We start from the raw sequence: 72,089 nt of genomic DNA, 5'->3' as shown, positions 1-72,089 counted from the left end.
ATGGGCAGAAAAGAAAAAAAGTATCAAACTAAAAGTATAATAAAAACCCGTATTTGTTTTCACATAGAATTTTGCTTAGCTCTCGTTCTATGTATCGGAAAATACTGTTGTGAGCTTCATACATTCTATTAGATTCTAATACAAATTCAGTTTACAATATTAAAGCCATAAACTGCCATTTTTGGTATGATGTTAGTTTAACAGTAACGAAACGAAAATCACAGAATTAATTGATTCTATTTTTTACTTCTGTTAATATATGTCAATATACTCCTGTTTCAAACTCATGTCAATATTTTTGAAATAAAGAACTTGTGTATAGAGTTTTTAACCTTCTCCCACTCGAATTTTAACGGTCTCAATAAATTTGATTGATTGATTTGGGTGGAGAATGCTGACGTCAACAATATGACAATTACCGGTATTTGTTCTATCCCAATAAATGATTCGTATATAGATAGATATACTTGTTCCGCATAATCTCTACATAAATGTTGTGTTTAGCTCCAAGGAAGAAGCTGAAGTTTTATTAATTAATTAATTAATTAATTTATTTATTTAACAATCACCAGCTACAGCTCAGAGGCCATTTTATACTGGATATCTAACAATAACAATAATAACGGAAAGGATTTCGGAAGGTATCGGCCAGGGCCTGTTTTAGTAGGTACCTGGTACCATCCCGGCATTTGCCTGGTAGGACTGAAGAAAACCCTGGAAAACCCAAGTCAGGCAGCTGGAATCGCACCCACGACATCCCGAATGCGAAGCCAACGCTCCATCACTTGAGCTACTTTTAGTTTATACATACATTTTAAAAGATAACTTTGTTCCAGCAAAACTAACTAGTACATTTTCAGAAGTTATTGCTAATACTATGGATTTTTCATTAAAATATTTTTGTCATAGAAAATTATTCTAATAGCTTTACAAACAATTTGTTCTAACTAGAAAACCCATCGTGTCCACTGATATCCTTTTCTTTTTCCTATCAAGAGATGTACTAAGTAATATCCCTGATTACTGAACTTCTAATTTGTTTTTCAGAATGCAGTAATTAAATGTTTTTGTTTGTGCGTGTGTGTGTATGTGGTAATGGGAAATAGAAGATAAAATGCACTGATATTCCTTTACTAAAGTTGAAATACTCGAAACAGCCCAAACTTTCCAGAAAAAAAGAAGTTAGAAGAAAAAAAAATCTTAAAAATAAAGCCGTTTTCTCCCGAGCCCTTGGATCTCTACTTGGAAGACCTCTATCAGAATGATAACCAGGTTTCGAATCCAGGACCTCTCTAATGCTAAAACAACGATGTACAAACTGACCTACGCCCCCCCCCCCCCCAAATATACACTATATCTATATATAAGAGGTAAAATCGAAAAGTCTTTGCGCCTATAGGTTTATTGGCAGATTACGAATCATAAGCGAAAAACAAGATCTACACAATATTCTAACAGACCTTTGTCTATTCTTCCACATAATCACATCTGCTTTAACCATTTCGTGAACACGCGTAATATCGGGTTTCAGCCCGGAGCAAGGTTGACTCATTACTTATTGTCTTTTCAAACTTCTTGCATCACAACTGCGCGCTTTGCACTACTAAACACCTACCTCCAAACACCGGCTCCATTTCCTTGTGGATATATGTGGCTGGTTGCCTCTTGCAAATTAGAAAATGAATAACTGCTTACACGACGTGGACGTCCTGAGGACTCCGGTCATCTTTGGCAACTGATAACGCCATATGGTAAAGAAATCGTAAGTTACACTGGGGGTCGTTCCAAGGGAAGTCTACAATATTGCTCGTTGTAATAGTTTTATTGTGCATTATATTGGACATTACTTTTACTTTAGCAAAGTAGACTAATTGAGACAAGGCTTTTCTCATTTTTTTTTATTCATATAATACAATGACGCATTGTTCTTGGTTCTCTCTCAGCTGGTACAGCATGAAATTTAAAATTTAGTATCAACCACTCACAGACAAAAATTAACTCATCATCCACTTACCTGATTGTTGATTGGACTTTCACCATCTCTTGTGGGATTAACTTGGAACTCTCCTTGTAAATTAATTAGAAATAAATATCATTAGAAAATATAAGTTATCTGCTATTCTATGCTACAGTTAATCATTTAATATTAAAAAACTACGTAAAATAAATATCCAAGAAGACAGAGGCTGTTCCGGGTATATGTGGCAAATTGTACTTACTAAATAGTAAAGAAGACAGGATAGGACGACAATGTTCGATATGTCTCTTCTGGTTCTGAACGGTGATTATCTTAAGTAATCTTATAAAGTTACCGTTTTATGGCAGGGAAGTGTTAAATAACAGGGCCAGAATCATTTTAGTTAATACCAGTATGTTAAAATCAAATATAGTATATATTTTAGGGAGATACGTATTGTCCTTGTGCTGTGTAAAATTTCCGGAAATTTTGAACCCATTACAAAAAATATTTTGTTCGGAAATATTGGCAAAACACGGAAAATATAATTTGAGAACTATTTCTTCGCCTGATACTAATCTTATTTGCTGTAACGCGTCTCCAGCATATATACAACATATTTCGTTAGCAGGAAAAATACTTAAAGCAACAGCTTTTAATTTTACTTTTTAGTTTTCGGATTTCTGGCAAAAATTCCTCTTTATTATTTGTATATTTTTCGAACAACTCAAAAAGAGCGATTATCTTATTTACATACACACACACACACACACACACACACACCGCAGAAGTGCGTAAGTTTGAGCAGCGACAAATATATTAAAGAATTTAACATGTGAATTTTCCGTTCGTTATTATTAAAGACTAACAGAATACCAGTTCTTCGCACGGGGAGAATAGTTTCATTTTGGGTATAAAGGGCACAAACTGTCACCAATGAACTGACGGATCTCAAAAACTATGAATTCGACACTAGTATCAGTCATTTTTATTTACTTTTACATGTCACCTTCCCCCTTTAGGAATAACTAATGAAGGCTGAATTTGGATTTAAAACGGCATCGGAAATGTCACTGTTCATCTCAGCCACCCCGAAAACTATGGATCCGAAACTAATATCGGCCATTTTCGATCATTTTTATATATCTACCACTCCTCCTTTCCCCAAGTTGCGGCACTGAATTTTGATTTAAACAGCATCGAAAATGTTAAATGTCCATCTCAGGACCCCTAAGTTACGAGGATGAATTTTGATTTAAACTGCATTGGAAGTGGTACTATTCATTTCAGCGACCCCCAAAACTATGGATTCGATACTAATGTCGGTCATTTTCGATCATATTTATATATCTCCCCGCCCCCAAGTTGCGTGGGTGAATTTGGATTTAAACAGAATAGGAAATGTCACTGTTCATCTCAGCGACCCCGGAAACTATGGATTTGACTAATATCGGCCATTTACAGTCATTTTTATATATCTCTTCCTATACAAGTTGCGGGCTTGCATTTGGATTTAAGCGGCATCAGAAGTGTTACTGTTCATCACAGCAACCCTCAAAAACTGTGAATTCGACACTACTATTGGTCATTTTCGATCATTTGTATATCTCCCCTCTCCCCTGCCCCTAGGTCACGGCTCTGAATTTGGATTTAAACGGCATTAGAAGCCGTTCATCTCAGCGACCCCGAAAACTATGGATTCGACACTGATATAGGCTATTTTCAATCATTATATATATATATATATATATATATATATATATATATATATATATATATCTGTTATTCCCCTCCCCTAAGTTGCTGGCCTGAATTTTTATTTAAACAGCATCGGAAATGTCACTGTTCATCTCAGCAACTCCGAAAACCATTTCAATAAATATCCACACTTACTTCCTCCAAGTTGCACGTTTAAAGTGAAATGGTAAAATCCATCCCAGGCCCGAACCTCATCTATGTTGAAATTTTTTATCGAGATCAATCTGGTGGCTCAAGAGTTAAGTTACAAATATAGTCACTTTCATTTTATATATGTAGATTAATTTTCGGATTAGAAAACAGGTATTTGTTTACATACAAAATTTTGTACATAAAGTTTATATTAAAGCCTGTATTTGAATATTAAATAATAGTAATTATATGTTTTAGTGCATGAGTATTAGTGAAATTTGCCTACTGCTCTTTCTTTTAAGAAGCAATTTGGTTAAGATTAACAAAATTTCACCAGATCAAAGAGCACATTAAGGACTCAGTTTCATTCAAGAGCCCTATTTGTTGCAACAGAAACGCTTCATGATGATAGATGTGTATGCAATTGTAAAATTTCTGTAATTAATGCACAACCAGAAGTAAATGACTAGAAGGCACATGAAGGAAATGAGCGCAAGCTATTAATTTTCAAGAATAATTACAACTGTTTTATTTTCGAGTGCTTCTTTTTTAAATATTCACAATATTGAAATTTCTTAATTTACATTTTTCACGTCTTCAAAAAAACTGTTCCATTACTAGTAAAACTAACCTAATACAAAGATTTTTTTTTTCAACTTTTCCGGAAATAAATAGGAAAAACCGATTTTTTACCAGCCGTTTCAAAATTTTCGAAAATTTTGCAACACTAATCTTGACCGTCTTTATTTTGTGAGATTAAAAAAAAATATTTCAGTACTTTTCTGAAATCCTGAACCAATTTATGATATCTTTAGACTTTGTGAGATTTATTTTGAACTCTTATTATTATTAGGTAGCCATTTATTTGGACACTGGTGGCTCCAGGAAGTTACGTTGGTATGGCCATATCACAACTGTCAACAATCGCGCACAATCTGTCCTCCAACGTCAACAATTTCTTACAAGATCCATTCTCACTTTTACTTTTCTTTCTGTTCACTGCTTCAAAACATTTGCCTAACGCTAGAAATAAACAATAGGACTGTAGGCAGCTGTTCGGAAGAGCCACTGGACATTTTTGAACATTTTAATAATCCGAAACCATAACGACACAACAAACTTATTTTATAAAACACGAGTTCCCTTCAGACACTGAGTTGTGGTCTGGTAGTAATTGAACCGCATACACTTGAGGAGTATAGTCTAAGCAATTTGCAGATTTCTAGTTTTCCGTTTTCGCAAATAATGAAAATGATTCCAGCAAAGAAAGAAATAAAGAGAAAAAAGATGTAAGGAGGTAGAAAACTGGAAAAAGCCGAGAGAGAATAGGAAATACTATCTTGTGCCATTTGGACTACTTTCATGAATAATTTTCTGAAACGTTCAAAATCAGGTGAGTGACTGAAATCATGAATTCCAAACGACTTTGTAGAAATACAAGACTCTCTTGTTTGGATATGGTTGGTTGCTTTCTAAAATCACATTTTTGTGATAAAAACAACACAGTGAAATAATTTAATCTCTAAAGCAGGTTTTCTTTAATCAAAATAGTATCAGATTGTTGGGGAGATATAAGATTCACATCGGTAATACAACATATAATACTGTCCCATCTATGAGACGGAGGGATTACAAGTGTGAAACATAGACCCTAACTACGTATACAAGGCTTTGTTTTGATATCACACTAATGCAAGAATTAGACACTTCTTGGTAAAACTGTAGCATTAAGTATACAGTTGACAACACGAAATGTGACTTGACTAACTTTTAGGTAGGTAAGACTAGAGTCAAACGTCCCTCTCAGAATTGAAGCTATATGAGACGAGGGCTTAAAGTTTAACGTGGAATCCGAACCACATGAGGATCAAACCCAGATCCCTCGTGCCAACAACTAACCTCTCGTCCGTTAAATTAAGTTATTGAGAAAGTGAGAATACGTACGATTTTTTCTGAGAAAATAAATGAACCAAATCATACGATTTGAGTGAGTATTTGAATGAAGTAGTCGTACCCAATTCTGTAGTTACATTTCTTATATTTCCGGTCATCTTAATGAATCCAAAAGCAAGAGAGAAATTTTCTTCTGTCGTCCCTCAAAGAAACGAAAATATTGAGACTAGAGATGTAATTATTGTACTCAGTTTCTAGATTATTATTATTATTATTATTATTATTTTGGTATGTATACTTAGGATACTTAGAGTTAAAAATTATAATTTTCAAGGTTAACACGGTAGCTAAGAATGCTTGCAAAAATTATACATTTCTTTTCTTCTCAGAGATAAAAGGTTGTGTGTTTTGACTGTCCTTCTATAACATGATTTAATAAATGATATTCTATAACCATTGTGTATTTTGTTTGCACACATACAAATGATCTGTGATAATGTGTTATGCGAGAAAAATCGAGACGCGAGACCTTGGCCTGGAATTCAACGTTTAAATGTCTATCTATACAATTATATAAAATATAAGAACTGGGTGAATTATCATAGCCCAAACTACACTACTATAGGTAACAACTAGAAATTTCGTGAAAATATTTCTTTTGTCATCACAAAAATAATGGATAAGGACAGATTTTTGGAAATATCAATCTAAAAGAGGTTCGGAAGTTCCCCCAAAGAAAGTATCTCACAAATTCCTCACATTAGAGAGATTAAATTCGATATGAACTCTTCATAAAAATAAGAAAACACGCGCTTCAGTGCTTTCCAAAATCCTGGTGAAAAAAATAAATAAATAAATAAATAAAATAAAAAAAAATAAAAAAAAAAATAAAGGGGCACTTATACAATACTCAAATTTCCCGTTCTTTAATCAGAAAGTGCTGAATGTAAGGTTCCGCTTAAGATCTGAAATTCGGTATATAAACCTTTTACTTAAAAGTAAGATTCAATTTCAATTTCAGGAAAATTCGCTCCTAGGGAGAAATACAGCAACTTAAATCATGTTGAAATTTCTTTTTCTTTGTTCACTAAGCTCACTTAAGTTCAAGATGTGAAATTCGGTATATAAACTCTTAAACAATAATAAGGGAATACGTGTTACAGCGTTTTCGAAAATTTCACTTCGGCGGAAAGAAAGGGGACAATTAATATCGAAATGAATTTATTTATTCACAAGATTCCTATTGCGGGGATTAGCTTATGTTGGAGATGTACAATTCGGCCAATGACAAAAAACACTCAGGGAAGCAGTATATGATTAAGGTAACAAAAAAGTTCTGTCGCTTTTCCACCCACCACTTTCGAACATCGATATGTCACCTAAGACGTATCTGAAAGATCAAAAATAGTTTCCATCAGCATTGACGACCTTCTGCCAACGTTTTGGAAGGCCATGGATTCCATCGCTGTAGAATTTGGTGGGCTGTGAAGCGAAGAAATTATCAAGTGCATTTTGCACCTCTACTAGGGATTTGAACTGGCATCCTCTAAGGTGATTGACCAAGGAATGGAAAAGGTGATAATCGGACGGTACAATGTCCAGGGAGTAAGACGGATGCAATAGTGTTTCCCATCCAAGGCGTAGAATGGTGTTCCGGGTCATCCTAACCGCGTGGGGCTTAGCGTTGTCCTGTAATAGGAGGACCCCTTTGCGATTCAGAAGTGCTGGCTCTAGAGTTTTGAGGTTTTCTTGAATACGGCTGAACTGCTGACAGTACAGCTGCATTGATGCTCTGACCAGTTGGTAGCCGTTCCTGATGCACGATGGCGCGAGCAGTTCACCAAACACACAGGAGGACCCTCTTCTGCAGCAGTGATTTCGGCTGTTTTGGAACCGGTTCATGGGATGCTAACCAATGATGATGGCGCCGTGGAGCTTCGTACAGGACCCACTTCTCATCACATGTCAACACCCTGTCAAGAAATGGCTCCTTTCTCATACGAGACAGTAAAGAGATGAAACGTGTCTGCTCGCGTTGCCTTCTGGCCCGGAGTCAAATCATGATGGACCCATCGACCTAACTTGTGCTTCCCAAGTTGATGGAGATGCTTCCGAATGGTTTCTCCACCCACACCGAATTGTAGTCCCAGTTCCTCACATGTCTGGCCACTGTTTGCCTCCATTGCCGACTGAAGATCTTAGTTTTGTACATGTGTTGGTCTTGCGGCACGTGGTGCGTCTTCGAGTGTTACGTCACCGTTTTTAAACTTGTTAGACCACTGCTGCACTGTCCGCGTATAGTCACGACACCCTCACCAAGGGCCTGGCATATCTTCTAGAAATAAAAAAGCGACAGAACTTTCTTGGTTACCTTTACATAACATTCAAATTTCCGTTTCTTTATTAAGAAAGTACCCCGGGAGAGGATTTGCTTAAATTTGTGAAATACGCTTTATAAACTCTTAAGTAAAAATAATAGAATACATTACTAAATATATAATTATAATGCCTACTATAATTGGAGCTTAAGTTTTATTATAGGTGATACATAACAAATAAATAAATAAATAAATGCCATACCTATATAGAGCTTGGTTGCGTTTAGATAATACCTTACTTATATCAATTAATTATTTCACTTCATAACTTACCGCTAGAAGAACGAACTTCTGAAGTCCGAACTTTCTTTCGAATTTCAGTTGGAGCTTCCTCAGATGCAGCAGCCCTTTTACCTGAAAAAAAAAAAAAAAAAAAAAAAAAAAATGTAAGCAGAGCCGACTGAGAGAATGGAGTGGAATACATTCAAAATTAAGGTAACAATACTACTATATCCTCTTCAGAAGCAAATAAATAACGAATCTAAAGAAATGAAATTGCAGTTGTGAATAGCGCTTAAAATTACTAAATTTAGAAATTATTTTGAAATTTGTTTTGAAATGTTGAATCTATATATTGCCTTGAAGATATTATTTTTTGTGTTTCTCATGCATGTATGTTTTTGCTTTGCTTCGCCTTATTGTGTTATTTCATTCTTTACTTTTAATTCTTATTTTATTGGATACTAGCATATCGTCGGCGGCAATTCAAAACCTGCTATGTGCATTTTGCAGGAGAAGCGAAAAACAGTATCCTGGTTAGCTTTTTGGCTTTATAAAAGTGATGTTATAAGTAATATTTGATGCTGCACGTAACTGGTACCTTCTCAAGTTACTTGAGAAGGTACCAGTTACGTGCAGCATCAAATATTACTTATAACATCACTTTTATAAAGCCAAAAAGCTAACCAGGATACTGTTTTTCGCTTCTCCTGCAAAATGCACATAGCAGGTTTTGAATTGCCGCCGACGATATATTACCCGCTTCGCTGGGTTGAAATGAAAATTTAAATGCACAACTTCCTACCTCATGTGTTTAATACCCGTGAAATATGCTGTTTTCGTTTTTAATGACATCGATTTAAACGGCATCGGAAAGATCATTGTTCATCTCGGCGACCCCGGAAACTATGGATTCGACACTAATATGGGTTATTCTTGATTAGTTTTATGTATTTCCCTTTCCCCCTTCCCAAGATGCGGGGATATTTTCCCCTCCCCCATTTTACGGGCCATGCATCGGAAGTGTCACTGATCATCTCAGCGACCCCAAAAAATGTGGATTCAGCATTAATATCGGTCATTTCCGATCCCTCCCCCAGGTTGCGGGGTTGAATTTGAATTTAAACGGGATCGAAAGTATGACTGTTCATCTAAGCGACCCAGAAAACTATAAATTCGACACTGATAGTGGCCATTTTCGATCATTTATATATATATATATATATATATATATATATATATATATATATATATATATATATATATATATATACCCTCCTCCTAGTGGCGGAGCAGATTTTCGATTTAAACCGGATCGAAAATGTCACTGTTCATCTGAATGATCCCGAAAACTATGGATTAGACACTAATATTGGTAATTTTCGATCATTATTATATATAGGTCCCACCCTCTCTCTCTCCTCTATTCTGCGGCATGCGTGATCAGAATTGTCACTGTTAATCTCAGCTCCTCCTAAAACTATGGATTTGACACAAATATTAGTCATTTTTGATCATTTTTAAACGTTTATCCCCCTCCCCTTCGTTGTATCCTCCCCTCCGCAACCATCAGAGCTGAACTTGGATTGAAACAGCATCAGAAGTGTCACTGTTTCTCTCACCGACCCCGAAAACTAAGGACTCAACACTAATATCGGTCATTTTTGAATTTCTCTCCCCCTCCCCTACGTTGCATCGTCAAATTGAATAGCCTAAATAATCCCTGCCCCTTCGGGTGGTTCAAGAGTGATGAAGTCACAAAGGCAGTCATTTTTTTACATATATATCTCCCCCTTCCCTAGATTGGTTCGTCAAAGTGAAATGATATATATATATATATATATATATATATATATATAAAACCAAGGTCCGACCCTCATATATGTTGAAAATTTGATCGGGATCGGTTGGGTGGTTCAAAAGTTATTAGTTTTTATTTATACGTCATACTCCCCTCCCCTAGGATCATCCGTTAAAGTGAAATTACAAAAATGTTTCCAGATCAGAACCTCATGTATCTTGAAAATTTGATTGAGATCAGTCAAATAGTTCAAGAGTTATTAAGTTACAAAAATAGTAATTTTCAGTCTTATATAAATTTATTTTTATATATATATATCCCTCTCCTTCTCCTCCCCTACGTTGTTCCGTCAAATTTAAATCATAAAAACCATCTTAGGCCTGAACCTCATCTATGTTGAAAATTTGATCAAGATCGGTCGAGTGGTGCAGGAGTTAAGTTTTATTTATTTTTAGACCCCCTCTCCCATCCCTCAGCTCTATCATTAAAGTGAATAGCCTAAAACCAGCCCAGCCTCGAACCTCATCCATGTTACAAATTTTATCGAGATCGGTCGTGTGGTTTAGGAGATTCAGAGTCACAAACATAGGATTTTCAATTTTATATATATAGATTATAATTATATAATGATGAAATTATATAATTATAAAATACCAATAAAATAAGAATTAAAAGTAAGGGATAAAATAACACAATAAAGCAAAGCAAAGCAAAAACATACATGCATGGAAAACATAAAAAATAATATCTTGAAGATAATATAAAGATTCAACATCTCAAAACAAATTTATATACAAATTGTATATATATATGTATATATATATATTACATACTGTACATTATGTTACATACATACACAAAGACTTAAAAAATCTAGACAAATAAATAATCTACACATGTATTTGCCGCGCAACGGTGATCTCTACATTTGTAAAGATCTACATTCCTCTGTATACGTCATTGCATTTGTCAAGTGCGACTTTTCATGTAATATTTTGATCTGACAGCCACATTTTCAACGCTTACAAAATATTCGACATTATATGAGTGCATTCACTGATGTTTTAAAGTCCCGCACGTGAGAATGTGTCGCTTTTGGCTCGTTTATAACATAATTTTTGCTTAATTTCATGTTTATTATCGCCTCCTCTAATTTATTGGTGTATTCTTTTACCACCCAGTATATATATAATTTTTGTAGACTGATTCAACAAATTTATTTTGTAAATAATACTCTTCATAAATACCAATCAGTTTCATTTTTCTGAGCATTTTCTTCATACAACTTTGAAGTAATCTTACGCACATAGAACCCATCATCTCATTTAATTGCGTTTTCCAATCTGATGGACGGTTTCTGAACTGTACTTGAATAACTTACGTGCTTGGCCATTATCGACCTCAACAACCATTTTGAATGTTTGCCCATGGCTTGTGAGTGTTCTGCAGATGATGCGTTCTAGGGGATTTATCGAGTCATTCTGAAATTTGGAAATGTGTGAGGCCACTGTTGAATTATCCGTTCATTTACTATACAACTACTATATGCTGATATATTTCCGTAGGCTATCGAGATTTCTGTTGCCGTTACTTGTTAAAAATCAGGCAACCAAGACAACTGACGTTTCCACGAAAACTGAGTTCCATTTACCTAAGAGCCCTGTCTGAAAAACCCCAGTCATCACTTTATGTAGCGAACCTTCCAAACTCCTCATTTATTTTCCGTGAACAAGGCTTCAGGGTAGAGCCAAAAAGTTTGAGTGTGCAAGGAATTTTCAGGAATCAAATGAAGTAAAATGAAACATTTAAGTTTTACGTCAAACGATTATACCGGCTAGGTTAAAAGAGACGCTGATGATGAGAAATGAGTGAAATGGAATGAAGAAAGTGAAAGGAAACAGAAGAACTCTGAAAAAAAAACGCGCACACGGCGTTTGTTGTCCACCACATGATCGCGACCTGGGATCGAACCAAGGACCCCATGCACCAGAGGTGAACGCTCTACTACTGAGCCACCCGCAGCCCTTCAAAATTACAAGTAAGTGAGACGATTGTCTGTGTAATCATTAACTTTTTAAAATTTGCTTCTAACAAAGAATACCTTTCTACCCATGTAGGGATTTACATTACCATTTTCGTATCATAGATCACATGATTGTTTAAGTTTTTACTAAATTTCACTTAACTTACCTGCAGATGAACCAGGCATCTCTGAAGTTGCTCCAGTTGCGCGAAGTTTTTCAATTGCTGGAATAGAATAAATTTGAAAATAAATAAATTAAATAAACAACGCTACTATATTTGGTTCACAAACAAATAAGACTCACTTTAACATGCAGAACCGCTGAACCTACAAAATTAACATAATTAATATTTTTACTATCCATTTTCTTTCAGTGAATTATTCTTTTATATATTAATAGCCAGCAATAATAGAAAATTCTACATCAAATGGGTAGCCTTTGGGAAGGATATGTCATTGTTTTTTTTCATACTAACTTCAGTATTTCCCGCATAGTGGTCTCTGATCGATACTTGACGGAAGAAATTTGAACGCATTATAGTTTTAGGATTTAACTAGAAAGTTATTTTTTCAATGAAAGAAAAGATATTTCTGAATGCATAAAAAAAAAGGTTTTCACAAAAACCTTAACTAAACAAAAAAAAAAAAAAAAAAAAAAAAAAAAAATTGAAACAACTAAATTCTATGCAAACAAAATAATCATTTGAAAAAAATAGCAAAAAAAAAAAACCTGTAAATATTGAACGATAACTAAAAAAAAACGCAAACAAAAAAAAATACACAGAAGTATTTTAAACTAAAATTGTGTTAACGAAAATTTGTAACAAATCTTTAATAAAAATACATTTTAGAAAAGGTTTAATGAAAAAATATTTTTGAGTACATACAATTTTTAAATAAATTGACTTTTTTTTTCAATTTTTGATAAGTTAACTTTTATTGTGAAAAATTTAAAAAAGAAAAAAAATTGAAAACTATAATTTTTATAGTCTTTTTATATAATTTAACTAATTTTGTAGTTTTTATGTAACTATAATTTAAAACTGTTTTCAGAATCTTGGTATCTTCTGACCTACAAATTTAAAATCTGATCCGTAAGACCGTAGGTCTGACACATTTTCAGATCTAAAAACTATATCTTTAAATCTTAAGATTCACCATTAACTTCAATTCGACGAAAACGGATGCTAATTGTTTTAATGATTTTTTCTTGTACCTCTATAGCTTCTATATCCTGTAAAGCTCTCGCATTGATAATAAACATTGATATGATGTTTCACTTGTTTTATATGTATCATCATTTTTAGTTCATTGGTAAACAAATTTGTGTTAAGGAAGATTTAAATCTGTGCCTTGAAAGAAATCTTTGGTGTATTCAAATTTATAATATGTAGCTATAAAGTCTTGGGTCTCACTATTACTTTCAGTTTGTGAAAAAGGTCTGTTTAGTTATTATATGCCGGCGTTACAGGATATAGATTTGTCCACAGAAATACGAGATACAGAGGTGCAAGGAGAATTTTGTTCAAACATTACTACTAGAAGTGCATAAATTTTTGTATACAAGGAATTTTAATCAACAGTGATGTAGTTTGTCTAGCAACGTTAGTTTCTTGGGAGTATAGGTACCGAAGATACAATAACCTTATTGCCGAAACGTTCTCAGAAATATATTCTATGTGTTTTGGGTAAGCCCAACTTTAAATAATGTTTAATACACACCCTCTCAAATCATTTATCAATATAATTAGCGCTATAATGACTTAGTAATATTGAATTGGAAGTCACTTCAATAATTGTGGAAATAAATTAGTGTGCGGTTCTGAGAAATGTTCAACTATATTAATTTGGAAATAAAATATTTTTTGAGTTGACATTGATACTTAGTATAAAAAAGATCGACAGCTGGATATCAGCTTCAAAGTAGAATCAATTAGGCATAGGCTTGTAGTTTGAGATGATTTTGTTCACTATCAAGATTCAATTGATAATTTTGTTTGTTCATAAAGCATGCTTGTAATTATTACATTCTTACAATAACCGTACAATTACATTCCACTTTGAACAAATTGAACCATACCTCGAGAAAGTGTATCAACATTCACAGTTGTTTTACATTATTACAGGCAACAATTGAGAATACTATCGCAGTTCTGAAATTGATCTAAAAGTTCGAATAGCTAATATCATTTCCAGAACACAATCGTAGTAACAGCAGACAGCCTTCAAGACTCTGTTAGAGAAATCAAGAGTTCTGGCGTCTGTGTTTTGAATAATGCCTTCTTGTTACCCATTTCATGAGGTTGGGTAACTATTAAACCACCAAACAATGAAACGTCTTATAAAGTATATTATACAAATATACATTAAGCAGAATTATTACACAATATCAAACACAATGTAATAACAAACCAAAGAATAAATCTGAAGTGCACAGACTCCTACTAAATTTTCTGGTGAATAAGTTTTATCGTCAGCCACTGAAGACGACGATCTGTACAGTGTCAGGAAATAAGCTCGTTTTCGAAGTTACAAGAGTTATTGCATTACACAGAAAGATAAACTTTATCTTACAATATTACGACTCTTTTAAAAAGAATGCTCAGCACGGAAATAGCAAGAAATCTTTGATGTACTACACTCAAGTTGCTGTTTAGGTCATCATACTCTCATGAAATGCCTGGAACTTTGTTAAGTAGATATTAGATATAATGTTTAAGCTTGTGTAAACTTATATATTCTTCTAGTATAATGAAATGGAATGAAACCTTTCAGTTTAACGCCCCACAATTACGTCCGTTAGGCTAAGGGAGACAGCTGATTAAGACAAGTGAATGATGATGCAAGAATTGGTGGAATGAGGATGTGGGAGTACCCGTAGAAAACTTACGGAATGATGATGTCCGCCATAAACGTACTTGGTCGGCGATCGAAGCACGGACCCCACGCACTAGAGGTAAGCGCTCTACCACTGAGCTTCCGTGCTCCCTTTCTAGCATAATTAATGTATGATACGGTTTAGAAAAACACCAAAAGTTTCCACTTTTTAAAAGAGTTACTACTCTCAGGGCCGTAACGGAGAATTTTAAACCCCCTCCCCTCCCGCAAAGTAGGCAGGAGGCTTCCTGTAACATAGATATTATATATATATTGCAATACATAGAACGAATTGGTAACGAATAAAAATATTCAAATAGCTCAAAAGAGAGTGAACCGAACAACAACAACAACAACAACAACTACTACTACTAATAATAATAATAATAATAATACTCGCCAGTTACAATCAATGGAACCCTACTAAGAGCGAGAATATCTTCGAACACGTTGTGAGAAGTCAATTACTATGCCATCTATGTTCATTTCTCTCGTTCTTTCACTTTCGATGTTCAACAATGCTAATCCTGAAGACCTTTCTTGGGACATTGAACTTCTCAAATAGTTTTTCATGAGACGAAGTTCAGAAAATGATCGCTCTGCTGCTGCTGCAGTTACAGGCAGCGTGAGAAATAATTGAATAGCTGTAGAAACATCTGGAACACTGGAAGAATTTTGAAGAAAACGAATATCACCCACATCTTTTACTGATCCTAACCACATCTTTGTTAACTTGCCTTCGAGCACTGATCAGAAACATAAGATCTGTGTATGTAATTCCGATGATAAATCGTCTTTATAAAATAAAGACAACTTCTCTGCTGATCGTAATAAATCATTATCAGAGAGATGCAATAATTCAGAAGATTTCAAAATATAAAACATTTCTGCCACATTTTCCATTGTGGAAGACCGTTCCATAACTGGAAGAAAACAACGTCAAAGATCGGTAGAAACACTTTCACTCTAAAACACTTCTCTACATCTGTTAATTGTTCGTCTTCACTAAAGATGTTCCCGATGCGCTTTGATTTTAAAACCGGTGCCACTCCCCAGGTTTCCGCTAACTTAGGTGCCATTTATTTAATTTCATAGAAGTTATTACGGCAGTATTCTAGTTCATTTATTGCGTTTTTGATCATGCTAGATGCATCGATTAAGTCCACTGTTTCATTTTCTAAGTTCCCTGAAACCAGACTGACACTAGTTAGAATCTTCCCTTGGATTATAATTTGTAGCACAAACTCGTAATACTCGAGCTTTTTCTTCAGTTGACATGCTTCGGATCGTTCTGGTACTTTATAGGAGGTGAGACTTATTTTAGTCAACGCTTTCAAAATGTAACAACAACGAAACTTCAGGGTAAAGAGAGTGTCTACCCTTAATGTCCGTCTTGTAGGACATAGTCCGCCTTATGCAGAGTCGTTTTGACAAATGATTAGCGTCATGCAAAACGCCCGACTTCTGCAGGAAGTATATGCAAGTCGAACGCTTTAGTATGGCACTAATCACACGTCAGAAGGACTCTGCATATGGCCCAGTTTCTTTAACGTAAGGGGCTTCGAATTAAGGTTGGTAGAACTCTCTGAAATTGATTCTAAAACATCCCAACGTGTTTTGCTTTTACTGAAAAAACAAAGTTGTACGGTACGAAAAAAAAATGTTTACATCGATATTTTTGCAGCAGTCGTTTAGCACTAGATTTAAATTGTGTGCGGCGCAATATGTCACTCAATTCCTTTTGTACTGGAATCAGCCACTTCAAAACCCAAGAAAAAATTCATTCACAGTCACTGACAAAGCAATACCATGGTAATCACGATTCACTCTGACATAACGAATGAGTTGACCTAGTTGTTCTACTTAACGGATATCTTGCGTAGTATCAGTAATAATAGAATAATAGGAGCTGACTTAACTTCGGCAATAATATAATTTTTTTACCGAGTTTGCAAGCAGTTAAATAATCTCATTCTGGATTTTAGCATCAAATATGTTACACTGGACTGCCTTCCCAGAATCTGTTTCAATACAGGATCGTACTGTGAAAGAAAATTGAGGAACCTCATAGCGGAAACTTCTTAACATTTATTGAATTAGTCATTTGTAACACGGAAAGCAAAATTTTGTATAGCTAAAGTAATGATAACGTCTACTACTAGTTTCAATAATTCTTTCCAAACATTCAACTTATTTGTATATTCGGTGGTTAGTTTAAGATCAACTGAAACGTTATGTCTTCACGTTTCAAAGGTAACACATGCGCACAAGTGAGAACGAGTACTTTCATGTTGTTTTATTTTTTTGATAATCCTTGCCAATCACGAATGCCGGAATGCCGTTACTCCACTGGCTTTCATTATCACCAAATACAGCATGGTTCACAGTAAACACTATTAAGCTTAATCGAGTAGCACAGCCACAATCGAGGTATTGTTTCTCCTATTTCTCGAATTTGCTTGCAATACTGGAAAAGCAACTGTTTCTTTCTTTCTTTTTCTCTCTCTTTTGGAAAGCGCTCCGAGAGTTGATGCTGTCTGCGTTTAATTATCCACAACTGCTTTCTGATCCTGATCTAAAGCATAAATTAATAAGCTTTGAAATTTTCAAGATTTGTTGATCAGTTCGCACACTTATCTTGAAACACACAAGCTTCCTTTTCAAAGTTTGTAAGTTCACACTCCTCTGACTCCAAGGAAACTTCAACACTTTCTGAGGTAGATGCAGTCACAAGACACTCTTCTCTTGGCTTATCACATCTTTGGTCTGTTTCTTGTGACGAATTTTCGTGAAAAGCACGGATGTTAACCGTGAATTTTGTAATTTTGACACGTGTCTTATTTCTAACCTGAATTATTTGTCTTTTCTTTCGTTTCATAGCATCACTCTCGTATTTTCGTTTTAAATCGGACATGACAGCACTTGTATCCAGATTCGAAAACAAAAGCGCTTTTTAAAACATTCACAAACACAAACCAACACAGAGCACCACTGAATACAAATTGGCAAAATTCAACTCACGATTAGCTGTGTATGTGGCGCATAGATTTTTCCTATTTTTCCTCTTCTTTTACAACAATACCCAAAGGCAACAATTCCTACAAAGAGTGAAAAGTCGCGTACGTTTTCCAGAGAAGAAATCAGAAACTACCTTTGGAATTTATAACTCTCTTTCTTACCCATCTGGCTTTTGTTTTCATTACTGCCATCTGTGTGTTACTAAAAATAACCCTTTTTGACCAAGTTCTTGCCTTTCGCTATTCCAATTATCTGTAACGGTATAGGCGGAACAAACACTAGACTTGCCGACATAAAGAGAAACTGCACATGTGCATCACTCCATACCGACAAAAGAGCAAGACGATGACCTTTAATTGTTCTAGTACCGTTAGGATGCCTTTGGAAAGACAGAGGAAAGAAGTCGATTGGATTATTTATTCCCTTTTACTTTAGCTCAAAAGAACAGCTTTTTAAATAATAATAATAATAATAATAATAATAATAATAATAATAATAATAATAGAAAGTTAAATATTCTCAAAGAGGCTAAACAACTTCAAACTTTGTCGCTTTCTGTCGCGCCCCTTTTGACTTTTTACTTGGCAAGAATTACCAGAAGATCCACGAATGTGACTGCATATTCGTTATGTCCATAATTAGATGGGGCCTCCATGAGCCACGGAGCCTCCACACCGCGGGGGCTGCTAGGGTGTCCGTTACGGCCCTTCGAAGAAGTCTCTTGTGTACTAAAACTAATTTGAAATTTGCTTTTACATGTCCCTTCTTATAAAAGAAAGAAAAAAAAACCTTCGATTAAAATAAAGAAACTATGAAAGAATAAGATGTAAGTATTGCCACACCAATCTCTGTTCTAAAGTGAAACTGAGCGCATAACTCCATAGTTTCACCACCACCAGCAAATACACCTGATGCAAAAGTTTGAAAAAGCTCCGATTATTCAAGAAAATAAGTAAGTAAAGTGCAATCACCACCACATGAATAAATAAATAAATAAATAAATAAATAAATAAATAATAATCACCACCTGAACTGAAATTCAATGCATCTCACTAAAATTTCACAACCACCACCAACAATATAAACTTCTTTTGCAAAAGCACCGACTATTAAAGAAAATAAAAAATAAATAAAGAGCAAACATAACTACAACATGATGCTGTTCCACTAACCGAGACTCAACGCATGCACCCTAAGTTCCCCAACAATCATAATTAATATGTCTGTAACTTACGGTGACAGGGTCCTTGATTGAACTTACGCTTCTACGTAAAAATGGAAGAGCGCATATACTGCAAATAAAGTGTACATATTAACATCTTCTCTGAGTAAGAAGCAACAAGATCGAAATATCGTTATATTACCAAGCTTGATATTTAAGTTGCTTACTCGCTTTTTAACATCTCATAATGCAAGTAAATATAAACGTGTGATCTACCTTTAAATAAAGGTAAACACTATATAATTACTACTAGAAACTATAAGATACATACTATATAAGAACTTATCTTTGTCCCGCGAGGTATTTTTGTATATGCATTAACCATTTTGAATATTTTGATTCAGTGCTGGCCTTGTTCGAAATCAGTTCTGTCTGCCTCGCTGGAAACCTAATTACTGTTGTATAAAATAAACATGAGATCCCATGATATTCCAATATATACAGTGTATATATATATATAATAGAATATATAGAATAGATCTACTAATCTATCAAATAGTTGCATCGATTCTTTCCAGATAGCAGGTAAAATCGATATAGATTGATACTAGCATCACTTACAAGTGTAGCAATTGATTTAACTGCTTGATGTATTTGTAAAGTAATGTTAATGGTTCCAAGTTAATATGCGACGTTGCTACATTGTGAAATTTTGATTCCCCATAACAGCTAAAGGAGGTCCCGGAGGGCAAACCATCATATATTTTCGCTTTATTTTGGGCTGTAGAATAGTGCTCTGTGGTCCGTGGGCGCCATTTTTAGAACATCCGATATTATAGAACAGGGTGTCTCACCTAACTTTGCGACCTCAAATATTTCCGAAATAACAAAAAATGTAACAAATCTAGTTACGTACGAATGTACACATGTCAAGGGCCTATAAAATTCTGTAAACAACAAGTGCCCCCAGGGGTCCCACCATAGGGCCCAACTTGAAAATTTCAAATAGAAACCCCCTATTTTTATTGCAGATTCTGATTCTAAGATCAAAACTAAGCAACTTTTACTTGAAGCACATTTTCGTTATTCTACAAAGGTTGTTCAGCCTACGTTTGGCCGATTTCGTTCCTTTCCCCTCCCGGGCAGAATGGACTCACCCGACCTGGCTCGTGGCGTCCTGCAGTGTTGTGCAGTGGCTTCCTGGGAACGGAGTTGTTTTACCGCACGGGCGACAATAACGCACAAAACAGGACCATTGTTGTGAATGTTGTGTTAAATTTGTTTCCAAGTGTGCGGGTTTCCGCTCTGTGACCAAAATGCCGCCCAAACTAAGCCGGTTTTGGGAAGGCTATGTTGCGGCTCTTTATGACGCCCACTTTAGTGTTTCTGTCATTAGAAAATAGTGCAAGAAGAATGGTTGCAACATCAGTTTAAGTGGAATAAAAAATGTTATTAAAAAGTATAAGGGCAACGAAGCTCCACCATTTGGATCACCAACGAAGTTGTCTAGGAAGCGGGAATGCACCAAGGCCACTTCCACCATGCAGAGGAAACTTCGCAAAATGGCAATGCAAGAAAATCCGCCAACACAAAGGTGTATGGCTAATCGTCTTGACGTGTCTTTGGGGACTGAGAGTCGGACGTTACACCATCAACTCAAGCTGGAAAAAGTCATGTAAGCTCGCGGCCATCTTCTCACGGATGTCCACCAAAAGGAACGAAAGTGTAACGTCCGGAAGCTGTACAAACGGCATCTGGCACAACAAAGGTGGATGTACGTCGCAACGCTCGATGAAGCATGCATTTACCTTTCCGATTGCGGCAAACCGAGGGCCATCATGTACCGAGAGAAAAGTGCCAAGAACTTCAGAAGGTGGGTCCGTGTCTGTAAAGAATCCTTCCCAAAAGTGTTCAGGGTCGTTACTGGCTACTGTAACCGAGGTAAACTGAAGATTCGTAGGGTGGCGAAGAACTGCAAAATAAATTCGCAGTATTTTCAGCAGATCATGCGGCCGATCTACGAGCATGAGATTCCAACAATGTACGGAAATGACGCCAATCTGGTGCGCATTCACATGGACAAGGTCTCATCACATACAAGGAGATGGACGAGGCAAGTGGTATACAGGTGATACCTTTCAATGAGGTACCTGTTAAATCTCCAGATGCAAGTCCTATTGACTATTGTGGATTTGGATTCCTGAAGCGGGTTTTGGGAAAACGGTGTGTGACAACTGTGAAAGGACTTTGGAAAGCTGTGCAAAGGGAATGGGACAAGATTCCCCTCCCAGTTCTTCAGAGAAGCCTATTACAGTGGAAATTACGCTGTCGGGCTATTGTTAGGAACCAAGGGAAACACATCGAGCACTTACAGACCTGGCGCCATGGATTCTTCTAAATTTTTAGGTAAGTGGAAATTGGCCAAATATAGACTGAACAACCTCTGTAATAGATGGCGCTGTTATCGCAAAAAAAAAAAAAAAAAAGAATATCATCGTACGTACGTCCCCTAACTTTGCGACCTCAAATATTCCCGAAATAACAAAAAATGTAACAAATCTAGTTACCTAAGAATGTCAGGGGCCTATAAAATTCTGTGAATAACAAGTGACCTTAGGGGTCCCATCATAGAGCCCCGGAAGCCAACTTGAAAGTTTTAAATGGAAACCCCCTATTTTTATTGCAGATTCTGATTCTGCGATAGAAAATAAAGAACTTTTAGTTGAAGCACATTGCATTATTCTACTAGCTGGAGCTGTAGCAAAAATAATTGAATATCATCGTACGCTTGTACGTCACCCAAGGCTAGTGATAATTTAAATACCTCGAGAAATACACTTGCAATTTAAGTACGTGTCCAATCATTTTAAAAGATCTATTCAACTAACATAAAATGAAGTTATCTTCATCTTCCCGAAATTCCAAATAGAAATCCTCTCCATTAGTGCAGATTCGGATACTGCGACCGAAACTACGCAACTTTTCGTTTAAGTTGTTTTTTTTTTTTTTTTTTTTTTTTTTTTTTGCGTTGTCGTCCTAGATAACACATAAATCGCAAATATCTTTGCATCTGAGGTTGATAAATGAAAAGCTGGTTCAAAAACTGTACATGCTGTGTGATGTTGCTAAGACTTGCAAACAAAGTTAGAACACAAGTCTGTGATAATAATATTCTCCAAGAACTGATATTTTTTCTGTGAGCTTGTGGATACTATGAAAGTTGATTTACTTTAGCTCTCCGTTGGGTCATGAAGTTTCAATTAATAATCGGGCATAGTGTCAAAAGAGAATTAAGTTATTCATTTTTGCCATGTTTATGTAGATATGTATAATGCGATTTGATTTGAATATAGACCATGTGATTTTACCTGAGATAAAATTGAAAGAGAACACGTAAGGTTGATCGGTGGATCTAATAAAGTTTAAAAGGACATCATTATTTTGTTGTTATGGTTATGTAGATGTGCACAATTATGATTTGATTTGAAACTGCATATAATTCCATTGGAGAAGTGGAAGTAAATATGAACATGTAAAGTTGATCGGTAGATCTAAGAGAGCAAATGGGCTCTTATAAATTTAGTGGAACAAATAACATTTGACCAGAAGACACATATGTGCCACTCCTATGTCATGTTCTGTAAATACTTATGGTTGATTGTAAATTACGGTTCAGCAACGCAGAAGCCATGATTAGATATTGGTAGCAGTAGGCATTATTACAGAGGACCTCTGAACACTCAAGCTTGTATTTCTACTGTATTTCAACTGCTCTCAAAGTTCTAACGCTCTTGATGATACGAGGATGGGCAATAACCGAAGGTCATGTGTAGGGCTGTGCGATATCCGGTTTTGAATATCGAACTTCGATATCGACCAAATATCGAAAGTCGATCGATATATCGAATATCGAAATATCGAAGGTTTGATAATATATCGGTCGATAATATCGAAAAATATCGAAGTATCGAAATATCGAAAAATATCGAAATATCGAAAAATATCGAAATATCGAAAAATATCGAAGTATCGAAATATCGAAAAATATCGAAATATCGAAAAATATCGAAGTATCGAAATATCGAAGTATCGAAAAATATCGAAGTATCGAAAATATCGAAGTATCGAAATATCGATGTATCGAAAATATCGAAGTATCGAAAAATATCGAAGAAAAAATGCTATGGATATTAGAAAGTAGGGCATGACAGTGCTTGCTTCTAAGCTTTCCATTCCAGCCACTTTCAGGGCCAGTTCTAATAAAATGTCTCGATATCTCTTAACCGTCAGATAAGGCAACGGGATGATACAACCGATCACAGTACTAATGTGTTATTTTGGGTAAAGTGAGCGCTCAGCACTACTGCCGCGACATCTTTCTAACTTATCTGACGGTTACAGATATCAAGGGATTGTAGGACGGGATCGCGGTAATAGAAATGCTGTTAGATTTATCTTCCCTCCCTTCACAAACACTCTTCAAAGGGCAAAAGAGAAGCAAAATATCACCGGAGTGGGGAACTGCATTTGTTAAACCTTTTATTCTTTAGTAGGGAGATTGTTTACTGATAACGAGAATCGATTCTTTTAAAACTACAGCAGTACTACTAAAAAGAGACTCGTTTGTTACTTGTTTTTTTATTTATTTTTTTCTCTCGACCATGATGAAAGAATATGTAATAAAACACTGGGTATTTAAAGTCCAAGTTGTTTCTTGGCTCTTTTTTCTTGTTCTTGCACAAAAAAGTCATGAAACAAACACTCTTTTACCTCCCTCCACGTGATAAAAACTTTTGTTTTTCTTCCACATAAATATATGAAATAAGCCTCTCTACTTTCCTTAACAAATGCAATACCGCATCTGATTGACTTTTATAGTTGTTAAATTCACGATGAAAAAAAGTGCCGGGGTCCTTCATGGTTATCAGCATTTCGAGGTACCAGCTGTATTTAAGCACTGCTTGTCTTTAGCCTTATGGAAGGGAGATACAAGTTTAACATTTGCAGCAAAGGTGGAAACCTCTCTCTATGAAGCAAACCAATATCATTACTATTCTTTGCCACATAGGGCATTTTGCTTCTGTGTGGGAAATTTCAAAGGTCAGAGATATGGGTTATACAACTAAGACATGTGGATTACAATACAACTTCAGAATCCGGTTTAATATTTTGGCTTCAACTTGATTGTTGTATGATTTAATTTGTCTCTGCCAACTTGATTAAAGGCTACCTAATGCAAAACAGTGATTTTTTAATGTACAAATTGTTTGTTGGCGCCTATACCTTTGTTTCTTCATTTTAAGAGTGCTATCAAACGCCTCATAACCCCCCCCCCCCCAAAGATAAGAACTATTATTTTTCTTCCAGATAGATGTATCAAGTAAGAGTTTCTAAAAATCAAAATCTTGCAAAAAGAATCCAGTGCTTTCGCTAATTTTCTCCCTCGTAAATTTGGTAACCGTGACAATCTTCTCTGTGATTCAGCGTTGCCAGATCTAGCATAATTTGCATGTCTTTAGCATCTAGCATCTTGCTTTTAGCATCCTGCCGAAATCTAGCAAAATTTCAGCAAGTTTATCAAAAAGTCGTAAAACCTGGAGATGAGAAAGAAGTTGGTCGCGGGAAGGAAAAGAACGACAGAAATGTATCCTCTCCCATTGATTCATACAGTCGGTAAACCATACAGGCAGTCATATTTTCCGAAGTAGGTTAGAAACGGCTTTAAGCTTTTTTTTTTTTTTTTTTTTGTGGCTCCACAAAGCGTTTTCTAATCCTTTAACTGCGAGGCATGGGCGGAGCTATAGGGTCCATTCTCCCCCCAAATTTTTGACAACTTCACTATCTTTATTTCTAACTTCATGACCATCTTTATTCCTGAAATGAACGGTCCGAGACCGACCAAAAATTTGCCCCCCCAGCAGACAATTCCCAACCCGCTTATGCTGCGAGGTAATTTTCTTTCAAAATATGTAAACAAACACTTTGCATTCATTTATACGATATATACGCCATTGAGTCTGGCAAGGACTGCACTAGTTTAGCTGAGTTAAAGCTTTGGTGCGTGAAGTATTGAGTTCTATCCATGCATAGTTGCGCTCTGCGTATTTTAAGTTACGTTATCGTATCTCAGCTTCGTTTTTTTTTTCTTTTAAAACTCCTGAATTAGTAATTATGATAATCTAGCATAATTTGACTGAATCTAGCATAATTTTGATCAGGTTTTGGAATAATTCCGAGCTGTGAGTCTGGCAACGCTGCTGTGATTGTTGTTGGATCTCACACAGTTGTGTTGTGACTGAAATGCCATACCAGTAGTTACTATTTGGAACGAGAGGCAGGGATCATAAAAATGGCTGAAGAAAACGCAGATTGTGGTAGTTCAACAGGAAAAAGAAATGTATCTCTGTGGAAATATTTTGAAAAATGGACAGATACTAAATATGGTGGGCCTTGTGTGCGATGTTCAAAATGTTTAGTGACTGTGTCTCACAAATGTGGAAATACTTCTAACATGAAGTCACACCTGCGTGTACATCACCCGCGCCAATATTCTGAGCTTCAAAAAGCGAATCGGTTAATTCTGGATGTATCTGCTGAAGATGAAGAAGTATCTTCTGGAGATCCAGGTTGTTCAGAAAGAGAACAGCAGGGTGCAGATTTGAGGTATGAATAATTTACTTTCATATACATACATATATACAGTGGCGTATTTAAGGGGGTGGCTTCCGGGCTTAAGCCCTCCTTGAAATCTTACTTATTATAGTAAAGTAAATTAAATATCTTGCAGAATTTTCACATTTCCAGGCAAAGCCACCCCCCCGAAAGTTAGCAAAGCCCCTCCCGAAACAAAATCGTAAATACGCCACTGTATATATATATATATATATATATATATATATATATATATATATATATATATATATATATATATATATATTTGGTCTAGGAATTAATTCGTGCGGGTGGACAAGAGATGGCGCAACGAACGGAGCGTCCCACAGTTCCGTGTATCCACACATGTGTTGCAAACCCCTGTCATCGCGTATCGTTCGTAGTATAGGGCAGTGGATTAAAGCGTCAACAACACCAGTTTGTAGTTAAGTGAACATGGCGCAATTTGTGCCTGATAAAGTGTTTTTGCGGGGTGTCCTGCTGCATTACTTTAACATGCAGAAAAGTGCGACTGAAAGTCATCGTATTTTGGTGGAAGTGTATGGTGACCATGCTCTAGCTGAGCGAACGTGTCAGAAGTGGTTTGCACGGTTTAGAAGTGGTGATTGGCAGACCAAGAGCGAGCTGGACAGCCAAAAAAATTCCAAGACGAAGAATTGACAGCATTGCTCGAGCAGGATTCGTGTCGAACGCAGGAACAACTTGCAGCAGCATTAGGCGTTGATCAAACAACAGTCTCCAAACGCTTGAAAGCCATGGGAATGATTCAAAAGATGTCACATTGGGTTCCACATGAATTGAAAGACAGAGAAGTTGAAAGACGAAAAACCATTTGCGAATTGCTGCTTCAACGACAGAGCAGAAAGGGGTTTCTGCATCGAATTATTACGGGTGATGAGAAGTGGATCCATTACGAGAACCCTAAACGAAAAAAGGCCTGGGTGAAACCAGGTGAACCAGGTCAATCACAACCAAAACGAGATATTCACTGTGCAAAGGTTATGCTGTGCATATGGTGGGATATGAAAGGTGTGGTGTACTATGAGCTGCTGCAACCGGGTGAAACTATGAATGGAGAACGTTATCGACGACAATTAATGCGTTTGAAGCAAGCTCTGGCCAGAACACGACCAAAATGGGAGAACAGACATGATAAACTTATTGTTCAACATGATAACGCTCGCCCACGTGTCGCAAAACCGGTCAAAACCTATTTAGAAAATGTCGGATGGGAAGTTTTACCCCACCCGCCGTATTCACCAGACGTTGCTCCTTCGGACTACTACTTGTTCGATTGCATGAACAACGATTTGATTGGACAGCGGTTTACTTCTTCAGAATATATCGAAACATGGGTCTCTGACTGGATCGCTTCCAAGGATGAGGACTTCTTTCGCCACGGAATCCGTACATTGCCTGACAGATGGGCGAAAGTGGTGGCTAGCGATGGACAATATTTTTCTTAAGGTATTTATGTATTTTGTGTTTGTACTACAGCTTCAATGTGTGCGTACCAACCGCACGAATTAATTCCTAGACCAAATATATATATATATATATATATATATATATATATATATATATTTGTTATATATTTCTTGTTTTCATCGTAGTGTGTTACAAAAGCTTTCCTCATTCTCGATCATAGGCACATTGCGTGAGCACCCTGACTTTAATTGATTGCTCTAGGATTAATTTACATATCAGATGATGTCTAGAAAAGTACTGTCTTTGTCGTTGATCCATCGCATGCGTTAATAATAAAGAAAACATATCAATATAGTCCAATGACGATTGGTTGTCAACAGTGGCGTATTTAGGGGGGTGGCTTCCGGGCTTAAGCCCCCTCCCCCGAAATCTTACTTAGTATAGTAAAGTAAATGAAATATCTTGCAGAATTTTCACATTTCCAGGCAAAGCCCCCCCCCGAAAGTTAGCAAAGCCCCTCCCGAAACAAAATCGTAAATACGCCACTGGTTGTCAACATAAACGGTTTCTTTACAATTTCTGAATGCATAAGGTGTACAGAAGTTAACCAGCAATGCATTGCCTGCGGTGTTCAGATATCTATGATGTTTCATTCCTGTCAAATCGTTTAATATAGGTAGCTTCGGAATACCTCCAGATATTAATGGAAAGCACACGGATAATGTACATTAAAACGGATAATACAAACAAAACATACATAGAATTGGCAGAACCATCTGAAGTAAATCTTGTTACGTTCCATAACTTTTCTGGTATTCTGAAAAAAAAATCATTCGTTTATTTATGTAGTTATTTATTGAGTGCTTTTATTTATTTATTGACATTTTACTTACTTTTATCTGCATTTGCTGTTTTTCAATTACTTGCAAGCAAAACTATGTTCGTTTTCATGAGTTTGATTTCTTTAAGAAGAGGGTTTCAAATTAAAAAGCTTTCCAACGAGGTAGGTATTTTTCATGGCACTGTCATAATTAAGGGAATTTCTAGGACCGTCAACATAAAGGTATACGCTTTTCGTAAAATCACTGTTGGTTAACAAAGAAACTTCCGCGATTTTATAGTAGCATCAGTTTTATTTTTTGGGAACATGGTTACAAATTTTCCTTGAACTATAGGCAATATAGAAATATATGTCCCAAAGGATCAGAGGGTGGTGGTGCATATGGAGGCCCTCTGGCTCCTCCCCTATTAGTTTCCTGTCACCGGCGGAAGTTAACCAAAAAAATGAAAACTAAAAAGACCACCTAAAGGCGAGAGAAATGGTACTCCCTCGAAACGTTATGTGACAGCAGCAGTAGTAAAATAGAGAATGGATAATGTTCCATTTCATTTTCATACTGGGAATAGTCGAAATATTAATTTATAGTCTGATTTCCATCGAGTAACACAGCCAGTTGCTACAAGATCAGTATAACCTTTTGACTTTGTATTTAAATTGATAGACTTGTACATTGGCACACATGTGGTAGCGACTATATTTTCATTGTTTTGGTTAGAATAGTGTTGATCACTGACCAGTAGGTGATGCTTGCTGATGTCTTGAAAATAATGTATAAGACTATTTGCAGATCAGATTCTGGACAATAATTTGTTACATGTTATCAGTTTTCCTCCACTCCAAAAAGACCCCGCAAAAGAATTCGGTCAAAAATGAAGAGTAAAGTAGTGAAGCGTTATTATGTCCAAATTATAGGGGGTACCTAGCCACATTATACGTTCCTTCGATTTCTGCTGCTTTGCTGTGGTTTGGCTGTGAGAAAAGTTTTTAAGAAAAAATAAAATTGGTGTTTAGCTTAAATTTGGAGTAATTGGCAGTCGAATTTGCCGTTCATTTCCATCAAATTCGAAGTACAAAGTATTAGTGTAAGTCGGGACAGGGCTGAATATTTTACAAACTGCTTATGCGACAGAATGAAATCAAATACTATCAATGATGGGACAAGGGAGAAACATTATGACGTTATGATCGTCATCTGCCATCTTTGTGGCGAACATATTGGATTCAACGTTATTTCAATTAAGAACATTGCCATGTGATATATCAAATGACACCCTCTTTTAACGAGAAATAGAATGGTGCAGTTCATTTTACAAATTGCTATAATTGTGTTTCAGCTACCTTAACGTACCATAACATGGTTAGTAAGTGAAACACGTTACAGTTATCATAAAACGAACTGCTCTATTCGATTTTTCATTTAAAGAGGGTGTCATTTGATATATTACATGACAATGTTCTTATTTGAAATAACGTTGAATCCAATATGGTCGCCACCAAGGTGGCAGACGACGACCGTAACTCGTCATAATGTCTCTCCGTTGTCCCATTATTGATACCATTTGACTTCATTCTATTGCATAAGCACTTCGTAAAATATTCAGCTCTGTATGTCGAATTTGATGGAAATTAACGGCAACTTCGAATGCCCATTATTCCAAATTTAAGCAAAACACCAATTTTATTTTTTCTTAAAAATATTCCCCACAGCTAAACAGCTAGGGGACAGCCAAACCACTGCAAAGCTGGAGAAATAGAAGGAACTACAATGTGGCCAGAATCCCCCTATAATTTGGACGTATAACGGTTTCACTATATCACTTCTCATTTTTAACCGAATTCTCTTGCGGGGTACTTTAATGTAGTGGAATTACAAGTAACATTTCCGAGTCCCCTCCTCCTACCCAAATTCCAGCCTAAATATACTGTTTTATGAAAGATATATGCAGATTTAAACATGCATGTCGCAAAATTAATCATTTCCGTGTTTTGCTTGCAGAAAAAGTTCATCATCTTGTTCTTCTGGTTCTCATCAATCAACTGTCAATCAAATGCATAGGGCACAGGATAGGAGTTCATTTACACAGTTAAAACAACGTACACTTCAACATTACCGACCACTGGACTCAAGAACACAGGAGAAGTGTACACGGGGCGTGGCCTATTTCATTGCTACAGAAATGCAACCATATAGTACTGTGGATAAGCCAGGTTTTCGTTACATGGTAAAATGTCTACAACCTGGTTTTGAATGTCCAGGGCGACGATCTATGACAGATACTTACATTCCAAGACTTTATGAAGAAACAAAAAATCACGTAACAAGGTTAATGAAAGAAGCGAAGTCAGTAGCTTTAACTACTGACACATGGACCTCTGCTGCGAAAAATCCTTTCATCTCATTGACTTCACACTTTGTCAGTGACAACTGGGAACTACTAAGTGTGTGCCTTAATTGTTCACTCCTTGATATTGATCACACGGCAGTAAACCTAAAGGATGCCCTATTAGGTGCACTCGATGACTGGGGGATAGCTACAGCATCTGTTGTTGCCTTTACCACAGACAACGCAGCTAATATTCTTTCAGCAATGAAGTTAATGAAATTTAACCACATTAGCTGTTTCGGTCACACACTTCAAATAGGAATTGAAAAGATCTTGAAAGAGGAACCAGTATCTAGTGTGATCATTAAGTGTAAGAAGATACAGACAACACTTTCATTATCTTCCAAACTGAGAAGAGATTTCAAAAATGTCATGGAAAGTTTGAGCAAACAACCAAGACTACTTCCAGCAGCTGTACCTACTCGTTGGTGGTCCACTCTGCACCTTCTGGAAGCTGTAGAATCTCAGTACAGTGGGTTAGTGGAGCTCTTCAGTTCATATTATAAGGGCAAATACAGTGACATGCTGCTTGATCCCTCAGAGTTGAAACTACTGAAGAAAGTTATAGCACTTCTGAAACCATTAGAGGAAATGTCTCAGCTCATGAGTGGAGATTCATATGTCACAGGAAGTGCAATCCTTCCACTTCTGTCGATAATTGAAGAATCTGACGATGCGGAAGTGTCTGGTGGCTCAGCTGATAAAAATAGAAGTCCACCTGGCATCGAATTGGATGCAAGACCAACAGCTGAGGATCCATTGATACCAGAACTCAAGCAACATGTCCTTTCCGCTCTGAAGAAAAGGTACAGTGATGTAAGTGAAAATGAACCTGAAGATTTGAAACCTCCATGTAAACTGCTGCAAATGAGCACGTTTTTGGACGTCCGTTTCAGAGAAACTTACCTGGATGAAAACGAAATGTCTTCGGTGAGAAGAGCAATAATTGACGAGCTTTCTCCAGATTCATCAGCCAATGAATCAAACACCATGGAGGTACTTCCGACATGTGAAAAGCGTTCAGAAAAACAACTGTCTGGATTTGAGGCAGTGTTTGCTAAAAGAAAGAAGAAGGAACACCAGTATCGGAAAACTCCTAAGGATGAAATTGCAGAAGAGATTGATCACTATCTGAAAATGCCACAGCCCTGTATGAATGACGATCCTCTTATTTGGTGGCGTAATCACCAGTCAGTTCTGCCACACTTGAGCAAACTCGCTAAAAAATATTTGTGTGTACCAGGTACCAGCGTTCCATCTGAGCGTGTTTTCAGTAGTGGAGGAAATGTTGTAACAGACAACCGAACTGCTCTTACTGGGTTTCATGCTGAGCAGTTGATTTTTCTCGCAATGAACAAAAAATTTGTTCCCCAGTGCTGAATGATTAAAGGTTTATTCAAGTAACAACAAATCTAATTGGATGTAAATAAGTTATCCAGTTCTAAACAAATATAAAATATGAGAAGTACATTTACATTAAAAGTCAAATATTCAAATGTTTAGATGTAAATCGTCTACTCTAATTTAGGAATTTTTGAAAGGTTCAGAAATGTTAGTGGAAGATGAAAAAGAAATTGTGCTTTTAATTCAATACATTTTAAAACAGCATTGTACCTCGGTATTTAATATCATTAGTGGCGTTGATGGTTGTTCTTGGTTATTTCAGAAATATTTGTTTTGCTGTATTTCTTAACCAATTGTACTGATAATGATAGTGGACATTATAATGTTAAGTCTGTGAAGAGCGTATGAGTATTCTCTGTGTCTTAATATATTTACTGTAAGTGAAGGCTGCAGCAGTGAATTATTGGGCCATTTTTAGAAATGTTATTAAGAAGAAATGATGGCATTTATTTGGGTATAACAAACTGCAATATAAACTAGACATGAAAGCATTTACTTATTTGTGAATTTTAGTCACCAGACAGAAAACAAATTTGCACGGAAAAGAAAAAAATGTTTCACCAAAACTTACTGTCCAAAAATAACATCTTGCGTATGACCGCTCTTTTACATTACACGCTCACTATGCTTCTTCCTAAGGCAATTTATTATTCCTTACAGCATATCTTGGGGAAATTCTAGCAACTTCATTCTGAGTGCAACGTTTTAGTTCTGGAATTATATGTGGTGCAGTAACTTTGAAGACTGAATTTCAGATGCTTCCTAAGCAAAAATCACTTCCCGCAAGATCGAGTGAAGTGGGATGTTCCATAATCTAGCGATAACATGGTTTTCCTAGATATGTTGCAGAGAGTAACGTGTGACCTTAGGAAGAGACTTACTGATAGTGTAGTGCAAAATGGCGGTCATCGGCAAGATGTTATTTTTGGACAGTAACTTTTTGGTGCAACACTGTTTTTCTTTTTTGTGCAAGATTGTTTTCTGTCTGGTGACTTAAATTCACAAATAAGTAAATGCTTTCATATCTAGTTTATATTCCAGTTTGTTATACCCAAATAAATTTCATCATTTCTTCTTAATAACGTTTTTAAAATGGACCGATTCATTGTCACACCCTATAAGTAAAATTATACACTTTATGGATATACTGACATACAAGTCTATTTGTCTATATTACATCACTAATTTCTTTAAGCAGAACTGATTGAATTATTTGGTATATAGTAAAATGTAGCTATCATTTTTATAAATATTAAAATATTTGTTTTTTGAAGTTGTGAACACGTCATAACATATTTTGAATATGACAAATATGATAATTGTATGATGCTTTACAAAATAAAAATTGGTAAAGTTTTATTACCTTCTCTTAAAAAAGAATTGAAATATTGTGAGGTTTACAAAAACATGTTAGATTTCAGAAGAGTACTGTGTAATTTTTAAAGATAGCACTGTAACATTTAAGTAAGACTTCGCTTATCCAGTCCGGTGGTATAACATTATTGTTTTTTTTTCTTTTTTAATGAGATTTGTGTAAGTAAGAGAAAGTTAATCTTAATTCCCATTTAGTGTAAGTTTTGAGCATTTACGTAAATTCTTATTACTATCACGATGGTGAGAATTATTTTTACGAAAATTTCATTTTCTCTTGTATATTCACTTCAATAAGTTTCCTGTTCACCAGTTATACTCATTTGTAAGAAACAAAGATTCGTAGTATGTATACTATAAAAGTTTGTGTGCAAGTTTAGTTGTAGTTCACGTAATTTTTGCGTTTCCGACAACATAAGAGGAGTAGTATGTAGAAATTGTATAAATATATCTGGAATATTGTATAAATATACCTATTCTATCCAATTATACCAGAGTTTATAAACACAGCAGGTACTCATTATTCAGCTCTTTTCCTGTTACACAATGTCGTGTTTGAACGGCTCAGCGCCACAGATGACTGACTAACATCAAGGAAGTTTCGAGAAAACTAAGGATAAGGCTTGCAGATTATATGCGCCCTTATGGATCGCCACATTTTCTCGATTCTGAAATCATGTTGACTATATTGTTTGGGCTTTGATCATGTTTGGCACACAGAATATGTTACAGCCATTTCAGCATAGAACTCAAAATATGCCTTGATATCAGTTATTGATCTGCGGCGCTCAGCCATCTATTTACAGGCAAACTGCACGCAACATTTTTATGTTTATTTTTTGTAATTAAAACATGTTTTCTAGTAATTATGGAGACTATCTCCATTATCAAAATATCGAATGGTATCGAAGTATCGAAATATCGAAATATCGAAGTATCGAAATATCGAAGTATATCGAAATATCGAAGTATATCGAAATATTTAAGTACCGGTATCGAAAAATATCGAAGTATCGAAATATCGAAGAATATCGAAATATCGAAAAATATCGAAGTATCGAAAAATATCGAAAAATATCGAAATATCGAAAAAATATCGAAATATCGAAAAATATCGAAGTATCGATATATCGATTTTGATATTTACAAAATATCGAAATTTCGATATTCACAAAATATCGATCGATCGATCGATATATCGAAGTATCGCACATCCCTAGTCATGTGCTAAAGTAAGGGTAATATTTAACGAAAAAATTCGCGTTCCACACAATCCAATTTCGAAACCGACTGTCGAGTGTATCGTAAGACTCGTCGAGAAAACGGTAACTGTAAAGGATTGTAACATTCCTGGTACACCGAAATCGGCGACAAACAGCTTGATGTTGCAGTCATTTGTTGAAAATACTCAATGACCCCTGGGGGCGCTTGTTTACAGAATTTTATAGGCCCTTGACATGTGTACATTCTTACGTAACTAGATTTGTTACATTTTTTGTTATTTCAGAAATATTTGAGGTCGCAATGTTAGGTGAGACACCCTGTATATATATATATATATATATATATATATATATATATAAAACTTATATGAAAGTTCTTCTTTCCTAATAAACATTTAACTAATATTTCGTTTACTACTTTATTCCAGAAACTCAGCAGCTTAAAGAACAGAGGGCTAACAGTAGACAGATTAAAGTTGTAATTATTCCTTCACGAATTTGGCAATTATCCGAAATCACTTGAGTATTGAGTTGAGTTGATTTTGAGTTTAACGTCCCTTTTCAGCAGCGAGGCTATATGAGACGTAGACCTACTGATTAACGTGGAATCCGAACCACATGAGCTCCCGCCGGGAATCGAACCCGGGTCTCCCGCGCCAACACTTGAGTATTGAACCTGTGAAGAATATGTACTACGTGAAAAATAACACAAAGTTCTGTAATTTAATTTGTATTTTTTAGGGATGGCCAATTCCGGAATTTTTACTTTCCGGAATCCGGAAAGTAAAATCGGAAAATTCCGAAATTCGGAAAAAATCCGGAATTCGGAAAAAATCCGAAATTCGGAAAAAATCCGGAATTCGGAAAAAATCCGGAATTCGGAAAAAATCCGGAATTCAGAAAAATTCCGGAATTCGGAAAAAATCCGGATTTCGGAAAAATTCCGGAATTCAGAAAAAATCCGGAATACGGGAAAATTCCGGAATTCGGGAAAATTCCGGATTTCGGAAAAATTCCGGATTTCGGAAAAATTCCGGAATTCGGAAAAATTATTTTTTCTTTTTGTAATCCTAAGAATTTTGTTCAAATGCAAACGAACAAATTTCCTTTTTGTAATCCTAAGAATGTATGATGCAAGTTAAGCTGAAACTTACATCCTAAAGTATACACTACTCAATCTTCCCATGGTTAATGAGATGTAGTCCAAAAGTACGATGTACTCCTAATATTTAATTTTTGTTTTACTGTGATATTGTCCAGAGGTAAGACATATATCACACTGAGATAAACAACTTGACATAATGAAGATGTTATCATACGTAGTTTTCCAGAAAATCGTGAGAAACGATTTTTTATGAAGTTAAAATATGCGTCGCTTGTTGCCAGTGTGATGCAATTGATAACTTTTATGCTGGAATAGTCTTATTATTATTATTATTATTATTATTATTATTATTATTATTATTATTAATCGTTTGTGTACTGTAAAAGAAAAATATGAACCGTTAAGTAGTAGATTTTATCTGTTGTTTTTTGATATCTTCTAACAGTAATAACAAATTGCTTGTAAATACGCAATGATTATCAAGGACAATGGCATATTAATGTAAGGACTACTCTGCAGACTAGCAATAAACAATAAACAATAACAGATAAACAATAGTAACTAACTTGGGCACGTCAGAATGTTCGCGAGAATATAGGGACGCATTGAGACTAGCAAAAAACGTGGTGTTATTATTACTCAAAGGGCCGTACGATGGAGGCTTTAACGTTAATGTTAATGGCACCAATTAGCACTTACTTGCTCTAACGGTTAATCTCATTTTTGAGATGATTCTTAGAAGTGAGCGTGTTGGCATGCAGTTGGAGTACTAACGATTTGCGTCACTATCGAAAACTAACGTAGCACTAGCGACGTTTAAAGTCGAAATTGGAGTCTGACATAAGTGGCTTGTCAACTTCACGGACATTATATTTTCCTTGAATGCGAGAATTTTGCGCCCTACCACAAAAATAGGAAAAAATGCGCGCGCAATATATTTGCACTGGGATGTTTGCGCCCTACCCCAAAAAGAGGGGAAAATACGCCGGCTATATATTTGCACTGGGATGTTAGCGCCCTACAATTCAACTTATTATTGTATTGTGTAAAGTAACTTCCACTCGCACTTGAACTAGGCTTGCCTCTCATCGTCTCAGTGAGTTACTCCATCCGTTATAATATTCCGAACAAATGAAAAAAAATACAATTTTATTTCACTAAAGGGCAATCCATACAAATACAATTTTTCATTATACTACAAAATTTACAATAAACGTATAAATGACTGATATATAATTATTTATTAATATAATCAAAGAGTATAATTTAATCTACAAAAGGCTGTTTGGCTCTACCCAGATATCTCTGTTCACAATCCTTGCGAGTTGTTTGGCTTTTCAGGACACAAAATATAGAAAAGAAAATGTAAAGTGAATTTAAAATCAGTTCAGTAATATTATCAAGAAAACAATGTACAGTGTGTTTACTTGCTGGAATTACACTTCAAACACACAATTGCGTTCAGTTGTTCTTTCAGAAAAAATGTTCCGGGGGGCACACTTAGTATTCCGGAGGGGGGTACTATTCTATTTATTATTATATTATAGACGTATTATTTTGGTCTCCTCCGAGGGGGCACTCTGAGAGCTCTGGGGAGGCCAGTGTTCCATCAAAATCATCTCTGGAAGAAGCAGTGATTGCATCCGTTGTGTTCTTTTGGCTTATATTGAAGTTTATTCTCCCCTTATATAGCCACAATGAAAATAAATCACAAATGGCATGGTTGAGGGGGGAGGATTGTTTATGCTGTAATGTCAGCCCCTCCGAGGAAATGCGTAAGCTCCAATAGTTTCTTTTATTTCGCAGGGCTCAAACTTCTTGTTGGAAATAGACTTCATGATCATGGTAGCTAAATTTATTAAGCCAGGGTGGCTATGACGCAAATTGCGTCATTGAAATATTTGGGGGATTAAAAATCTATATAAATATGCTTGAGGATGTGTAAAAATTAATCGAAAAAAATTTTTTTTCATGGAAGAACACCTACGGATAGACAATTGAGGGGGGGTGCGTCATGGACATGAGGGGGGTGGGCACCACTGACTAAGCTGACCTTCTATTTGAATACTACATTCATAAATTATGTTTAGGTCGCATTACTTTAAGTAACATGATCAGTGCTAAAGCAAATGGTAAAATAAATCCCAGAATAAATTGCTTGATTGTTGTCAAATGCAGGAACTCAATTCTCGAATGCCTGTCCCATTTGGTTAGTTCTGATCAAAGTTCTGATACGAAAGCTTCTCTTGTCTTTGTCGCAAATAAGATTGTTATCATGGAAAGTGAAAACACTTTTTTTAAAAAAAAAAAAATAACAGATGTAGAAGGAAAATCAAGAAATAAAGGTAAAAGAGCTAGTTGCACTATAATTGCAAACTAATATGTTGAGATTGAAACTCGATATTGAATTCTATAAAAAGGATTACCATCTTTCAGATGTATTACCTTTATCTTTCACTAACATAATAGATTACTATTTAAAGAAAAAAACATACACAACAATATTGTATTTGTAGTAAGTATTTAAGTCTCTCTGAGTGCGAGTGTAGTTTCCCTCCCCTTCGTTGTTCATGCTGGAGTAGCATACTTAAAATCGTGACTTTTAAGATTTGTTCTTTCTGGAGAAAGATTTAGGCGGCAAATTACGTCATTGCGCGGGCGACAAATTGCCTGGGGTCGGCCCGATGATATGTACATTCATGTCCACAATGATTGTCGCATATCTATAACTGTCTTCTTGTAAGAATATAATTTGATAATGATTTTGCAGGGTACTTTTAATATTACGTGTATAATCGGAAAATGTATATTTGTTGTAAATTTCAAAGGAAAAGAATTATAAATACGAAAATGAGAAAGAGTAAAAGAAACTGTTGCTAAATGGAAAGAAAGTTTTATTTTTGTTTTATTGTTCATATTTACTGCTGTTTTGACATGAAATTTGCCACATACATGTCTTTGCCGATTATACACATACTAATATTATAACAAATACCAGGCGGATTCGTTATCAAATTATATTCCTACAACAACATATTTATAGACATACAATAATAATCTTGAACATGAGTGTGCATACAAGACATGAATATAGGATGACATAATTTGAAGTAATGCAGGGTTTTTCAAAATGAATATTAGGGTTTTGAAACTTTGTAGTATCTATTACAATTAACTTACAATTATAAGTATTATCAAATAAAAGAGAAACTCAAACAGTTTTGTACACACGCGTGCCATGCATTGTTTCCTCTGTCTGCCGTTAGAAAGAGCAAGTAGCAAAGATGGAGACTAGAGACCAGAAAGCTTTGTGTGTTTTAACTTTGCAAAGACTGAATCTGTAGTTACAGTGCAACCGTCTGTGTGAATTGAATGTTTTGTGCCATATGGCGGAAAGTTTATGGGCCTTTCTCACCTATTGACTCTATGTGTGCCATGTGACGAATGAAGCTCACATCGAACACTTGAAGCAAAAACTGTTTGAGGTGTTCTTTTATTTGATGTATTGTTTATAGTTGTGCGTAAAATGTAATAAGTACTGCGAAGACTTAGTTCCAATACTGATGCTGAGAAATGCAGGGTGTTTCAAAATGAATATCGGGGAATTAAGATGTAAAAAGGAGAGATTGTGATTGTTTACAACAACGATATTATTATTAGTCAAGACTATAATTAATACAACAACACAAGTTAGTAGTCAAAAAATGTAATTAAATGTACACTCGTAACCCTTTCGGACCCAGGTGGCCAAAGTGGCACATACGGATATGTCAATTTTTTAATCCGCTCCTGTATGGTCACTAATTAAGATATCGGTATATATATATTTCTTGCCAAATATGGTTGGTCCATAGTTTATCATTTTAGTTTCTTTTTCTTCTGTGTGTCAAATTTCCCTCTCAAATTTCACCCCAGTCAAAAATTCGAGAATTTTCTTTATTACTTTTCCCCTGTAGCTTCATTCGTTGTAGAGAGACCTCCTTAAGACTTGTCAGGTAGATACGTCCGATGGATACCTAATTGTTGACATCAATTGGACGGGCTTGCGCGCAGTGTTGCCAACTACGGAAATTAAAATCTCCTTAAATTGGGCAAAAAATTCGAAATTTTTGTTATAAACCGTACCTATACGTCGGAATGCAAGTCAACTTACGTCAGTCGAACATTTGTTCTTACTGAACAAACTCGGATACATATCGTTACAGTGGGGTAATTAGGGGAAGCACGAAAAATTCGGATTAAGGTTCTAACTCTTGATTTTCCCCTACTTTTCTCTTCATCGAAATATATTTTTGGTAATTAAAAGCATTGTTTCTTAAATATCGCCATGATACTTGTAGGATATATTAGTAATGTACCAGTGTTTATTTTAAGATAGTTTTCGTCTGTCTGGTAGCAGTGTTGCCACCTACGGAAAATTTTAATTCAATATGTTAGGGGAAAGTTACGTGTTTTGTCTATTATATCCCTCTTGTTGGCTACATAGGAACAAAAGTGCCAGTATCTGAAAGTCTTGTCTTTACCCTTCACAACGCACTATAGAAAGTTTCAATAGGATAGTTAGGGGAAGTACAGTTAAGGTTTACAGTAGATCTTGTTCTCTAAGTGGAAAGATAACTGTGATTTTTTTTTTTAGGTAGACTGAAATATTTTTTAATGACCTGCTTACTTCTTTAGATATTGTCACAATACTTGTAGGGTATATTATAGGGATACCAAAGCTTCTTTTAAGATAGTTTGTGTGTGTCTGCTAGCACTGTTGCCAGCTACAGAAAATTTTAATTTCCGATTTTAGGGAGAAATTTTGTGAAAAAATCCCTTTTTGTCTCTATTATTTCCCTCTTGTTGGCTACATTCGAACAGACGTACCACTGTCTGAAAGCCTCGTCCTTGGCCTACACAGCACACCATAAAAAGTTTCGGTAGAATAATTAGGGGAAGTATAGTTAAGGCTTATAATAAACTATGTTCTGTAAATGTTAAGAAAATTGTGAATTTCTGAGGTAGAATGAGATTTTTTCTTTTAAAAAATCATGCTTACTTTGTTAGATATCGCCATGATACTTGTAGGAAGTATTCTTGGGGTACGAAGGTTTACTTTCAGATACTTTACGTCTGTTTTATGACAGTGTTTCCAGCCAAAACAATTAATTCCTGATTTTAAGTAAAGAAATTTGGCAAATTTCCCTTTCCCCTCTATTATTTCCCTCTTGCTCGCTACGTTGCAACAAATGTACCACTACCTGAAAGCCTTCTCCTTAGCATACAGAACGCACCATAAAAAGTTTCAATAGGATAATTAGAGAAGCTGTAGCCCCGGCATATCTGTTGGTTTTTGCTTCTGAGGCGTAAAAAGTGTCAACATTTCATGTGTATGGAAACAGAATTTTTTCTTTCTCTCTTTGAATGGAAGCCAGCGACTTTAGATTTTCACTGTACCTTGTCAACCACCAAAGAATTTTTTTTAGGTGACTTAGACCCATATGGCATCAGTGGTGCTAGATACAAAAATCTTGAAATTTGGTTAGGGATTTTTTGTAAATTTTCACCCCTACATTTCCCTCAGTAATTTCCCACCCGCTCGCAACACTACAATGTAATGTACACCAAAAAATAGCCACATTCCTTTTCTAAAAAACAAGGTCTTAACCATATCAATAGGGTAAATGGTTTTTGAGCAATAAGTCACTAATTGACAAAGTAGGAAAACGCCAAAAATGATCTGGGTCCGAATGGAATAATCACACGATTTTGCTCGTATAGGTACAAGGAAACAAACGATTTGTAAGTTACGAGGGCTTCGATTCAAGTTCTATTGATTATTTTAATAATCTTCAAGATAAATCAATAAATAATAGCTGCCAGAAAAAAAACAGACATTTGAAAAAAAAACATGAAAAAGAACGATGTTTTTTATTGAAAAAAAACTTCACAGAAAAAAAACGTTTTTTTACAACACTATACACGAACACTTTCTGCGCTCACTGTAGGTATGTTGACAATAAGCGAATGTTATTAGAATATTTGTTGAGATTTATTTTCCTTCACTGCCTTTCGTCTGGTTAAAAAGTAGTTTGCAGTGCTTTGGAGCAGCTGCAGGTGGGAACGCGATAATGTTTGAGACATACCGGCGACTTTTTTGTGTGTGAAAATAAGACCTTTCTCATAAAGTAGTAAATAACTGCAGTAGCAGTTGCCTACGTAAATGATAAAGACATATCCAACTACAAGAAATTAATACAGTATATATAGCCTATTCATTATTGTGTTTCTCTTTTAACAGCTACTAGCTAAGGATGGCCAATTCCAGAATTTTTACTTTCCGGAATCCGGAAAGTAAAATCGGAAAAATTCCGGATCTCGGAAAAAATCCGATTTTTTCTAAATTCCGGATTTTTTCCGAATGTCGGAATTTTTCCGAAATCCGGAATTTTTCCGAATTCCGGATTTTTTCTGAATTCCGGAATTTTTCCGAAATCCGGATTTTTTCTGAATTCCGGATTTTTCCGAATTCCGGAATTTTTCCAAAATCCGGATTGTTTCCGAATTCCGGATTGTTTCCGAATTCCGGATTGTTTCCGAATTCCGGAATTTTTCCGAATTCCGGAATTTTTCCGAATTCCGGAATTTTTCCGAATTCCGGAATTTTTCTGAATTCCGGAATTTTTCCGAATTCCGGAATTTTTCTGAATTCCGGAATTTTTCCGAAATCCGGAATTTTTCCGAATTCCGGAAAGTAAATTTTCCGATTCCGGAAAACAAAATTTCCGGAATCCGGATTCCGGAAAAATTTGGCCATCCCTAGTATTTTTCTTTTGATTGGAAATTATTGTCCCATTTCTGATTTAGCTTTTCCTTGTCTAAATTAAGTTTAGGATCTTCGGTCCTAATAAAAAACGACTCCTTTCAATGTTGGTGGAACAAGAATGTAAAACAGCCACTCGTAGAACTCGTTCTATTTAGTGCCCTGTTCCCTGCAGATATTTTGATAAGCCTGAGGTGGGGTTCTTCGCACCTTGCATCTCTATGTTCTTTAACTCTGGTAGAGATGTTTCTTTTTGGCAGTCTTCTATAAAACTCGGTACAAGTACAAAAAGCAGTCTAAATTTGTGGAGAAGATAATTTGTCTCTGTAACAGTTCTTATAAACTGACAAAGAATACTTGAAACTTGTTCTAAATTTAACCGAAACATTAATCCCGAATGTGTTGCCTATTTTCCTTAACCTTTCTGAAATCCCTGGCCAGGGTAGTAACGAAATAGGTCACCGCACTAAATTTTTTCGCTCCTATTCCTTAAACTAAATTATGTTCTGAAGTTACTAATGAGACATTTAATTACGAAATACGAACAAAGTTCTAAGGCGTTCTGGGATAACGTCACCAAAAGCAAACTCATCCTGAAAGAAAAGTACCTCTTGTGGATTTTTTCCATAGGAAATAACATCCCATATGTTAAAGTTATTAATTAAATATTTGTTTACAAAATAATACAAAATCGCTTGAGTGGTATTTTACAAACTGAAAAAGAAAATAAATAAATAAATAAGATTGGATATTCTCAGAGAAGTGATATATACAACATTATAAGAATAATAATGAAATATTTATTTATGAAATATTGTGAAATATGAATAAATCGTGTAGTTTCTGAGAAAGTCTGACAATAAACTCATCCCCAAGAGAAAACTACCCCTTATGATTCTTTTCGTAAGGAAAAATTTATACAATATTATACAGTTATTAATAAAATATTTATTTATGAAATATGAACAAAATGGCATGACTCGTTATTGAGAAAATACGAAATTTCTACGATAATTATTTTATTTTACTTAACTTATCAATATTTAAATGTAAAGGGTTAATCGATTTTTATTTGAACCAATAATGATTTAGAAATAAGAAATGTTCAAATCGGTCAAGATATTCTACTCGCCCAACGATTGTCAATTCTAAGAAATTTAGGCGCTCGTTGTAACATGCTCAGGTCAATCAGAAGGACTCTGCTGTCAAGGCCAACCATGCTTACCTTTGCCCATAAATCCGATTTCAAACCTTTAGCTAAGAATGAGTGAAAATTGGGATGTTACATTGCCCAACATGAGTTTCTTGGACTTACTCTTCAAAAACGAACTTAGTTCTCTCAATAAAAAATGTTTATAAATATTACTAATGGTCTAAAATAATTTGCTTTTAAACATGTAACCTTGTTTTCAATAAAGAAAAAAAAAAATCTGTCATTAGTAATTTTTTTCCTTGAACTACGATCTACCTTTATTTGTAAATTATTTTCTGAGCTTCTAATACATAAGAATTTGAGCTGTTACATTCGGGAAGAGACTAATTTAAAAATGTTGAAAATTATCGTAAACATGAGACTTTCCTAAATTTCGGCAAACTTATAAAGCATATCGGCGACAGGAAGGTACAAACCGATTTTATTTTTATTTATTTATTTATTTATTTTACTCCTTTTAGCCTCCCAAATTCGCAACTTTTCCGCGGTATTCCGACTTGGAAAAATAAGAAAAATGAACCTTTTCGGTCTCCCTAGTAACTAAGTCTTTCTTTCTTTTCTTTTTTTTTTTTTTTTTTTTTGAATATTTTAGAGTCTTCTTTTATTTATATGACAGTACGGACGGATGAAGAATTAGTTAGGTTTCCAGCAAACCAGACAGAACTGATCGTGAAAAAGATCATCAAGCGGATCATAATACCGAGAACTTGGTACAGAGACAAGAAAAACATTGCGGTACATAGATGAGTCCAATTATTCATATGGAATGCTATAGTTAAACGAACCCAGAGCGGAAATTATTATTCAAATCTCGAAGACACAAATGTAAAGAACTGAACGAAAATTAAAAAGTTTGATCACTGGAAAAGAAAACCACTTGTTTGGCTATGTTACTTATATATTAAGTGTTTCAGATCGCAGAATCATAAGCACACTAGTGTTCACTTCCTGCTTTGAATAGTTTCAGTGTGATTGGTGCACTCTAGTCAGAAAGTCCTGGATCCGGCCCTATATTATATATATATATATATGAACTCAAGGAGAGCGAGTGAAGTAAGAGAAATGTAAGACTGGGTGGAGTTAACGCAATGTTTCTCGTAGGTGTGGTCCAGGATTCGATTTTGCGTTCATGCTTCGGTTAAGCAGTAGACTTGTGCTCGCATGGCATCAACAGTGATACTCATCGGTATAGCACGACACTCTACATCAGTAACTTTAAAACAAATATAACAAGGAAAATAGCATTGGCAAGATTTGTCACTGCCTTTCTTCTGGTCAGATGGGCGCGCTTTGGAAAGTTGACTCTTAACTCTAGAAGTCATAAAACCTAAATAAAGAAAGATATCGACCTGCGAATTGTTTTAAAAATTAAAAATAACTTTAATCATTTTTCAATATTTTGCTCGCTTTGCAACCCATCCTAACCTGAAAAATAAAAAACGTTTCTCACTAGTCAACTTTTCAGATATTGCATTGCAATACTATACGCACTTTCTCTTACATTTTATTTATTTATTTTTTAAATTTTAAAACTAGCTGAATATACCCATTCTTCACATGAGGGCTGTATTTGGAAGTCAACGCCTGTGTAAGTATTATCATTGATCTCAGCGACCGCGAAAATTATGGATTTTACAATAATATCGTTCATTTCGGATTACTTTTACATGTCTCGGTATCCCTCCCCCCCTCGCTGAAACCCGGCCTGCATAAAATGGTAGCTGAATTTGCAAGTCATCGCTAATGGAAGTGTCACCATTGATCTTAGTGTCAAATCCGTAGTTTTCGCTTTCGCTAACATCGGTCATTTTGGATTAGTTTTACATGTCTCGGTATCCCCCACCGCTGACCCCCGGCCCGGAGCCGAATAGAGTGAATTTGGAAGTTAATACGATCGGAGTTTCACCATTGATTTCAGCGATCGCGAAAACTATGAATTTGACATTAATATCGGTCATTTTCTACTACTTTTACATGTCCCGGTAAACTCCTCCCTGGTTCGAATTTTGACATAAACTCTTCACCTTGGTCTGGGGCCTGGACCAAGGTATCCGTGACCAAAATTTGGTAACTCTCGGTCAATTTGTCTGGTTCCCAAGCCGGTTCTGATAAATGTTCCCTGAGACCCCCCCCCCCCTGGTTCGAAATTTGAAAAAAAAAAATCGTCTTTATCTGGACCAAGGTATCCGTGACCAAATTTTGGTAACTCTCGGTCCACTCGTCTGGTCCCCAGATCGCACAAAGATAGACAAACAAACACACAAACAAACTCTTTATTTTATTTATATTAGATTAGATTCAAAAAGCTTTCTGAATACAAACTCCTTCAACATTGGCACCAAATAGTGTTAATAGCTGTATAAGTTTCAACTTCGTATCTCTTACAGTTCCGAACTTATGACGTGATATATTTAAAGTGACATTAGAATTTGTCATTACCAAAATTTCACTATTTCAATTTATTTCAATACTTGAAAATTCTTCTTGATATGAGAAAAATAGATTATTTGATAGATAATACAATAGTAAGACTATTCATGGCTTTGGATTAATTGTTTTAACAAAAGAGACACTGACCAAAGCTTAAAACTTTACTTTATTTTAAATTATAATTTGTAACTGTTTCGGATATCTAGCATATCCTTCTTCAGACACGATCGAAATTAATGAAAATACAGACATATATATAAATGTTGTTATAACAGAGTTTAAATTCTTTAACGTCATATATATATTCATTGTTATAAAAAAATTTTAAATTCTTTTAACAGTCATATATAGAGTCATTGTTGTACTTTTTTATTTTTATTTATTTATTTATTTTTTATTTTTTTATTTACCGAGGCCTTCAGCCCATCCTATAAGTCTTCGTGTTCACTTTCCATTTAATCACTTCCTTTATTTTTGGTTCTTATAAGGGCCTTTTATTTTTATTTTTATTTTTTATTTTTATTTATTTATTTTTTTTTCTCTATGTTATTCAAACTTCCTTGCCATGATTCATTAATTGGTAAGCCCCCTGTCCAGTTCATCAGTTTATCTCTTCCTACCTTCTTTATCCAATCCGCTTCTTTCCACTTCCTTATTATCATTCTTTTCTCCATCTCCAATACTTCCGTCTTATCCCAATTAATTGCGTGATTCGTCTCCTTAACAAATTATAATTTAAAATAAAGTAAAGTTTTAAGCTTTGGTCAGTGTCTCTTTTGTTAATATAATACAATGTTCTACAATAATCTATTTATATCTAGCAAAACAAACTATTTTTAAAATTCAGGCTAAGTTTGGCAACAATGGGCATAAGGTAAAGCATTGCCATTTACTCCTGTACTGCAATCTAAGTGCGAGACGCTCTATTGATAAGGACAATTTTGAAATTGATATTTCAGTTAATAAAGACGTTTTCTACATACGTTTTCGTTTAATTATCTGTATTATTAAATTGAAAGTGACTATGTTTGACTCTTAATCTCTTGAATCACTCGACCGATCTCGATCAAATTTTCAACATTCATGAAGTTCGTGCCTGGGAGTGTTTTTATCTATACACTTTGATGGTGTAACTTAGGGGAGGATAAGATATAAAAAATAAATAAAACTTAATAACTCTTGAACCAAACGAGCAATCTCAATGAAATTTTCAACACAGATAAGGTTCGGGCCTGGGATGCATTTCCTCATTTCACTTTGACGGAACAAGGTAGGGGAAGGTGGGAAGAGGGAGAGATATTTAAAACTGATCGAAAATGACCGATATTAGTGTCGAATCTACAGTTTTCGGGGTCACTGAGATGAACAGTGACACTACCTATCGTTTCAATCCAAATTTAGCCCAGCACCTTGGGAGAGGGAAGGGGATATATATATATCGGGTCTTGCAAAATAAGTGTTACAACTCTTGCGAGGTGACTCCTGCGGCTGAGACAAGAAAAAAGTTCTCTTGAACTTTCGGCTATCGGACATAGTTTCGGATTTACAAGGTGCCGAAAGCGTGGGAAAATGACTTTCGGACGCCAATAGTTCGGAAACTATCCAACGTAAAGAGGGCGGGTAAACAATTCATTGAAGAAGTCATACCTGCTGTATTGAATTTTGCATGTTTCACAATCCTACCATGCATGCGCAAGGGATTCCCCAAAGGAAATTAGGGAGTCCCGGATAATCTGCCAAATGAAAATTAGTCTAAATAGATATGAATTGATAGGGTTTCTACCAGGTAACAATAATTCGTTTGTATTAAGTCGATATCTGGAACAAATACAAAATGGTGGACACATTCATGCCCGTTGTGTGTGGTTGCATAATCGCCAGGTACGGATGCTGGCCAACAGTGAAGTTCTGAGTATTAAGTGTAGCGAATTTGTACTCAAATGTTCTAGAAAGACATCTGGAGTGTCGGTAGAGCACAACGGATATAGTAGGGTGATTCACATGTGTGGAAACACGTAACGAAATGCCCAGAAAAAATACACGCATACTAAGTAAACGTGAGTTCAAAGCGTCGGAAATGTAAGGATTAGCAACAAGAACATGAAAGCCTTTGCAATTCACCAATAATATTCTCTCAAACCGATGCAATATGATGTGCACGGTTGCATACCAATAAGGTTCCAACTACATAGGCCAATTGTGCAAGGGGACTCACTAAGAAACTGGGTAAACTAAATGAATGGATCGAATGATCAATATTGAAATGTGGACAATGTGTGTGTTGATATCAACATGTAGCTAATGGACAAATGTCAACATGTCCCACAACTGTTGGGAAACAGTCTCACGTACAAAAAAACTAGGAAAATAACGTTGTACATTCTGCTATTATTTGGTGCACGTTTTGGTAGAACGTAACTAGAACACGATTGCATCAATGTCCCTCTTTATTTGGGACATTGTCCCACAGTCGACACATATGAAAAGAAATCTCTTAATCCATGGTTCAAATTCTGATAGAGCGTGAAAATAAACTTGTATCATGTCTCACGTCTTCTGGGACATATGACGTAGCCTACCGGTACTCGAAGTATAGGAAAATATCTCCAGAAATTCGCATCTTACACACAGTGCACATGCCAAGACAAAGACGAAAATGAACCAATTTGGCACATGTAACATTACAGCTGGAACACCATACCTATGGAGAATAAAACGACATGAGAAATAGGAAGAAACGTCTTAAAGCTCTGCTTGTTTAAAACTGTGCAGTAGGAGTAACAAAATGAAACTGCACAAGCATGTCGGGAGGCTGTACAAGAGCGCTTGCCAAAGTGGGTACTCCTCAAAGAAATAAATACAGAGAAACTGAGGCTCCCTCGAGATTCAGGGCTAGAGCGCTCGCTTTCGCTCCTGTGGACACAGTTTCCAATCCTACTGGGAGCCCACGGCCTCAGATTCAAGTCCCGAATAGTTATTTTCATATTTTTCCCACGTGGGACGGTGTCCCAGCAGTAGTGAGACATGTTGACATTTGCCCATTAGCTAAATGTCGATATCAACAAAATAAAACACACATTGGCCACATTTCAATATCGATCATGCGATCCCACTAGTGGCATTCATTTAGTTTGCCCAGTTTCTTAGTGAGTCCCCTTGCACAATTTCAACTTGGCCTCAGTTGTTGCATCCTTATAGGTATGCAACCGTGCACATCATATTGCATCGGTTTGAGAGAATATTATTGGTGAATTGCAAAGGCTTTCATGTTCTTGTTGCTAATCCTTACATTTCCGACGCTTTGAGCTCACGTTTACTTAGTATGCGTGTATTTTTTCTGGGCATTTCGTTACGTGTTTCCACACATGTGAATCACCCTACTATATCCGTTGTGCTCTACCGACACTCCAGATGTCTTTCTAGAACATTTGAGTACAAATTCGCTACACTTAATACTCAGAACTTCACTGTTGGCCAGCATCCGTACCTGGCGATTATGCAACCACACACAACGGGCATGAATGTGTCCACCATTTTGTATTTGTTCCAGATATCGACTTAATACAAACGAATTATTGTTACCTGGTAGAAACACTATCAATTCATATCTATTTAGACTAATTTTCATTTGGCAGATTATCCGGGACTCCCTAATTTCCTTTGGGGAATCCCTTGCGCATGCATGGTAGGATTGTGAAACATGCAAAATTCAATACAGCAGGTATAACTTCTTCAGTGAATTGTTTACCCGCCCTCTTTACGTTGGATAGTTTCCGAACTATTGGCGTCCGAAAGTCATTTTCCCACGCTTTCGGCACCTTGTAGATCCGAAACTATGTCCGATAGCCGAAAGTTCAAGAGAACTTTTTTTCTTGTCTCAGCCGCAGGAGTCACCTCGCAAGAGTTGTAACACTTATTTTGCAACACCCCATATTATATATATATATATATATATATATATATATATATATATAAATGATCGAAAATGGCCAATATGAGTGTCGAATCCATAGGTTTCGGGGTTGCTGAGATAAACAGTGACACTTCCGATGCCGTGACCCGCAACATCGGGGAGGATGGGGGATATATATATATATATATATATATATATATATATATATATATATATATATATATATATATACAGGGTGTTAATGAATTATACCGACAAACTTTAAGAGGTGATTCCTCACATCAAAATAAGAGAAAAAGTTCATATGGACCTATGGCGAAAAGTGAATAGTTTCAGAGCTAGGGCTGTCCAAAATCGCGAAAAAACTAAATTTCAATAGGCTCTATTTCGAATTCCAGAAACTGTTCATGGTGGTTGTTATCAGCCTAGAGGAAGTCTCGCATATACACACAATCCAAAAGTGCATATTTCATCAATTGTCAATAGGTGTAGAGAGTATTCCTTACAGGGTGTAATTCTCAGATATATTTCAATAAAGTTTTCAGATATACCCTGATTTCAAGAAGGGTCCAAAGTAGACAGGAGATAAGCCTTGACAACAATGGACATCCAATGCTTCAGAAGGAAAGCGGAAGTGTTAGGAACTGTTTTTTCTTTCTTTTTTTTTTGTGTGTGTGTGTGTGTTCGGAATAACGTGTAATGATATGTATTTCGTCACGGTATATTTCACGATTTCTTCACTTATAAGCGTGGAAGAAATCATCACACCATGCGTTTTTCCGAGTACGAGAGACTGTACTGCTGACGATCCTTAACACTTAGGACATCGCGCCAAAGCATTCCGTGTTCACTGCTATCAAGGTTTATCCTTTACCTACTTTGAACCAATCATAAAGTGAGAGCACATCTCAAAATTCGCTTGATGCATGTCTGGGAATTTCACCTTGCAGGAATAATCTGCACGTCTATTGAACATTAATGAAATATGCATTTTTGGATTGTGTACGCATGACTTACTTTACGCTGAGAATGACCAACATCCACAGTTTCTCGAATTTGAAATAGGGCCTCTTGAAACTTAGCTTTTTCGCGATTTTGGACAGCCTAGCTCTGAAACTATGCACTTTTCGCCATAGGTCCATATGAACTTTTTCTCTTATTTTGATGTGAGGAATCACCTCTTAAAGTTTGTCGGTATAGTTCATTAACACCCTATATATATATATATATATACAGGGTATTCCAGAGCGACACAAACACTACCTTTTTCTCGAGAACAGTACATGCTATCAAGTTGAAATGAAAAACTGCATCACAAATGTGGGTCCAAAAATCCGTAGAAATTATTTACAAAATCCCGAAAGCCCCCCTTCCTGGTGTAATGATGGGTGGGGGGGGGGACACATGCCCCGTTCTTGCGATTTTCAAATAGGAACGATATGTCGATGTTTTGAATGCACATTTGCAAAGGTGGGGAAAAAATAAGATTACTCTACGAAACATTTGCCGTACTACCTACTATTTTCCGTGTACCAATTGTTTTTTTCAAAAAAGGGTACGCGAAATAGAGTATACCGAGTTTACTAATTAAGATAATGTAAGCACCGTCACAGTTTCGGGCAATGCAAGACACACGCTTTCCAATGATATTCCACATGGTGACTCAGGGTCTAAAAAATGAAAAAACTGCGTTACCCAAAAAAGAGGGTCCAAAGTAAGGTCAGAACTCGAAAATTTCAAATGGAAAGGGGGGGGGGTCGAGCAATACCTCGTTGCATAGGTCACTGCAATGTTACAAAATTCGAACACGATTTTGGAATCCACTAACTACTTTCAACATGGCGACGATAACAATATCGAAACCCTGAATTTCTTGTTCGTCATGCAGAACTGAAACGTACGAGTGAAGTTGCCCACTTGACTGACTGACTGACTGACACACACACACACACACACACACACACACACACACAAAAAAAAAAAAAAAAAAAAAAAAACGGGCATGTAACAGTACCACAAAGAAGCAAGTTCCATTTGACTGCCCGTAAGCTTTTCACACTGCCCGGTTCAACGCAAGTTCTGTTGCACAGGTGGAGGTGTGCCTAGTTCTTCTGCCAGTTCTAGTGTGCTTCCACTGATAACATGAATACGCCACTCCAATCTTGGTCTCATTCACCGTTGTCTGTTGCAAGACGTTGCGTCGTCGAAGGAATTGTGTGAAAAGTCTGGATTTGTTAACGTACATTCCTCGTGGTCGTGTGCATTTCCGTCAATTACTTCGCATTGGCGAATCGTGGCATGTAAGTTGAAAGATTGGCCTTTCACAAACGAAAAAGCATTTGATATGCTCATGGTGCTGAGTGAGTGCCAACGAAATAGTTCTGCTGCTGCTCGTGTGTATGCTGCTAGGTATCCCGATCAGGAACGTTGTTCAAGACATGTTTCGCAACCTTGCCGAACGTCTACGCAGAAGTGGAAATGTTCAGCATTCTAACAGTCACAGGAATGAACGCATAGCTCGGCCAGTTCGAGAAAGGTCTGCTGATGTACTTGCAGCCTTCCATGTTAATCCTCACATGAGTATCAGGCAAGTTGCTCGCGATTCTGGTGTCAAAGATTTTGAAGGCTAACACATTTCATCCTTATCATGTCCTTGTATCAAGAGCTACATGGCACTGATTTTCAAAGCAGGCTCGACTTTGCATGTGGTCTCAAGCTCAAGTGCATGCAAATGCTCGATTCTTTGACGAAATAGTATTGTGGTCTGATGAGGCTACATTTAAAAGTGATGGTCAGGTAAATCGTCACAACATGCATTATTGGGCCGTCGTAAACCCACTGTGGAAGCAAGAGGTTGATCAGCAACGTAGATGGTCTGTGAATGTGTGGTGTGGAATCATCGGCGGAAGAATAATTGGACCTTATTTTTTTGAAGCGAGTCTTACGGATGCTGTTTGCCATACATTTCTGCAAGAACAATTGCCCATTCTTCTCGAAGACGTCTCCTTACACATCAGGACGCACATGTGGCTACAAAAGATGGTTGCCCAGCACATTTTGAACTAACAGCGAGGAATCAAGTGAATGCAATGTTTCGTGGTCGCTGGGTAGGTAGGGGTGGACCTGTGCCCTGGCCTCCTAGATCACCAGACTTAACATGTTTAGATTATTATCTATGAGGAGGACTTAAAGAAATCGTTTACCAACATCGCCTTACAAGGAACAACATGATGGAGTGCATAGTTGCTGCATGCGGGCAGATTAGTGAGTAAGAAATTATTGCGGCACAGAATCATTTCAGTTACAGTGTGCAGTAACCATTTGCTAGTATGTAGATGTGGCAAATCAAATTTCAGAAGTCATTGCTTACCTGCGATCGAGCATTCATGTTGGAGCATTCTAACAATTCTTAGGATTTCATCAATAGATCTTCCAACTGGCTGGTCGTTGACAGACATATATCTTAAAATCAGATTCTGGTCAATAATACATAGTCCGTAAACAGAATTACCACTTTCCTCATTAAAGACACCATAACTCCTAGCTACGGAGGCACTTTTGTCACAAATTAATGGAAAGTTTATTTTACCTCCTAAGCCTCCTTCGCGTAGTGGTGTAGTTATCCTGTAATAATAATAATAATAATACATAAATATACACTTCACTTTGAAAGTTTTAAATGCATGTTCAGTCTAACTTACATTTTCTCAATAGCGTTACTTTTTTTTTCTGCTCGACATCAAGTGCGAGCGTGGCAAATTATTATCAAATACTACAGAAATTGTCCGAATTTTTTAAGCAATTAGTGTTCGCAAAAGACAACATTAGAATTGGAATACATAAAGTATCTTTCTTAACTAAAATAAAAGTTAACCAAATAATAAACATTATTTTCCATTCTATTGGAATGGAATGGAATGGAAAAGGGGTTGGGGAGGGTGCCTCGACAACAAAGGTCTTTTGCACCCGTCACTGGTCGTAAAAGAAATAGTCATGCAAATGACGAAAACACAGACAAGTCACTGAATGTGGTGAAGGTCATACAGTAAAACTATCACTCGCTAGCACTAAAACGAAGATGGTACACAGATCGGAGGTCGGAAGCACTGGAACACAGAAGAAAGTCAAAGCGCCTTCGAAACATGCAAATGGCGCAAAAACTGGAACAGCTTCAACACAGTGGCTTCATCATCGCCAAGAACAGTAGCGAGGTCAGCTGGCAGTCCAAACAAAAGTCTGGCAGCAGCAAGAGCCACACATTCCACTAAGAGGTGACGAATACTCAGGGGCTGACCACAATGACGACACACAGGCGGAGGTGTACGTTGCAGAAGATGTGCATGGGTGAGATGACTATGTCCAATTCGAAGGCGGGCCAAAGTCCGCTCTTCCAGGCGAGATGATCGGGAGCTCGTCGACCAGACTCCAAGGCGGGGCTTCACTACATGCAGCTTATTGTGAATCTGCTCATCCCAGGAGGATTGCCAGCGTTGACGGAGAACGTGAGCAAACAGCGAGCAGACATCAGAGCTAGGAACAGGAAGAAGACAGCGTCGACCAGCAACAGCAGCCTCCTTCGCAGCAGCATCAGCAAACTCATTGCCAGGGATGCCAACATGGCCAGGCACCCAACAGAACGTTACATCATAACCCTCAGCAAGTAGTGCATGACAAGTAAGGAGGACTTGCTGGACCAGCGGATGCGTAGAAGTGACATCGGCTAGGCTATGTAAGGCGCTGCTGGAATCAGAGCAGATCACAACACGGCGAAGATGGCGACGGCGGATATGGTGGAGACTCTCCAAGATGGCAACCAGCTCTGCAGTGAATACTGTGCAGAATGGATGAAGCTGGAACCTGAAACGGTGGGCATCCAGGACAAAAGCACTTCCTACACCATCAGCCTGCTTGGACCCATCAGTGAAAATAAGACGGTGGCCTCGATAAGAGTCGAGGAGGCACAAAAACTGTTGCCGAAATTCCAAATCGGTAGTAGTCGCCTTCTTGAACCTCAACAAGTGGAGATTGATCACAGGCTTCAAAAGCTGCCAAGGTGGAAGAGGCAGGAAACTCAGCGGAGAAAGCGCAGGGAGATCGACGTCAAGGTCAGCTAAAAGCTCAAGGGCACGAATGCCAAAAGGCCGGGTGCAAGTGGGTCGGGCTTGATAGCGTTGAAGACGAGCACCAGCATCCAGGGTGAAACTAGACGGGTGATCAATGGAAGCTCGCAGGTGAAGCAAGTATCTCAGCTGCAACAACTGGCGACGATGATCCAAAGATGGTTCGTTGGCTTCGACGTATAAGCTGAGGATCGGACTTGTGCGATAAGCACCAATCGCAATGCGAAGGCCCAGATGATGAACAGTGTCCAGGTGACGGAGGACAGACAAACGGGCAGAGCCATACGCCACACAACCATAATCCATCTTAGAGCGGATGAGGCTCCGATACAGTCGAAGCAGCACAACTCGGTCAGCACCCCAAGTGGTATGGGAAACCAGGCGCAGCAAATTCATCGCACGGAGACAACTATACTTCAGCTGGCGAATATGGGCAGTCCATGCAAGGCGGCGATCAAACTCAAGGCCCAGAAAACGAACACTCTCCACATAGGACAGACGAATAGGGCCCAAAGAAAGATCCGGATTGTATGCACAGTTCTTCAGACGACAGAAGTGGACACATTTCGTCTTTAGTGAGGAGAACTGAAAGCCTGTGTGGGAAGACCAATGGTGAAGGCGGTTAAGCGTCAGTTGTAGCTGGCGAACGATGGTGCGAAGGTCATGTGACCGACAGTAGATGGTGAAGTCGTCCACATACAGCAGCCCATGCACAAAAGGTGAAAGTTCTTCCATAACACTGTTCACAGCCACAGCAAATAAAGTCACACTGAGAACACTGCCTTGTGGAACACCAGTTTCCTGAGAAAAAGATCGAGACAATGTGGATCCAAGCTTCACTCGAAAAGAGCGCTCGCGGAGGAAATGCTGGAGAAAAAATCCCATATGTCCACGCACGCCCCATGCGTGCAATTGCCGCAAGATACCATAACGCCAGACCGTATCATAGGCCTTCTCCAGGTCGAAAAAGATGGCGACAAGATGCTCCTGATGGCGAAAGGCGTCCTGGATGGCAGTCTCAAGATGAACAAGATGATCGGTCGTGGAACGATACCGCCGAAATCCACACTGAAAATTGGAGAGGTGGCCATGATGCTCCAGAAACCAAACCAACCTGGCGTTGATCATCTTTTCGAGGACTTTACAAAGACAGCTGGTAAGGGCAATCGGCCGATAGTTGGCAGAAGACGTTGCAAGCTTGCCCGGTTTCAGGATCGGGATGATATAGGCTTCACGCCAGGCAGTAGGAAAAACCTCTTCAGTCCAGATCCGGTTATAGAGGGTAAGAAGATGGTGGAGTCCCTCAGGAGGGAGATGCCGAAGCATAGCATAGTGAATATTATCCGGACCTGGGGCAGTATCCTTCGTAGAGCGTAGAACAGAAGACAATTCATCAGCACTAAAAGGTGCATTGTAGCTCTCGCTGTTATCAGAGCGAAAGGCAAGGGGCACACGCTCTGCACGCTGTTTCACAGGCAGGAAGGCAGGAGGATATTTTCCAGAACTGGAGACATCAGCAAAATGGCGACCCAAATCCGCCACAATTCGATCCTGCTCCGTTACAAGATGACCATCAATAAGCAAGGCCGGAACACCAGTAGATGAGGATTGTCCTTGGAGACGGCGAACCGTAGACCACACTTCGGAGATGGTGCTCTGCACAGAAAGCGATGAGACATACACACGCCAGCTGCGGCGTTTAGCCTGCTTGATCAAATACCGTGCTCGAGCACGGAGGCGGCGAATCTCAGCTAACTTGACATCACTAGGGGCACGTCGAAAGGCACGCAAGGCTCGTCGGCGGGCACGGATAGCTTGGCTAATTTCTGCAGACCACCAAGGAACAACACGACGACGAGGAAGACCATGATGGACAGGAATAGCCGCATCAGCTGCCATCTGGATGCTGCAGTGAAGAGCTGCACAGTATGTATCCACAGACCACCTAGGATCCGGTGTAAAATCAAAGGCCGCAGCAAAGTGTGTCCAGTCAGCCTGACGCAGGTTGTAGCGAGACGACGGTCCCGGTAGAGGGAGCTGTAGTCCAGTAAGTACAATGGGAAAGTGGTCGCTGCTACAAAGATCTGGGTGTACGCGCCACTGCAGTTGAGCTCCTAAGGCTGGGCTACACAAAGACAGGTCAATATGTGAAAAGGTTCCCGTTGCAGCGGAAAAGTGTGTTGGGCTACCATCATTCAAAAGGATCAAGGGCTGGTTCGCCATGAAAGTGGACAGTGCTCGACCACGAGGGTCGGTCCGGATAGATCCCCACAAGACATTGTAGGCGTTGAAATCACCAACCAGAATGACAGGAGCTGGAAGCTGGCTGTAGAGGTTGTCCAGATCAGCGGCAGTGAAGGCCGTGGAACGCGGAAGATAGACGCAGCAGATGGTAACAGGCTGCGGGAGAAACACTCGTGTAGCAACCGCCTCAAGGGTAGTAGTTAGATGGAGCAGTGTAGAATAATAGAGCTCAGAGACACCAATGGCGACACCGCCAGCAGCACGACCGTCAGTCATCTTATCCTGGCGATAGATAGTATAGCCACGAAGAAGACAGTTGGTGGTGGGTGTGAAATGAGTTTCTTGTAAACAGAAGATAATCGGATCCAGGAGTGAGAGAAGCTGTCGAAATTCTTCGTGGTGAGTGGAAAAGCCGTTGAGGTTCCATTGAAGCAGGGCCATGAGTTAAACAGAATCGACAACAAGAAATTTGCCACTGCCTTTCTTACGGCGTCGCGGAGTCACCTCGTGAAAAGCTTCGCAGGCGTCTTCTTCCACACCATCCATAGAAGAGGCATCATCAGCAGAGGGACTGCAAGATGGTTTCGGTTTCTTCGAGTTAGGAGAACTAACAGAGGGCTGACGAGCCGCTTTCGAAGAGCCGGCAGAAACAGGCGTTGATTGAGAACCTTTCTTCTTGTCTTTCGGAGGTGTAGAAGTAGCAGTTGGCGTAGTTTTGAGGAATTTCTCTCGTCGAGAGCGAGGTGAGGTAGGTACTACAGCAGAGGCTGGCGACGGAGAAGGCCGTGAACGAGTCATGGTACCCGTAGACTTGCTTGCATTAGATGGTTGAGATGCTCCACAAGTACAGCCAGCGGCAGAAGCAACAGCAAAGGTGGTCTGGGTGCTTACATTACAGGTTTGTGTGCCAGTCGTGGTCAAGGATACTCTGGAAGCATAACTGCCACCAGCAGGCAGCTTGGGCATCACGCGGCGGCGGGCCTCACCAGCAGAGATCTTCTCAGTGACTATCAGTTCTTTAATCGCTTTCTCCTCTCTAAACTTTGGGCAGTCCCGTGACCAGGCAGGATGGGCACCATTACAATTGACGCATTTAGAAGATGCGTTGCACTTCTCAGAGCCATGTGAAGGTTCACCACAGTTACCACAAGTGGCGGATCCATTACAAGTTGGGGCGGAATGACCAAAGCGTTGACACTTAAAACATCTCAATGGCAACGGTATATATGGTCGGATCTTCAGTTGTAGGTAGCCAACACGCAGAGTAGGCGGCAATGTAGGTAGATCGAATGTCAAAATATAGGAATGAGTGGCTACCAGTTGCCCATCCCGTTTCACAGATATACGATGCACCTCTATAACATTTGAGTCACGGAGCTCTTCCAGAATGTCTTCCACCGGCACATCGTGCAAATCTCTGCAGGTTATCACTCCTTTACTAACATTCAATTGGCGGTGGGGTTGAACAACAACAGGCACGGATCCAAGCTGTTGACACTTCAAAAGAAGAGTAGACTGCTTATCATTAGTGGTCTGTATTAACAAGGTACCATTACGTAGTTTCTTGATATGGCCATCCGGGAAAGTACCCGTGGCAATATGGCAAATCTGTTTATATATGACGAACGGCGATAACTTTTGTAGAGAACCAGCTGTCGCGTCTGACTTATCTGCAATGACTAAATATCTGGGTACTGTCTTTACTTTGCTTTGCTGAGTATTTTCTGAAGAAGGTGTTTGATGCAGAGCCATAGGTATAGTAAACCCAAAGTCTTCTCAACTTCCCCGTCATCGTTCGAGGCGTCCAACGAGGTGGGCAGGTCCTACCTGCTCCACCCTTGTCAACAAGCTGAGCTGTGACTCCAAGTCAAACTGACAAGGAGCCAGGGCCACTTGAAACACCGACTGATGGGTACTTTCGAGAAGACCCACGTCCCACCGTGTCTGGGGAAGAGATCAGTGATTCTTCGGAGATCCCTGCGCTGCATACTCCCAGCTTTCCCTTTCCGGGCATCACTCCATCCGGTCCGGCTGGGTGCAAACACGTTTCACTCCTCGGTCCCACGATCCCGGGTCCAGCGACGTCCAATAGCAACCAAAGCTCAAGTCCATATCCATGCAGGGGTCAAGTCAGAAGATCCGTCCGGCTTCATCCGAGGCATGTTTGTTGCTGCAGCGATCAGTAGTTTGACAGGTTGGGTGATCGGCCCAACCCAACCCCCAACCTGGAGGACCAGTGGCTGATTGCGTCCATTCTATTGGAGTGAATCCATACAATGTAGAATGCCTGCATAAAAATTATATTCGAAATTAGCATCCCTTTCAGCACCGAGGCTAAATGGGACGTGGACTTACAGCTTAATGTGGAATTTGAGCCACAAGAGCTCTCACCGGGAATCGAATCCAGGTTTCCCCACAAGGCGCATATGTTAACTATATAGTCACGGAGGAGCTCGATATTAATCAATTGGGATCGTAAGTATTTCCAAATATCAATATTGTCGAACCCAAGATATGATGTGTATTTTTTTGTAATTTTTATTCTTAAGCAGGATACGTCCTTAAAAACGTTACCAAATAATGTTTTAATACCAAAATTTGATTTCATTATCAGAAACTTCTGTTTGAAGATAAAATACGAGTGATTCTCCTTACTCGAACTTCCTTTATACAATTTCTGCGCTTTATTTTATTTATTTATAAGTGTTTCAAATACAGATCAATGTCCATTTTACACTGAAACAACGTAACAACGTATATAAGAAGTAACAAAAATGAAACAAGAAAAAAAAAATTAAAAATAAAAATAACAAAAGAACATATTTATATATACATAGAGTATGTACCATATTTACAGAGACTTTAACTTGCTTTTAAAATTATTTTCAGAGTCAAAAATATCAACATCTGACAATAAACTATTATACAATGATGCTAGCCTGAAGTATAAGGAGAGTTGTACAATTGATAACCTGGTGTTACATATGTAAGTAATGTATGACTACGAGTAAGGCGAGAAGTTACGCGAAAACTGAGAACGGAGACCAAGAATTCGGAGTTAATTTTCCCATTGATAATTTTATAGAGAAACAGCAAGTCTTCCACCATACGTCGAGTAAGTGGAGTCTGAATTTTGAGTTTGTTTAGGAGCTCTGTTTTATTAAGACTACGCACTGAAGGAACTCTTTGTTTGACAATGACAAGAAAAAAGTTTAAAGGGGATAAGTCTGAAGCACAGGCCATATTCCATGTGGGTGAGCAATATTCAATTTTAGAAGATACAAAAGCTTTGAAGAAAATACTGAGTGATTTTTGGTCGTGAATTTCAGTAAATCTTTAAAGAATACTCAGTATTATTATAGCACTCGTAACAGTAAAGATGATGTGATCAGCAATTGAGAGTTTCTCATCAAATAATACTCCGAGGTCTTTATGTGTCGTGACTCTTTCAATAGGACTGTTATTAATACAATATGTGTGATTTTTTTTATTTTTCTTCAAATACTAAGAGTACAAGTTTTTTGAGGGTTTAGTTTTAAATTCCAAGTCGCACACCAATCAGTAAGTTTAGTAAGAATTTGTTGAAATAGGGCATCATCTATGGTAGAGATTTTATGGAAAATTTTACAATCGTCAGCTGAGTGAAGAATGTTCGTAGATGGTAAAGACAGGAAGAGGGATCATCCATGTAAAGAAGAAATAGCAGTGGTCTTAGAACACTACCCTGGGGAACTCCAGAGAGAACTGGGACAAATTTGGATGATACATCTGGCATAATAACACGTTGCATTCAATCAGTAAAATAATCTTTTATATGTTGGTTAGCTTGTAAAGAAGCAGATGGATGTCAATTTTGCTGAAAGGTTTGGAGAAATCTAAATATATCACATTCAGTTGAGAAGTTTCTGAAATACAGTTTATAGCATGAATAAGAAATTCTGATAGATTGGAGAGGCATGATTTCTGTTGCACGAAGCCATGTTGTGCAATTTTCAAATAAGGGGCTGTGAATTTGTAAAGTGTGTCCTTAATGGTTTTCTTGCAAAGAATTGACAACGGAGAGAGAGAATAGAAATGAGTCTATAGGAACATACATCAGTTTTAGTGCCATATTTATAGATTGGATTGATTGATTGAAAGGGGGTTTATATGGGCGCGTCGACAGCGAGGTCTTTTGCACCCTTCTCTGACTAGAAAAATGAAGTACCCAAAAACATAAAAGCATGGTATCACAGATATAATAAAGTAAAAGCAAAGTCTGGAGTACGTAAAAGGTGTTCAGTCATTTATGAATTAAAATGTCATAGCATTCAAGAAATGTGCAAACTCGATACACAAATACAAGGACGGGTTAGTACACAATGACAGGTTAATCTTCTCTGCCGGGGCAGCTCGGCAATAGGGGAACACACGTAGGGCAGCCCATAATTAGTATGGAATATAACAGTGCAGTAATAGAATAAAAGCAAGGAAATGCTATGACAAGCATAAAATCATGAAAGCTAAGAAATAGTAGATAAAATCAGAAATAAATTAATTAAAAGAAAACGTGAGAAATGCACTCACAGAGCATTCAGAACATGCAGCTTCTGCAAATAATTGAACATTTTCTGAATCATGGATTCATCATCACCAAGCAAGATTGCCATATCGGCTGGTAATCCAAGTCGAGCTCGCTCAGGAGCAAGAGGCACACATTCCACTAAGAGGTGACGAATACTCAGGGGCTGACCACAATGACGACACACAGTCGGAGGCGTACGTCGCAGAAGATGTGCATGGGTAAGATGACTATGTCCAATACGAAGGCGTGCCAAAGTCCGCTCTTCCAGGCGAGATGATCGGGAGCTCGTCGACCAGACTCCAAGGTGGGGCTTCACTGCATGCAACTTATTGTGAATCTGCTCATCCCAGTGTGTCTGCCAGCGATGAAGAAGAAGACGATCGATCACAGGACGAAGATCAGAGCTGGGAAGCGGTGACGGAGACTCAGGTCCTGTAAGGGCAGCTTCTCTGGCAACACGGTCAGCACGCTCGTTCCCTGGAATACCAACATGGCCAGGCACCCAACAAAATTGGACATCGCAACCTGCAAGTCGTAAGGAACTGCAAGAGAGTAGAATTTGCTGAACTATAGGGTGCACACTTGACACATCCGTGAGACTATGTAAAGCGCTGCTGGAGTCAGAGCACAGGAGAACATGTCGGAGATGGCGTCGACGAATATAATGCAGAGTCTCCAGAATAGCAACCAATTCAGCAGTGAACACAATGGAAGTAGGATGGAGCTTCAAGCCAGCGCTATGATCATCCGTGACGAAGGCACAACCAACAGAATCTTCATGCTTCGAACCATCCGTGTAGAAGACAGCGTAGGTACGGTACGCATCCAGAAAAGAGAAGAACTCCTGACAAAATTGTTGATTGCTGGTAACAGATTTCTTAAATTGCGTTAGATGAAAGCTGACAACTGGTGGAAGAACTGTCCATGGAGGAATGGGCAGGAGGCCCAATGGATAGATGGCAGGGACATCGAATCCAAGAGAAGCCCCAAGGTCTATAGCACGAATGCCAAAAGGCCGGGTAGCAGTAGGTCGTGCTTGATATCTGTCATAGCGAGCACCAGCCTCAAGGGCAAAGGCCGAAGGATGGTCAGGTACGGCACGGATATGGGTGTAATAGCGCAGGAGCAGGCAGTCCCGACGGTGGGAAAGAGATGGTTCATGAGCCTCGACATAGAGACTAGGAATAGGGCTAGTTCGGAAAGCTCCGAGCGCCAAACGAAGGCCAAGATGATGTACAGAATCCAGATGACGTAGGATGGAAGGTCGAGCAGAACCATATGCAACACAGCCATAATCCAATTGGGAGCGGATGAGGCTACGATATAGACGCAACATCACCACACGGTCAGCACCCCACGAAAGATGGGACACCAAACGTAGTAAGTTCATGGAGCGGAGACAGCGGTACTTCAGGTCTCGAACGTGAACAGCCCAGGTAAGTCGTCGGTCAAACTCCAAGCCCAGAAAACGAACATGATCCACATAGGACAATCGAGAACAGCCAAGGAACAGCTCAGGATCATAGGCACAGTGACGAAGGCGACAAAAATGTACGCAGTGTGTTTTGGTGAGAGAAAAGCTGAAACCAGTAGTGGTAGACCATCGGTGAAGCCGGTTGAGCGCTAACTGCAACTGGCGAGTAACTGTACGGAGATCACGTGAGCGACAGTAGATAGTAAAGTCATCCACATAAAGCAGCCCATGAACAGAAGGGGAGAGCTGCGACATCACACTGTTCACTGCAACAGCAAACAAAGTGACACTCAACACACTACCCTGTGGAACGCCATTCTCTTGTGGAAACGGAGCAGAAAGAGTAGCTCCAAGCTTGACTCTAAAAGAACGTTGTTGGAGAAAATTCTGGATGAAGAGAGCCAAGTGGCCACGTAAGCCCCAGAGATGGAGTTGCCTCAAAATGCCATATCGCCAAGCGGTGTCATAGGCCTTTTCAAGGTCAAAGAAGATGGCTATCAGATGTTCTTGATGACGAAATGCATCCTGAATAGCACTTTCAAGATGCGCCAAATGATCAGTAGTGGAACGGAAGCGCCGAAAGCCACACTGAAGATTGGAAATGAGGCCATGGTGTTCAAGAAACCAGACTAAGCGGGTATTGATCATCTTCTCCAAAAGTTTACACAGACAGCTAGTCAAGGCGATCGGGCGGTAGCTTCCACTGGACGTGGCAGGTTTAGCAGGTTTCAAAATAGGAATAATGTATGCTTCACACCAAGCATCGGGGAAGGAGTCTGCAAGCCAGATGCGATTGTACAGGTCAAGATGATGTTGCTTGCCATCGTCAGGCAGGTGCCGGAGCATAGCATAACAGATGCCATCAGGACCAGGTGCCGTGTCCTTTGTAGGATCCAAAACAGCAGCAAGTTCAGCAGTAGTAAAAGGCAGATTATAAGCTTCAGCAGTTGCAGAGCGGAACTGAAGTGGCGTACGTTCGGTGCGTTGTTTGTAAGTGAGGAATCCAGCTGAGTAGTGAGTAGAACTGGATACATCCGCAAAATGACGACCTAATGCAGCAGCAATTCTGTCCTGATCAGTGACCATTACACCATCGATAATAAGGGATGGAACCGCAACGGAGGAAACATGTCCCTGTAGACGACGAATTTGCGACCAGACCGCTGTCATGGAGCTGCCAGCAGTAAGAGAAGAAACATAAGTGCGCCAGCTATGACGCTTAGCTTGCTTAATCAGATAGCGGGCTCGAGCACGAAGAAGTCGAAATTGAGCCAAATTATCAGCTGTAGGAGCACGATGAAAAGTACGTAGTGCTCGACGTCGGGCCAGAATAGCATCACGAATCTCCTCTGACCACCAAGGAACGGTGCGTTTACACCGGGAACCAGCATAGATAGGAATAGAGTCGTGTGCAGCTGCAAGGATACTCTGCTGAAAGGCCTCACAATGATCACCAACAGTAAAACGTGGGTCTAAAGTGAAATGAAAAGTGGCGGAAAAATGATCCCAGTCTGCTCGACGGAGATTGTAGGCAGTGAACGGAGCAGAATGGATGAGCGGAAGACCATGCACAAGAATAGGAAAGTGGTCACTGCCACAGAGATCATCATGCACGCGCCAAGTAAGATGGGCACCAAGTTGAGGACTGCAAATGGAGAGGTCCAAATGAGAGTAGGTACCAGTAGCAGTAGTAAAATGTGTGGGACTGCCATCATTGAGGAGCAATGAGTTAGTGTTGTCAAGGAAAGTGGAAATCTCTTGACCTCGTGGCTCAGTACGAGGAGAGCCCCACAGTGCATGGTACGAGTTAAAGTCACCCACAAACAGAAATGGGGATGGAAGCTGTCGAGCAATCTGTTCAAGATCGACAGCAGTAAAGGTGTCATGACGCGTAAGGTAGATACAACAAAAAGTAACAGGTTGTCTTAAGAAGACACGAACAGCTATAAGCTGGAAAGCACTATTCACATGGATGAGAGCAGAATGGTAAGCATCAGAGACCCCAATTGCTACACCACCTGCTGCACGACCTGCAGTAAGCTGATCATGACGATATACAGTGTAACCAGAGAGAACTGAGTTGCTAGTAGAGGTAAAATGCGTTTCCTGAAGACAGAATATGGTAGGATGAAACAATGTCAATAACTGCTTAAATTCCTCGTAGTGTGTGGAATAGCCATTTAAATTCCATTGAAGAAGGGACATGTTCAACAAGCATCGAGAACAAGAAGCGAGGTACTGCTCTTGCCCTTTCCACGGCCTTCCACAAGGGTAAAATCATCGAGCTCCTCCTCCACCATATCATCCATAAGAGACTCGTCATCACTAGGTGGACTACGTGACGTATGCTTCTGTTTCTTCGCCCCAGGTGGGCTAGAAGACTGGGTGCGTGAAGATTTCTTCGATGCCTTGGTAGAAGAAGCAGTGGAAGAGGGAGAGACAGCTTTGGAAGCTTGAGCCTGGAGCTGTTTTTTTCGTTCCTTCTTAGTGAGGGGTTTGGTAGGAGGCTGGCTGTTTGACTGCTTCAAAAACTGAGTTATGGAGGGAGTAGGAGCAGACGAGATAGAGCCAGCTGCCGGAGCGGCAGGAGGCTGAGAAGCAGGAATGGGCTTAACAATTCGTGGAGGCGAACGATCGTTCAGGGGCAGCTTAGGCTGCGAAGCAGATGATGATCGGTGCTTCGTGCGAGATAGTCCTGGGTTCACAGAAGTAGTGGTACGGGACGCCTTGGAGGAGACGGGCGCACTGGGAACCTCAACGTCAGTTTGGGTAGCAGAATTGACTGTCTGGGTACCTTGTGATCTGGTGGTCTTTAGAAGCGAAGAGAAACTGGTGCCGAAGTTGACTTTTGGCTGTAGTCTTCGTTTAGCCTCAGCGGCGGAGATCTTCTCGATTACCATCAATTCACGGATCTTCTTCTCAGCCAGAAAAGTAGGACAGTCACGTGACCAAGCTGGGTGGTCACCTTTACAATTAGTGCACTTCGATGGGGCCACACATGGGGCCGGACCATGAGCTGCAGAACTACAATTGCCACAGATGGCAGAGGCATGGCAAGAAGGGGCTGAGTGGCCAAAATGTTGGCAGTTAAAGCACCGTAAGGGTAATGGTATGTACGGGCGGACCTTCAAACGGTGGTAGGCAACGTTCAAATGCGTTGGAAGGTCAGGTATAGCGAAAGTTATGATGTAAGAATCTGTGGGCTGTACTGTACCATTTCTCTTTGTACTAATACGATGGACATCTATCACATGGCTATCCTTAAGTTCAGCACATATTTCCGCCTCTGGTAACTCTCTCAAATCAAAGCAAGTGATGACTCCTTTGCTAGTGTTTAGTTGTCGATGAGGCTCAACCAGAATAGGAACAGGTCCTAACTGCGTACTAGCGAGGAGTAATTTTGACTGTTTGTCTGTGGTCGTCTGAACAAGGAGCGTCCCATTCCGTAATTTGCGTATATGGCCAGGAGGAAACGTTCCTGTGGCAATGTGATGAATTTGACGATGCACTAGGAACGGTGACAATTTGCTTAATGCTCCAGCGGTTTCTGTTGATCTATCCTTAATAATTAAATATCTTGGTGCAAGACCAAGCTTTTCCTCTCTTTCTCTGTCCTGGGTGGGTAGTTGATGCGTATCCATAACTAAATGAAGCCCAAAATCCTCTCAGCTTCCCCGTCATGGTTCGAAGCGGCCAACGAGGCTGGCAGGTCCTACCTGCATGACCCTTGTCAGCAAGCTAAGCTGTGACACCAAGTCAAAATGACAAGGAGGCAGAGCCACTTGCACCGCCGACTGATGGGTACTTTTGAGAGGACCCACGTCCCACCGTGTAAGGGGAGGAACCAATGGTTCATTGGAGATTCCCGCACCGCAGACTCCCAGCATTCCCTTTCAGGGCATCACTCCTTCCGGTCCTGCTGGGTGCGCATGCGCTGCACTCCTCCGTCCCACGGCCCCGGGTCCAGCGTCATCCAAGAAAATCCAATCAAAACCAGTCCATTGCAAGGTTGTCTTCTAAAAGAGCAGTCCACATCCGAGGCTTTTATTTGTAACTACGCTCGATCGCAGGTTTTAAATGCCGGGTGATCGGCCCGGCACAACCCCCAACCTGGAGGACCAGTGGCTGATTGCAGTTCCGAAGAACTGGGCGATGGGGGCGCCACATCCCGACGCCGTTATAGATTGGAATAATGTTAGCCTGTTTCCAAAGTTGCGGGGAGGGGGAGCTTCTGTAAAACATCTATTAAATAAAAAATTAAAAAAAAAAAACACGGGGTAAGCAATTGATGTGGCTGTATTGCGAAGGAAGATTGTATAAATATTGTGAGGTCCAAAAGCACGATGGTCAGGTAGAGCTGACAAGAGTGACTTGATTTCAGGGAGCGTAGTAGAAATCGAGGATAGAGAATGGGAACATACAGCTTCAAGAGCAGGAAAAGGATTTGGTACCGTCTGGGTGGAGAAATTTCTGTAAAAATAGTCATTGAATGATTCAGCTCTGTGTTCCCAGCATATTTGATGTTCTTGGGTATGCTAGTTTTATTTTTCCCTGAATTAATTAAAGACCAGAAGCTGTTAGGTCTCGAACAAAACGAGGCTGCAATGTTGGAGACGTAATTATTGTCTTTTTTTTTTTTTCTTTTCTTTCTCTAAGTAGGAACTTGGCGTATCGACGACTTTGTGAGAAACTATTGTAAGTAAACTGATTTGGATGTTGTATCCAGAGTGGCCACGCGAGCTTCTTGTTATTAAGAACAGACAGAATCTCAGCATCAAATCAAGAAAGGAACTTAGATGGCATTTGTGATTTTTGAGGAAGAAAGTCTTCAACAGCAGCTACAAAGGTATCAGTAAGAAGCGCTGTAGCATCATCGATGGTTCCATTTTCTAACAAATACCATGGAAAAAGATCTAAGGTGCGACAGATATCATCCCATGGAGTCCTCTTCCACAATCTATTAACATGTTTTGCAGGACTAGAATTTTTGTTAGAAGTTGGTATGTTAGGACAAAATGTAATACAAAATGAATCATGGTCAGCAGAAAAAAAGTTTTTACGTGGAGTTATGTTAACCTCATTTAAAGAGGAATGGAATGGAAAAGGGGTTGGGGAGGGTGCCTCGACAACAAAGGTCTTTTGCACCCGTCACTGGTTGTAGAAGAAACAGTCACACGAACGACGAAAACACAGACTTGTCACTGAATGTGCGTAAAGGTCATACATTAAAACTATCACTCGCTAGCACTAAAAGGAAGATGGTACACAGATCGGAGGTCGGAAGCACTGGAACACAGAAGAAAGTCAAAGCGCCGTCAAAACATGCAAATGCCGCAAAAACTGGAACAGCTTCAACACAGTGGCTTCATCATCGCAGAGAACAGAAGCGAGGTCAGCTGGCAGTCCAAACAAAAGTCTGGCAGCAGCAAGAGCCACACATTCCACTAAGAGGTGACGAATACTCAGGGGCTGACCACAATGACGACACACAGGCGGAGGCGTACGTCGCAGAAGATGTGCATGAGTGAGATGACTATGTCCAATCCGAAGGCGGGCCAAAGTCCGCTCTTCCAGGCGAGATGATCGGGAGCTCGTCGACCAGACTCCAAGGCGGGGCTTCACTGCATGCAGCTTATTGTGAATCTGCTCATCCCAGGAGGATTGCCAGCGCTGACCGAGAACGTGAGCAAACAGCGAGCAGACATCAGAGCTAGGAACAGGAAGAAGACAGCGTCGACCAGCAACAGCAGCCTCCTTCGCAGCAGCATCAGCAATCTCATTGCCAGGGATGCCAACATGGCCAGGCACCCAACAGAACGTTACATCATGGCCCTCAGCAAGTAGTGAATGACAAGTAAGGAGGACGTGCTGGACCAGCGGATACGTAGAAGTGACATCGGCTAGGCTATGTAAGGCGCTGCTGGAATCAGAGCAGATCACAACACGGCGAAGATGGCGACGGCGGATATGGCGGAGACTCTCCAAGATGGCAACCATCTCTGCAGTGAATACTGTGCAGAATGGATGAAGCTGGAACCTGAAACGGTGGGCATCCAGGACAAAAGCACTTCAGTGAAGATAAGACGGTGGCCTCGATAAGAGTCGAGGAGGCACAAAAACTGTTGCCGATATTCCAAATCGGTAGTAGTCGCCTTCTTGAACCGCAACAAGTGGAGATTGACCACAGGCTTCAAAAGCTGCCAAGGTGGAAGAGGCAGGAAACCCAGCGGAGAAAGCGCAGGGAGATCGACGTCAAGGTCAGCTAAAAGCTCAAGGGCACGAATGCCAAAAGGCCGGGTGCAAGTGGGTCGGACTTGATAGCGTTGAAGACGAGCACCAGCATCCAGGGTGAAACTAGACGGGTGGTCAATAGAAGCTCGCAGGTGAAGCAAGTATCTCAGCTGCAACAACTGGCGACGATGATCCAAAGATGGTTCGTTGGCTTCGACGTATAAGCTGAGGATCGGACTTGTGCGATAAGCACCAGTCGCAATGCGAAGGCCCAGATGGTGAACAGTGTCCAGGTGACGAAGGACAGACAAACGGGCAGAGCCATACGCCACACAACCATAGTCCATCTTAGAGCGAATGAGGCTCCGATATAGTCGAAGCAGCACAACACGGTCAGCACCCCAAGTGGTATGGGAAACCAGGCGCAGCAAGTTCATCGCACGGAGACAACTATACTTCAGCTGGCGAATATGGGCAGTCCATGCAAGGCGGCGATCAAACTCAAGGCCCAGAAAACGAACACTCTCCACATAAGACAGACGAATAGGGCCCAAATAAAGATCCGGATTGAAAGACGACAGAAGTGTACACATTTCGTCTTTAGTGAGGAGAACTGAAAGCCGGTGTGGGAAGACCAATGGTGAAGGCGGTTAAGCGTCAGTTGTAGCTGGCGAACGATAGTGCGAAGGTCGTGTGACCGACAGTAGATGGTGAAGTCGTCCACATACAGCAGCCCATGCACAAAAGGTGAAAGTTCGGCCATGACACTGTTCACAGCCACAGCAAATAAAGTCACACTGAGAACACTGCCTTGCGGAACACCAGTTTCCTGAGAAAAAGACCGAGACAGTGTGGATCCAAGCTTCACTCTAAAGGAGCGCTCGCGGAGGAAATGCTGGAGAAAAATCCCGTATGTCCACGCATGCCCCATGCGTGCACTTGCCGCAAGATACCATAACGCCAGACCGTATCATAGGCCTTCTCCAGTTCAAAAAAGATGGCGACAAGATGCTCCTGATGTCGAAAGGCGTCCTGGATGGCAGTCACAAGAAGAAACAAGATGATTGGTGGTGGAACGATACCGCCGAAATCCACACTGAAAATTTGATAGGTGGCCATGATGCTCCAAAAACCAAACCAACCTGGCGTTGATCATCTTTTCGAGGACTTTACAAAGACAGCTGGTAAGGGCAATCGGCCGATAGTTGGCAGAAGACGTTGCAAGCTTGCCCGGTTTCAGGATCGGGATTATATAGGCTTCACGCCAGGCAGTAGGAAAAACCTCTTCAGTCCAGATCCGGTTATAGAGGGTAAGAAGATGGTGAAGTCCCGCAGGAGGGAGATGCCGAAGCATAGCATAGTGAATAGTATCCGGACCTGGGGCAGTATCCTTCGTAGAGCGTAGAACAGAAGACAATTCATCAGCACTAAAAGGTGCATTGTAGCTCTCACTGTTATCAGAGCGAAAGGCAAGGGGCATACGCTCCGCACGCTGTTTCACAGGCAGGAAGGCAGGAGGATAGTTTCCAGAACTGGAGACATCAGCAAAATGGCGACCCAAATCCGCCACAATTCGATCCTGCTCCGTTACAAGATGACCTCAATAAGCAAGGCCGGATCACCAGTAGATGAGGGTTGCCCTTGGAGACGGCGAAACTCAGCTAACTTGACTTCACTAGGAGCACGTCGAAAGGCACGCAAGGCTCGTCGGCGGGCACGGATAGCTTGACTAATTTTTGCGGACCACCAAGGAACAACACGACGACGAGGAAGACCATGATGGACAGGAATAGCCGCATCAGCTGCCATCTGGATGCTGCATTGAAGAGCTGCACAGTAAGTATCCACAGACCACCTAGGATCCGGTACAAAATCAAAGGCCGCAGAAAAGTGTGTCCGGCCTGACGCAGGTTGTAGCGAGACGACGATCCCAGTAGAGGGAGCTGAAGTCCAGTGAGTACAATGGGAAAATGGTCGCTGCTACAAAGATCCGGATGTACTCGCCACTTCAGTTGAGCTCCTAAGGCTGGGCTACACAAAGACAGGTCAATATGTGAAAAAGTCCCTGTGGCAGCGGAAAAGTGTGTTGGGCTGCCATCATTCAAAAGAATCAAGGGCTGGTTCGCCATGAAAGTGGCCAGTGCTCGGCCACGAGGGTCGGTCCGGATAGATCCCCACAAGACATTGTAGGCGTTGAAATCACCAACCAGAATGACAGGCGCTGGAAGCTGGCAATAGAGGTTGTCCAGATCAGCGGCAGTGAAGGCCGTGGAACGCGGGAGATAGACGCAGCAGATGGTAACAGGCTGCGGGAGAAACACTCGTGTTGCAACCGCCTCAAGGGTCGTAGTCAGATGGAGCAGTGTAGAATAATATAGGCCAGAGACACCAATGGCAACACCGCCAGCAGCACGACCGTCAGTCATCTTATCCTGGCGATAGACAGTAT

General features: G+C 39.0%; 1 protein-coding gene across 1 annotated transcript; it reads right to left on the bottom strand.

Moving 5' to 3' along the window:
• Positions 1–57,815: 57,815 nt before the first annotated feature.
• On the bottom strand, positions 57,816–61,931 carry LOC145688363 (uncharacterized). The gene has a single exon (XM_081762511.1). The coding sequence runs from the start codon at positions 59,121–59,123 to the stop codon at positions 57,816–57,818; it is 1,308 nt and encodes a 435-aa protein (XP_081618637.1). The 5' UTR covers positions 59,124–61,931.
• Positions 61,932–72,089: the final 10,158 nt, after the last annotated feature.

The sequence above is a fragment of the Thermobia domestica genome, chromosome 6 (assembly GCF_964235325.1).
Source record: "Thermobia domestica chromosome 6, izTheDome1.hap1.1, whole genome shotgun sequence".
NCBI classification, from domain to species: Eukaryota; Metazoa; Arthropoda; class Insecta; order Zygentoma; family Lepismatidae; genus Thermobia; species Thermobia domestica.
This window is presented reverse-complemented; position numbering and strand designations above follow the sequence as displayed.

Coding starts and splice junctions, on each gene's coding strand:
- LOC145688363 (XM_081762511.1), bottom strand. CDS start 59,123: ATGGCTCTGCATCAAACACCTTCTTCAGAAAATACTCAGCAAAGCAAA.